This window comes from Mugil cephalus, chromosome 12 (genome assembly GCF_022458985.1).
Source record: "Mugil cephalus isolate CIBA_MC_2020 chromosome 12, CIBA_Mcephalus_1.1, whole genome shotgun sequence".
NCBI lineage: Eukaryota > Metazoa > Chordata > Actinopteri > Mugiliformes > Mugilidae > Mugil > Mugil cephalus.
The window spans coordinates 374,041-446,129 of record NC_061781.1 but is presented as its reverse complement, the minus strand read 5'-3'; the positions used below and the strand labels follow the sequence as shown (position 1 = coordinate 446,129).

At 41.5% G+C, this 72,089-nt stretch overlaps 2 protein-coding genes across 4 annotated transcripts; both read left to right on the top strand.

Moving 5' to 3' along the window:
* The first annotated feature begins 6,185 nt into the window (after positions 1-6,185).
* Positions 6,186-15,111, top strand: tnfaip6 (tumor necrosis factor, alpha-induced protein 6). Its single transcript, XM_047601163.1, has 6 exons — positions 6,186-6,326; positions 7,570-7,707; positions 9,396-9,557; positions 13,904-14,132; positions 14,681-14,721; positions 14,807-15,111. The coding sequence occupies exons 1-6, from the start codon at positions 6,227-6,229 to the stop codon at positions 14,926-14,928; spliced, it is 792 nt and encodes a 263-aa protein (XP_047457119.1). The 5' UTR covers positions 6,186-6,226; the 3' UTR covers positions 14,929-15,111.
* A 12,932-nt stretch (positions 15,112-28,043) lies between these two features.
* On the top strand, positions 28,044-66,883 carry rif1 (replication timing regulatory factor 1). Of its 3 annotated transcripts, none has more exons than XM_047600411.1 (36): positions 28,045-28,272; positions 28,649-28,696; positions 29,173-29,309; positions 29,403-29,481; positions 29,559-29,655; positions 29,737-29,867; positions 29,954-30,048; positions 30,120-30,309; positions 45,248-45,340; positions 45,881-46,019; positions 46,117-46,268; positions 46,509-46,623; positions 47,090-47,263; positions 48,605-48,715; positions 48,951-49,013; positions 49,417-49,529; positions 49,835-49,921; positions 50,010-50,083; positions 50,178-50,358; positions 51,182-51,289; positions 51,372-51,521; positions 51,601-51,700; positions 51,785-52,080; positions 52,939-53,141; positions 53,992-54,085; positions 54,791-54,922; positions 55,654-55,796; positions 55,877-55,966; positions 56,049-56,103; positions 58,874-61,531; positions 61,623-61,751; positions 61,844-61,930; positions 62,160-62,275; positions 62,346-62,496; positions 64,235-64,358; positions 66,159-66,883. In XM_047600411.1, exons 3-36 carry the CDS (start codon positions 29,194-29,196, stop codon positions 66,422-66,424), a joined length of 6,912 nt encoding a protein of 2,303 aa, XP_047456367.1. In that variant the 5' UTR covers positions 28,045-28,272; positions 28,649-28,696; positions 29,173-29,193; the 3' UTR covers positions 66,425-66,883. The 3 variants fall into 3 exon arrangements, with proteins under 3 accessions (XP_047456368.1, XP_047456367.1, XP_047456365.1); XM_047600409.1 differs by having other exon boundaries at positions 51,369-51,521; XM_047600412.1 differs by lacking the exon at positions 45,248-45,340 and having other exon boundaries at positions 28,044-28,272; positions 51,369-51,521.
* Positions 66,884-72,089: the final 5,206 nt, after the last annotated feature.

Genomic DNA, 72,089 nt, shown 5'->3' with positions numbered 1-72,089 from the left:
ACCTTAATTCTGGACTGCGGAATGGATGGAAAACATCCAGGGCATATTCCTCAAGAAGGCTCTGCGCATCTGTGCTGGACTCTTTGTCACCCTCAGTCACTGCCAGCATCAGTTTTATTAAGCTCCCGTCCAGACTGACTAATGTCTTTGAGCTGAGCCTGTGGTAGCTCATGAGAGCATGCAATATTTTTGTCTCTGTCTTAACTTAGCATTAGGTCTGCTCTATGGCTAAGTAGCTTCTCACGCACCTGCAGAGAAATGCTTGCAAAAATGAAAATCCCAGGCCATGCTTGATGATGGAATGCCATAGGTATCCATTTTATAATTGGAAGGTGAGTATTTGAGCCTCAACTCTGACACTATGTAATATTTCTATCTTGCCCACTGGCTAAACTGAACATATAATAAACTGTAATGGACATGGGTATCTGCTTGTATTGCTTATTCCGTCACCCAGCCGACCTGTTTTTCTGGCTTTCCAGGAGCTGATGGACAGCTAGCTTGAGATATCTTAACAGGAGCTACTCTAGGTCGGGTCCTGGCTTACTACTGCTTTATTTTTCCATGGTGCAGAGCTATGCTTCCAATTCAGTAAAACTCGCCTCCAGTGCTACAAATGCTTGCTACCGTATTTTCCGCACTATAAGGCGCACCTAAAAACCTCCAATTTTCTCAAAAGCTGACAGTGCGCCTTATAATCCGGTGCGCCTTATATATGGACCAATATTGAGCCACAACAGGTCTCGCAACTACGGTAAGCAGCCGCCGACTTCATTTTCCCCCGTAGAAGAAGAAGCGCGCGGTGCATGCTGGGATATATGACTGCGCGAGGCCTGCCGTTTCATTTCCATTTGTGTGTTTATGTAAAGACCCCAAAATGGCTCCTATTAAGAGACACGCTTACGACGCAGAGTTTAAACTCAAGGCGATCAGTCACGCAGTAGAACACGGGAATAGAGCAGCAGCGAGAGAATTTAACATTAACGAATCAATGGTGCGGAAATGGAGGAAGCAACAAGATGACCTGCGCCAAGTAAAGAAGATACCACGTCACTGACTTTATAATAAAACAGCTGTTTATTCATTTTGGGAGTGAACGGAGTTGTCAGAACGCTGGTTTGTAATCTATTAATAAAGTTTGACTGGCCTATCTGACTGTTTTGTTGACATTCCCTTTACCGCAGCTCTAATGGATGCATAACGTAACCCCAGCCTCTACTGTAGCGTCTATTCTATGCGCCTTATAATGCGGTGCGCCTTATATGTGAACAAAGTTTTAAAATAGGCCATTCATTGAAGGTGCGCCTTATAGTGCGGAAAATACGGTACATTTATTACATGTACCATTACTGTTAAAGGAGACAGAAGAATAACTACTCATGTAAGAGAAGGAAAAGCAGAGGGAGACAAAGTAGCTATGGCTAACCCAGAGCTCTCAAGTCTCAGCATGAGACACACACCTTTCAATAAGTTCACACATTCACATGTGAGTGTGTGCAGTCGTCAAAGAAGAGCTGAAAATGGAAATCTATTGACAGACTAGCCATAGGGCAATGTGGGCAAGTGCCACAAATTTGTGCAATAAATAAAGTGGTGCCAAGATGATGCAGTACATAAAAAATAAAATAACAGCTGGTTAACTGGGAAAAAGATACAGAATATTTTTTTGGTTATGAGTGCATTTTCCTGTGACAGTTGACCCAATGAGTTGATGCATTAAATTACAACTGACCTTTGGCAAAACCCCACCCCCAAATGATCCTTGTTCAATCATGGAAGAGAGTAACCTGACATCACCCAATTATGGGTGAAAATAAACCACCAGCAGTAAATACAAATCCCCATATAATCAGTGTTTATTTTGTGTTGTTAGCATTCATCAGCTGAAAAGTGGGCGAAATGGCTACCGTTAGTCAGGCAGACACATAATGTTGTTAAATAGAAAAAAAAAAAAAATGGAGAAATGGGTGAACGACCACACTCAGTTGCTGGAGGTGTCATACCGGGCATTTACTCTTACCTCATTGAATCTCTGGTAATGACATCTGTCATCAATTCATAATCATTCCATAATGTTAAATTAATGAATCATAACATAAATACAGCATGAAGCTTAGCCAACTGTAATCCTTTAAGAAATGCTTTATAGTAATGTAACTCATATATCAACTATCAGGGTCCCACTGCTTTCCATCTATCTCCATCCGTTTTATGGCCTGAAGTCATACATTCATTCAGTTTTTGTCCCACTTTCTTAAGGGGAGCAGAGGAAATGTCAGTTTTATTTTAGGTGGTTCGAAGGATAATACATAACGCAGAAAAGTTGGAAAGCCGTGGGACCCTGATAGCTGATATGTGTAGTCTATGTTTGCGGCAAACACTTAATGATGATGATGCTAATGTTAGCTAATGTCAGTCGTCAGAGTTGTTAGTTATGTTAAAAATTCAAAATTCCTTCTATTAAGGCAAAGTAGTGAATGTTGATGCTGAACTAAAATGACAGTAAGTAAAGACAGAGCACAGAGTTACGTTACTGTAAAGCGAGGGTTAACATTAGCTGAGCTTCTTGCTGTATTTATGTCATGATTAATTAATTTAACATTATAGAATGATTATGAATTGATGACGGGTGTTATATATTACCCAGTGATTCAATGAGGTAAGAATAAATGTCTGGTATGACGCCTCTGGCCACTGAGTGCGGTCGTTCACACATTTCTTGGTCAGTAGATGGACATACAGCTCCTATTTTTTATTTAATTTTTTTTTCTTGTTTAATGTCGTTGATCATCGCTCGGCAACGACATTATGTGTCTGCCTGACTAACGGTAGCCATTTCGGCCGCTTTCCAGCCGATGAATGCTAGCAACACAAAATAAACACTGATTATATGGGGGTTTATATTTAGTTGTTTGTTTTCACCCAAATGGGGGCGTGGCCTATTTGTTACTCTCTTCTATACATTTTTTGGGACTAGAAGGAGCAGACAGGGTTTTTAGCAATAGTTAAGAATTATAAAAAATGATTATTAATTTATGAGAAAAAAAAAATGAATTGTGTAATATTAAGAACATATATTTTTTGGGTACCACCCTGTGACAGGGACCAATAACCTTAATATAGATAACAGTCTCGAAATAGACGGGTTAATTGAGGCCTGCAAGGCATTAAATATTTAACTCAATCAGTGAGTTGTGGGATTTCTCAGATTTTGCCACTGACCGGTCGGCAGACCCTGCTGACTACAATTATGTAAGACATTCATTTTTCACGTTCTGGTTAAGCCGTTATAATATCTTATATATATATATAATCATTCAATTCAATTCAATTTTATTTATATCGCGCCAAAAGCAATACAAATTGTCTCAAGACGCTTTACAAAACCGGCCTGCAGCCTGCTACCTCCCATTCTACTTTTTGAAACTCTAGGAACCACAAGTAGACCTGCACTTAGAGATCGTAGTGATCTGTTAGGACAATATGCTACTATGAGGTCTTTCAGATATGATGGAGCTAGGTCTTTCAAGGCCTTGTAGATAAGGAGGAGAAGTTTAAATTAAATTCTAGATTTTAAAGGAAGCCAATGAAAAGAACCTAAAACGGGGGTAATATGATCTCTCTTGATAATTCCTGTCAGTGCTCTTGCTGCAGCGTTTTGAAGCAATTGGAGGCTTTTTAAAGAGCTATTTGGACAGCCAGACAGTAATGAATTACAACAATCCAGCCTGGAAGACACAAATGCATGAGCTAGTTTTTCCGCATCACTCTGAGAAAGGATGTTCCTAATTTTGATGATATTACAATGTGAAAGAAAGCAGTCCTGGTCACCTGCTTTATGTGAGAATTAAAGGACATATCCTTGTCAAATATAACACCAAGGTTTTTCACAGTAGTACTGGAGGCCACAGCAATGGCATACAATGAAACCAGGTGATTAGATAATGAATCTCTGCCATGTTTAAAGCCAAATACAATGACTTCTGTTTTGTCTGAGTTTAAAAGTAGAAAATTACAGGTCATCCAAGCCTTTATGTCTTTAAGGCATTAAAGGCATGGAGTTTAACCAGCTGATTAGTTTCATCTGGTTTCATGGATAAATATAGCTGGGTATCATCTGTGTAGCAATGGAAGTTTATGCCATGCTTTCTAATAATATTGCTTAAGGGAAGCATGTATAATGTGAATAATATTAGTCCTAGCACGGAACCCTGAGGAACTCCATAGCTTACTTTGGTATATATAGAATAATCATTGTTTACATGGCCAAACTGGAATCTGTCTGACAGATATGATTTAAACCTCTAGAATGCTGTGATCAATAGTGTCAAATGCAGCACTGAGAATATATATATTATATATAATTGTTTTGTGTCAAAAAATGCCATGGCCTCTTTTTGGTGCCAGTCTGTCACTGACTTCAACACTTAATTTTCTTTTTATAATAGCTGCTTATTACAGTCTACAACCTATGCAGGACATTTGTTTTATGAAGCATGGTATGTTATCTCCTCCAAGCTAAGTTCAAAATTTGAGAGCCCTGGCTAACCGCTAAAGTTTAACAGACCAAAGATGATTAAGTGAAAGCAACATATAAGATTCACAAGGCTATGAAGAACAAGTGGTTGAGTAAAATGTGTGTAAAATCCACTGCTATACACCGTGTAGAACGTGTAGTAATCGCCAGAATGTGTTCAACAGTGTTTTCGTCTCCACCTCCAGTTTCTGAGAGGATTATGCACCTCTTTAGCTGCTGAAAGCTCCATTATGTTCACCATCTGATGTTTGGTTGTCGACAATTGGTTTTTATCAGAGCTTTTATGAAAAAGGAGAAGTTGTTTGGAAATGAAGCTGAGAGTAAAGCAAAGTAGTAAAACTATGAGCTGTAAATAATCCCACACAGGGCTGGAGAAAACATTTACATGATACTTGCTGTTTATAACAGATGTATCTTTTTGAAAACTATCATTGTAAAATAAAATACAACTACTGTTTTTTAAACAGATGTAAGATCCTCAACAATGCTGCTTTGTCTCCACAAATTTACATAATCATCAAATTGCCGAAAATACGCCGTTTCTGTTTGTCTTCAGAATGTGTGTCACATTACTAGATTTGTGGGAGGACATCCAACATCTGGAAAATCTTAAATCCGGGGGGTACTTTTGCTGAGCGATGCCAGACCCACTGTGGTCTAGGTCTGTTGAGCAACAGGACTCTGTGGAGCAACTTTAAACATTAACACAGCACACACACAAAAAACCTTTATTTCAAGTTTTTTTTGTTTGTTTGTTTTTTTACTGTATGTACTCTAAATTCATCAATCTAAAAAACTCTGACATCCTGCATCCAGTTAAGATAAAAACCAACAAGATGCAGTAAAAAAACAGGCTAAAAAAGCTTCTCAGCTGCTTGACGGAGACTGGACTTGAGCTAAAAGAAGAATGATTCAGAGACTGAAATAGTGACATAGCTCAGGGACTGAAGGAAATAAAAGAGTTTTTAAACAAAAAAAAGTAAAATTAATATAAAATTAAAAATATTATTTTTTGGTTCCTACATTTCCCATAATGACTCACGGTGTGTTTCATTTTTATCCGACCCCTGGTATTTGTGTTTTAACAGAAAATTTGTCTTAAATTTTTTTGGTTAGGGTTATTTTTATGGACATTTGAAGGAATTGCACATAAACTTCTTCAAATTGTTAAATAAATTTACATTGGTAAATGTACAGAGAACTAAAAAAATCCAAAGTAAGACACAAGACATGACAATATAAATGTAAAAAAAAATAAATAAAATAAATAAACCTCAAGAAGATTTCCTATTTCCAAAGGTGCATCTTTGGAAATAGGAAATCTTCCTGAGGTTTATTTATTTATAGGGCTCACATTCAACATTGTTCCCACATTTCTAGGTATTCCGTCGACATAAAAGTTATGGGAAAATTAGATTAAAAATGGCTTACTTCATGTTTATTTGAGGAATTGAAGCATGTTTTCAACCAGCTATGATATGAAAATAAAAAATAAAAACTAATTTATCTATGTCTATTGTGAGTAATTTGATGTTTCCTGGAAAGAGTAAAGGGGTACATGGCCTGTGATTAATTATCTTCCAGTACCTTATACTCCCCAGTCCTGTAGGGGGGCAGTGTTTTGTATATAAAGGGTAACTCAGCAGAGGAGCTCAGAGCTTCAGGACACATCTGGAGAGCAGCTGCAGGATGCAGTTCTTGACTGTGATCTGGACCCTCAGCTTTCTGCTGAAGGAGGCACAGGCGTGGGGCTTCAAAAATGGAATATTTCACAATTCTATATGGCTCGGTAAATATTTTCTCATTAAATAAGTTCTTACTGGTGTAACTAGAAGTTTCTGCTTGTTCTATGAGGTTATTGTATGGCTCATGATCAGCTTATTTCACTTGTGAAACATTTGTGTTACTTAAAACGGCATTGAAGCAAACTGCGAGAAGGAACCAGGATTAAAAGTCCGTGCAGCAGCTCAGCAGGTTCGCTTTGTGCCAAACTGAATGTTTATAACCTGGCAGAGAGCTGCATGCAGCCATTAAATATGGCTCTCCACCATATTCAACAATGACTTTCAATTTTTGCAACATCACTGAATATCAGTGCCAACAGAGTCTGTTTATGTTATAACAACAAATCATAACAGCCTATGATTTTCTCATCATGCAACTCAGACAGGTTTTTATAAGGTGAGAGAATTTTTTTTTGTCTCTCTTGAAACATTTGTTTGAGAAACTTCACAGATGCACAGTTCACAGCAGGAAATATGTGTCAATAGATCTGTGTAAAAATATTCATACCATGATCAAAAAGTGACTATTTCAGAGAGTGTCCCGCCACGTTGTGCAGTCATGCATGTGTGAAGCTGAGTGAAGCAGAGGACTCCACACTGAGAGGTCGGGGGAGTGTCCAAAACAGAAAAACAGTGTCACACAGTTTGTTCTTTTCCTGTGTGTCTTTATGTTCGACTTTCATTAAACCCCCAGAGTAGCACAAGGCAACGGTGGCAAGATAAGCTTTAAACCCAGAAAGAAACCTTGAGCAGATGTGTCAGTGACTTCTGTTTTGTTTTGGAGCAGGATGTTCCAGGTCATGCTTTATGTCTTTTAGGCTCAGAGTTTAACCAAGTCATTAGTTTCATCTGGTCTCAAGGATATATATAGCTGGGTGTCATCTGGATAGAGATGGACATTTTTGCCGTGACTCCTGATAAAATTTTGTAATGGAAGCATGTATAATGTTTCTGACAGATAGGAACAGCAAATCAGTCTAATGTGGTTGTTTTATTCTTGATAAAAGTTGATCAAGAAACCTATTACAAACGAAACACGAAAATCCCAAACCAGACAAAATCTTGTTCACCTGCCCATCTCTGATTTTACTTGCAAAAAAAAAGTCAAAACTACCAAATCTGGCAACACTGCTCCTTTCTAAAAATGCTGCCATCTTGTCTGTTTTGGACTTCACAGAATCAGTCCTTGACTTAAGCCTTTGAACTTGATGGTCTTGACAGATTTTTGTGTTTATCTCTCTTTGACAGAGCAAGCGGCCGGAGTTTACCATCGGGAATCACGTAAAGGGAGATACCAGCTGACATATAAAGAGGCCAAGGCTGTCTGCAAATATGAGGGAGGGAAGCTGGCCACCCACGAGCAGCTGGAGGCAGCTCGTCAGATAGGTCTGTAACTCATCCATGATTCAGGAACATTGTCTGACCTTGAGTCATCCCAACAGATTCACTCGAAGCAGATGCAGACTCATTGTTGAGGCCTGTTTGATCCATTAGCTCCATCCATTATTGACAGATTTCACAGCAAACACATCAAACACATCAGGTTACAGCAAAAGTGACAGAAGCAAAAATTGTTATTTTACTGGTTAATACATTTCTCATAGTGCAACGTCACATTGTCTTTCATTTGGATCCATTTTCTTGAATTCTTCATTTAATGTAAGTTTTGTCTTAAAAATTGTTACTTAGGACTATTTTTGTAGGGGTTCTATTGAAATTGGTAAGAATTACAAATTTTGTTCATCAACTACTTAACCTTTATTCAAACAGGTAAATACAATATGGTCAGTAAACATAACAACAAATGAAATGCAATGATATATATGCATCTAGTTTCGAAATAGGAAATGGTCCCGAGGTTTACTTTTTAAGTTTTTATCACCCATCCAAAATTGTTGTATGTCAACTTTAGTATTGGTAGAACTTGCAGCATCCAATTAGTGAAAAACATGACTCCCTGTACTTATATCTCACTGTTGTCTCTGTGACAAAAATTGTATCTTGGGATAAGCCTAGTACATGCAACAAGTGAGCAACAAGGGGCCAAGGTTGGCGCCTTGAAGAACTCCACTCCATTCAATGGTTGCACTACAAAGAAGGGTAAAGGTCACCAGGAAAGCACCAAGAGAGAAGCTGAGCTTTACATGGTCCAAGCAGTATTGTAAAAGCCACCTTCTTGGGTAGAGTAGTATTTCAGAGATTGAATCCAGACTCTTTGTAGGAGGTCCCTATTTCTGGCTGCTGTCTGCTGATTGTGACTCAACTTTATCTTTAAGGCTGCGTCTGACAACAGTATTTGATTTAGTCTTCAGAACAAAAAACTTCATAGTCATTTTTATCTTACACAGTTTTAGAAAACTCAGCTTTTAATTATTACATTTAGTGACACTGGCACTAACAACATTTTTATATATCGTCTTAAGGCAAACCACTAAATGTACAACAAAACATGTATTTTCTGAAACTTAAATTAAAGTTCAATAAACCCAGATGTTCAGACCAGTTCATTCTAGAGGGCAATACTCATAACTGTTGAAAAATATATAATAATATATAATAAAATTAAGTATAAACATAATGAAGTTGAACATTTAGAAGCAAAATAATTATAAAATAATTATACTTGCCTAAATTTCAGGCTTGCAGCTTGATTGATTTATTGTATTACTTTGTATTTGGACTCATACACACGAATCAATTGATTTGAGGAACAACTATGTTTATGTTTAAGTTTTAGTTAAATGCTGAATGATAATCCATACTAAGTCTATTGTCCACTGTTTAAATGTGTGTCAGTAAAAAGTCAGAAGGCAATAGCTTCATGTAGTGTAAAACAGCAACTAGTAAATACTTAGAAGAGAATAATTTAACTTCTTCCACCTAATTTGTAGCCACAGGGCTTGTGGGACTTGCTACCAGTCAGATAGACTAACACCCCTTATCATATCACATGACAGGGACCATTGAAAGACAGAGGTGTATTTTGAATGTCTTATATCCAAATAACATTCCATCATATCATATAAGGACTCAAGGATAAAACTGTATTTTCTTAGCCTTCTTCCTCTGTCCAGGTTTTCATGTGTGCGCTGCTGGATGGTTCGACAGAGGTCGTGTTGGCTACCCCATCGTCAAGGCTGGAGCCAACTGTGGGTTCGGGAAGGTTGGCATCATCGACTATGGATACAGGCTGAACAAAAGCGAGAAATGGGACGTATACTGCTACAACCCAAACTGTGAGTCGAGTAATGCACTTATAGGGGTTAAGGTGAAAATCACCATTAATGAAAGTACCATATTTGGTTCCTTCTCCTTAAGTGTTATACAAATGTATGTAAACATGTATTTAGACCATGTTACACTCAGCATTCATGCAGAGGTGGACCTTGCAGATCCCATTGGATCTGATCTGAGAATGCTGACTTGATCTTTACCGATTGGCTGAATACCACATGATTCCAAACCTCACTGAGAAACACAGGGACACAATTTAAAATGTGTGCTAAAGTTATGGTTCCTTGTCTCATAAAGGGCGGACAATGCATTTTAGTGTCTATCTGCTGCTGGACCCAAATGCAGGAACAGGAAACAAAAGAACATTATTGAAACTTGCAACAGAAAGTGCTGCAGACTAGACATGCCTGTTAAAGAAACTTCAACCACATGAAGAAAAACTGCACAACAGTGTTGTCCATGTTAATTCCAATGTTTTTAATAACAGATGCAACCTGGTTCTGGTTTAGGGATATGATTAAAGTCTAACTAACAAAAGAACAACTTGAAATAACACAATGCATTAACATTTATTCTGTATATTGAGCACTGATAATAATGAAACAGTGAATGTTTGGCCTCAAGGGAAGAGAACAGAATGATTTTCTGTTTAAACATTAAAAGTGGAAACGGTCAGATATATAAAGATATGGAGATACTGGTAATTATTCAGATGATAAGAAGAATATTGATGATAAGAATATTTTCGGTAACACTTTCTATGAAGGTTGTATTTATAATGCCCTATGAATGCACTCATAATGCTTTATAAGGTGTCTATAAAGCATTATAATGGTCATTATTACATCTATACATATTCACAAGTCGTTATAACCAACTTCATGATGCATTATGACAACTGGTTATGAATAATTATAATTTTAATCTGAATAGTGCATTATAAATATGTCAATATCTGCCTAGTTACTTGTTAGTTTTATAATGCATCATAACTACTTTGCTTTGCTAAATGTGTATAGTGATGCATAATGAGTTTTGACTTCGCCTATAGTGCTTTATATCTGTAGTTATAAGTATATGTAATAAAGTTATAATAATGAATACATCTCCCTACAGCACACTGTTATAAACAGCTATGCAATATCATAAGTGCTATTTGTCAGCGCTAAGTAAAGTGACAAGAATATGACACCATTATTAACAGATATAAGTTACTATGAGTAATTAAAAGGTGCAATGAACTAAGTCCTCAGTCTGGCATCTTTACCCCATATGCACAATGTTAATATCATAGGTGTTATTTGTCAGCTTTAGGTAAATTAGTGCAAATGAGATGCCTGGACAGTAAAGACAAAAGAAATGCATTTAGTTCACTTTATTTTCATTTAAACCAACACACATAATCAGAATGATTATCAATGCTCTGAGCACATTACACAAACACATGAAACACGTGAAACGTAAAAGTGACACGGCGTGGTCCCAGAGATGTGGCTCTTAAAAGTGCCTTTGGGTTGGTGAGGCGATTCAGGGTCAGAGGTCAGGAGATGGTTTGACAGCAACTACAAGAAGAACAGAGGCAAATCTTTAGTGCTCTAGCTGGGTTTGTTTTTTTTTATGCAGAAAGGTTTGATTGAAAACAAATAAACAGATCAGGTTTTTTTTTGTTTAAAGCAGCCTAATGAGACATTATGTTACCGCATATCGTGCAGGCACCGCAGATTACCCGTAAGTGGCTTAAGCTAGCTAGACGAAACTTACAAGACACGGCTAGTTTTAACTCACAAATTAGATCGTTTTCATATTCTTGCGTTTAATGATTGAAACCATTCGAAATCATTGCTTTAATATGTAAACGAAGTGCTTCATGTAAGCAAAATAAGGCATTAGATCAAAAAACACTAGCAGAACAGAGAGACAACCTACCTGTCCTGGAGAGGACTCAGTGGAGAAAGGAAAGAAAAGCCGCTTTACAACTAGTACATACAGTTAATGCTTTACGACAGTGGGAGGAGCTGGGGACGGAGGTGGGTGGGGTCAGAGGTCAGGGGTCATGAACTAAGGAATGACATTTCTACAATAATAATAATAATAATAATAATAATAATAATAATAAAAACGATATCAAAATAATATCTGACGGCATTCAATAAATGCGGACATTTCTAGAGATCCTGTATAAAGAAGCGGTTAAATGCCACCCCGGTGTCACAGTGGATGTGAAACTGTCACGAAAATTAATCTAGTGTTTGGTGCCTGCTGATTTTTCTCAAATTTTCATGCCGCTGGAAACGAATTTCAAATTGATGTATTTCAATTGGAAGTTATTTCGTGAGGACGGCTGTCAATGTGACACTGCGCAATGAAGAGGTTTGATTTAATTTCATTTAGACTAAATTTGTAATGGTCTTATTTCGGTTTTTAATGTTACGTCAATTTTGCTGCAGGATTCGGCACTTTGGTATTCGAAAAAAAAATAATGGTTATTTGTTATATTGGTCTCTTATACAGGATCGCTAGAAATGTCCGCATTTATTGAATGCCGTCAGATATTATTTTGATATCGTTTTTATTAATATTATTATTATTGTAGAAATGTCATTCCTTAGTCCATGACCCCTGACCTCTGACCCCACCCACCTCCGTCCCCAGCTCCTCCCACTGTCGTAAAGCATTGACTGTATGTACTAGTCGTAAAGCGTTTTTTCTTTCCCGTCTCCGCTGAGCCCTCTCCAGGACAGGTAGGTTGTCTCTCTGTCCTGCTAGTGTTTTGTGAGCTAATGTCTTACTTTGCTTACATGAAGCACATCGTTTACATATTAATGCAATGGTTTTGAATGGTTTCAATCATTAAACGCAAGAATATGAAAATGATCTAATTTGTGAATTAAAACTAGCCGTGTCTTGTAAATTTCGTCTAGCTAGCTTAAGCCACCTACGGGTAATCTGCGGTGCCTGCACGATATGCGGTAACATAATGTCTCATTAGGCTGCTTTAAACAAAAAACGTGATCTGCTTATGTGTTTTCATTCAAACCTTTCTGCATAAAAACAAACCCAGCTAGAGCACTAAAGATTTGCCTCTGTTCTTCTTGCTGTCAAACCATCTCCTGACCTCTGACCCTGAATCACCTCACAGACCCAAAGGCACTTTTAAGAGCCACATCTCTAGGACCACGCCGTGCCACTTTTGTGGCCTGTTTCATGTGTTTGTGTAATGTGCTCAGAGCGTTGATAATCATTCTGATTATGTGTGTTGGTTTAAATGAAAATAAAGTGAACTAAATGCATTTCTTTTGTCTTTACTGTCCAGGCATTTCATTTGCTCTAATTTACCTAAAGCTGACAAATAACACCTATGATATTAACACTGTGCATATGGGGTAAAGATGCCAGACTCAGGACTTAGTTCATTGCACCTTTTAATTACTCATAGTAACTTATATCTGTTAATAATAGTGTCATATTCTTGTCACTTTACTTAGCGCTGACAAATAGCACTTATGATATTGCATGGCTGTTTATAACAGTGTGCTGTAGGGAGATGTATTCATTATTATAACTTTATTACATATACTTATAACTACAGATATAAAGCACTATAGGCGAAGTCAAAAGTCATTATGCATCACTATACACATTTAGCAAAGTAGTTATGATGCATTATAAAACTAACAAGTGACTAGGCAGATATTGACATATTTATAATGCACTATTCAGATTAAAATTATAATCATTCATAACCAGTTGTCATAATGCATCATGAAGTTGGTTATAACAACTTGTGAATATGTATAGATGTAATAATGACCATTATAATGCTTTATAGACACCTTATAAAACATTATGAGTGCATTCATAGGGCATTATTAATACAACCTTCATAGAAAGTGTTACCATATTTTCTTATTGATATATTAGATCTATCTTTGGCTGTAGTGTTTTCATTTCTTTGTAGAGCTCATCAAACACCAAGCTGGTGATTGTATGTCTGTAGTCAGTCTCAGTCAGGAAGTTGTCCTCACTGCAGGTTCAGGTCAAATGTGAGGTGATGATAAAGAGACGTTGAGCAGCAACCACAGTCTTAGTCCCACCCTTTAAGTTCATCATCATCCCATTGCCAAGAATAAACTTGAGGGAGGAGAAAAAGACCCGACAGGATCAAATGAAAGCTGAGCTGACATATAAGTAACGCATTAATGAGAGAATTCATCATTCATTCTCAGTCTGAAAACTTGAAATAAGTAGTGAAATAGTTGTGACCTCTAGAGACAAAAGTCAGATGATATTGTTGTGGCTGATCAGTGTGTTATTCTGAATGGCAGACACTCTACCATGTGTCTTCTAGCGAAGGAGTGCGGTGGAGTGCTGACAGATCAGCAGAGAATCATTCAGTCTCCCGGCTTCCCTGAAGAGTATCAGGATGAGCAGATCTGCTACTGGCACATCCGGGTGCGTCTGAGTCAGAGGGTTCGACTGCACTTCCTGGAGTTTGACGTGGAGGACGACATGGCATGTCTGGCCGACTACCTAGAGGTCTACGACAGCTACGACGACATCTCAGGGTTCGCTGGGAGGTGAGGATTGGAAAACAAAGATCCCTAAAAAAGCAAGATGTCACTCTTACAGAAAAACTCTTACCTCTACTTCTTCCTCTCGGTTAAACTGAAGCTAGAATATCAGGAATACGGGCAGCGCCATCTTGTGAGATTGTAGCATAGACTGTTGGTATAGTGAACACCATGACAGCTCCTCTAAAGTGAAGCCAAAGCATGTGCTGTGTTCCCCCTGGTGGCTGGAGGCTGCAGTATGATCGTTGAGTCAAACTAAAACACTAAAGTACGTGTCAAATAAATTTTCTTCCAAAGATGGCTTCTGTCATTTTAGCTAGTTTATACGACATGTGTTCAAGTCTCTGTGGTCTCTATAAAAACAAGATATGAAATTATGATGATTTACAGTTGCAGTGGGAACATGAGAGTATGAACATCAAGATAACATGTCATCAATGTTTCTTCCTACACTCTATGGTCCAGACATGTTGGAGTGTCTTGTCCTGTCTCATCTCATCTTGTCTCATCTTGCTTTGTCTTGTCATATCTCATTGTTTTATTTCTGTTTCAAGGTTCTGTGGCGATTACTTACCTGATGACATCATCAGTACAGGTGAACTGTCCTCACATGTGCAGAGGAAAGTCTGAATCTCTTAATCTACCAGAATAAATTAATGCTGGTGTTTGATGTTTTCCAGGAAACGTGATGACGTTGAAGTTCCTCTCGGACGCTTCGATTACAGCTGGTGGCTTCCAGTTACAATATGTTGCTGTCAACGCGTCTATGTTTTCTCACAATCACACCAACAACCATCAGTGACTGATCCACTGCTGTCACTCTGATCCTATATTTATGTCTACTGTAATTAATGAGACTTTATAGCTGATTAAAGTACAACATCTGTGGAATAAACCTGTTTTAAATTGTTTTGTATTGTTCTAGGGGAATAAAAAATAAAAGTAGTTTGTGACCGACTGAAATAAATAAACAAAAATTCTTATATATATATATCTCATTTCATCTTCTACTACTGCTTATCCTCACTAGGGTCACAGGGGTTGCTGGAGCCTATCCCAATTGTCATTGTGCAAGAGGCGGGGTACACCCTGAGACAAACCATTCACTCACACCTAGGCCTTGGTGTCTTTGGCGGTGGAAGGACCCGGAGTACCCAGAGAAAATATGCAAACTCCACCCAGAAAGACCCGAGCGGACTCGAATCCAGACCTTCTCGCTGGGAGACCGCCCTATATATATTTCAGACAAATATATTCAAATATTATCATAATATAATATTTGTGGGAAAATCTTTTTTGTTTATTATTTACAAGAAAAGCTAACAAAACTAAATTCTTGACAGAATATGTCAGTTTACAATATTGTTGGCATCAAAGTCAACAAATAACAGAGTATGTGTTCCAAACTTAACAAACAATAAATAAACCTTAACAGCATCAAAATTAATATTTAGTACACCTGCCATTAGCACACAGTAGGGCTCTAATATTGGCTGGCAGGTTCCCCACAAGCCTTTCATACTTTTGAGGGCTAATCTTCTTCTATTCTTCTTGAATTACTGGCCCTAGATAATGATAATTTCACTGATAAAATTGTTGGCATTAGAGATAAAATTCATAGCACCCTTCCATCTGTCAAAGATGTAAGTACAGTGGCATAAGAAACCTCTGTAGGACCTAGTCAATATTTGGGTTCTTTCTCCCTAATTGATCTTCCTAATTGAGCTCACTTCAGTTATTACAGCATCTAAACCATCAACTTGTCTTCTAGACCCCATCCCAACTAAGTTGCTCAAGGAGGTTTATCCATTAATTAATACCTCCATATTAAATCAGATAAACTTATCTTTATTAACAGGATATGTGCCCCAGTTTTTTAAAACTGCTGTAATTAAACCATTACTTAAAAAACCCACTCTTGACCCAGATGTTTTAGCCAACTATAGGCCAATTTCCAACCTTCCTTTTATCTCTAAAGTTTTGGAAAGGGTTGTTGTCAATCAGTTGCTTGATCATTTAAACAGGAATGGTTTGTTTGAAGAGTTTCAGTCAGGTTTTAGAGCTCATCATAGCACAGAAACAGCTCTGGTTAAAGTTACCAATGATCTCCTCATGGCTTCAGATAATGGACTTGTCTCTATACTTGTCCTGCTAGATCTCAGTGCTGCATTTGACACTATTGATCACAATATTCTACTACAGAGACTTCAAAGTGCGATTAAGATTACAGGAACTGCACTAGACTGGTTTGAATCATATCTGTCAGACAGATTCCAGTTTGTCCGTGTAAACAACAACTCTTCTATATATACCAAAGTAAGCTATGGAGTTCCTCTGGGTTCTGTGCTAGGACCAATATTATTCACATTATACATGCTTCCCTTAGGCAATATTATTAGAAAGCATGGCATAAACTTCCATTGCTACGCAGTTGATACCCAGCTATATTTATCCATGAAACCAGATGAAACTAATCGGTTGGTTAAACTCCAAGCATGCCTTAAAGACATAAAGGCTTGGATGACCTGTAATTTTCTACTTTTAAACCCAGACAAAACTGAAGTCATTGTATTTGGCTCTAAACATGTCAGAGATTCTAATCACCTGCTTTTGTTGGATGGCATTACCTTGGCCTCCAGTACTACTGTGAAAAACCTTGGTGTTATATTTGACCAGGATATGTCCTTTAATTCTCACATAAGGCAGGTGACCAGGACTGCTTTCTTTCACCTTCGTAATATCATCAAAATTAGGAGCATCCTTTCTCAGAGTGATGCGGAAAAACTTGTTGCATTTGTGTCTTCCAGGCTGGATTATTGAAACTCGTTACTGTCTGGCTGTCCAAGTAGCTCTTTAAAAAGCCTCCAATTGATTCAAAACGCTGCAGCAAGAGCACTGACAGGAATTATCAAGAGAGATCATATTACTCCAGTATTAGCTTCTCTTCATTGGCTCCCTTTAAAATCTAGAATTGAATTTAAAATCCTCCTCCTTACATACAATGCCCTGAAAGGCCTAGCTCCATCATATATGAAAGACCTCATAGTACCATACTGTCCCAACAGATCACTACGATCTCTAAGTGCAGGTCTACTTGTGGTTCCTAGAGTTTCTAAAAGTTAGAGCCTTCAGCTATCAGGCTCCTCTCCTATGGAACCAGCTCCCAGTTTGGGTTCGGGAGGCAAACACAGTCTCTATGTTTAAGGTCAGGCTTAAGACTTTCCTTTTTGAAAAAGCTTATAGCTAGGGCTGGACTTAATCATTCCTTAGTTATGCTGCTATAGGCCTAGGCTGCAGGGGGACGATGCACTGAGGACATGTCCTATCTTATCATTTTATTTTCTATCTCTTATAATTTACTAACCACTGTGTCTTACTCTCTCCCCTCCGCTCCCCTCCCCCTCCATCATCTTGTGAGGGTCTCCGGTCTGGAGTGCTGAATATCCGACCTGTGGAGCTCTAAGCTACATCTGCTGCCGTGGCCTCATCAACCAGCCCAGTCTTCATGGTCTTGAGTGCTGTGTATCAGACCTGTGGAGCTCCATAAACTTCATCTGCCCCAGTCATCATGGCCTCCTCCAGTTGTCCACTCCTACCTAGATGAACAATTCACCAACCTGCCCATAATTCCTGTTATACTCACAAACTGTCACAGATCATCAGCTATGTGTTATATTACTAGATCCTACATGTTCCCTGCCGCTTGATGTATGTATCTATGACAGAAGTTTGTTTATCTTGTTTCTCCTGCTCTTCTTTTCTCTCTATCTTCTCTGTTTCTACCCGGCTGGCCTTCGGCAGCTGGGTTCTGCTCAAGGTTTCTTCCTGTTAAAAGGGAGTTTTTCCTTGCCACTGTTGCCCTCAGGCTTGCTCTGGAGGTTGCAGGCTGGTTTTTGTGAAGCCGCTTGAGACAATTTGTATTGTTATTGGCGCTATATAAATAAAACTGAATTGAATTGAATTGAATAGATGTGTGGCAAGGGGCAATATCTTGATGAAACATCCAGTTTTGACCTCAACGGAGCAGTGGACATGCAGAAGTGAGCATGTGGGTTTTGAGAATGACACAGTATTCATTGTTCAATGTGCCATCACTGACAGTGAGATGACCAACACCAGCAGCGCTCATGCACCCCAAACCCAAAATGATACTGCCTCCACTATTTTTGACAGTAAGTACTGTACTGCTCTCCACCCCTTCAGTGAACAAACTGCCTTTTGCTACAGTCAAGGGCGGGTGTGGCTCATTAGGTAGAGCGGGTTGTCCACGAACTGAAGGGTCAGTGGTTCGATCTGAGTTGATGTATTTCTGACTGTAGGTGCTTTGAGTACCTTTGAGTAGGGTAGAAAAGTGCTATATAAAAGCAAGACCATTTACCAAATATTTAAAATTTTGAATCATCAGTCCAGAGCACCTACTGCCATTTTTCTGTTTCCCAGTTCTTAAGTTTTCGTGGATAGTTGAGTTACTTGGTCTTGGTCAACTCTTCCGTGAAGACCACTTCTGGCCAGACTTCACCGGACAGTAGCTGGGTGTACCTGGATTTTTGTTTGAGTTGATTTTGCTCGTTACTTCCCTCACTCCTAGACACAATCAGGGTCGTAAAATTAACAAACATAAATACAGCTACAAAAGTAACCCCAGCCCCCCGCATTCAAAAAAGAAAAAAAAAAAAAATGAAGTCGGAATAACAAACATGTAAACCTGCTCATAAAACAAGAAGGGTTGCCACATTTTGTCAAAGGCTGCACAGGTAAAAGAAATACTATGTCAAATCCTCTCCAGATGTAGTAAATTAGTCACTTCTGCCAGCCAGGTTCTGAAAGAAGGGACATCCTAATTTTTCCCAAGGGTTAAAATGTTTGCAATGACCATGCAATATTGTACCAACTTTAGGTGGGGGTAGGATAGAGATGAAAGGCCTTGGGACGCACCCAGTATAGCAATGTATGGATCCGAAATAAGTCATGTATTTGAGAGAAGCACCTGGAGGTATCTGTCCAGAATTTGTGTTGTTTGGGGCAAGTCCAGAAAAGGTGCCTCAGAATGCCTTCAGCTAACTTACATTATAGGCAGATTGGGAAGACAGATGGGTAAAAGGAATGCAGTTTAGTGCAGGAGTAATGCAGTCTATGAGTCACTTTAAATTGTATAAGTTGATGTCTAGAGTTTATAGAGCAGCTGTGGATGGCAGAGAGGCATGATTCCCAATTATCATCACTTATTATGATACCAAGCTCTTCCTCCCAGGCCTCTTTTAGATACTGTGTGGAAGCAGTCCTGTGCAGCAAAAACATTAACAAAATGGGAGACAAGTCTTCTAGTGCTACGTCTGCCCCAGTCTTCATGGCCTCCTCCAGTTGTCCACTCCTACCTTGATTAACAATTGTCCAACCTGCCCATGTTTCCTGTTATACTCACAAACTGTCACATAAGATCATCAGCTATGTGTTATATTATTAGATCCTACATGTTTCCTTCAGCTTGACATATGTATCTACGACAGAAGTTAGTTGATCTTGTTTCTCCTGCTCTTGTTTTCGGCTGGCCTTTGGCAGATGGGTCCCTCCATATGAGCTGGGTTCTGCTCAAGGTTTCTTCCTATTAAAAGGGAGTTTTTCCTTGCCTGGAAAACTCCACTCAGCTTGGCAAGGCCTGAAGAGAATGGTGGCTGTTAACCTTCCCATCAGCAACAACCCTGTTCCCCAACCACGATTCCTTCTCCAGATTTGAGATCAACAACTCCACCCAGCTAGAGGACATTAGATCCACCCTCATACCTGACAACTCCTGCATCTCTTTCCTCAACAAGGACATAGTGAGGGCCCAAAAGAGATCCAAGGTTAACAGTGCACCTGGAGCCGATAACATCAGTGGCCGGGTACTCAGACACTGTGCGTACCAGTTAGGGAGGGTGAATTCCAATTCCTTGCTTAATCCTCAATCTTAACCCTCAATCTCAAAAATGCGCGTTCCTGCTAGTGCAAGTGCGGTCCCAATTCTCAGAAAGTTGAGGGGCAAGTTTAAGGGCTGTATCGCCCTCAATATTGAGATGTTCCGAGATGTTCCGAGATGTATTAATTATGAAAACCATTGTATTATCTTAATTTAGGCCCATTTTATGGATTACTTATGTCATTGTTCCGTAACATTTATTTTTTATTTTACAATCTTTTGTCAATAGCTGGCCGGTGCGGACAAGCAATCATTTACTTATCAATAAGCTGTGGTGTGCAGTAACTGTCAACTGAATATGTCCATGGTTGTGGTATATGTACAGTTATCATCCTATAACTAACTGATAGGTTATTACAGTATTATTATTTTTTTGTAGCGTAAGTAATAACTGACAAACGGATCTAATGGACCCGTCAATGATAGCTGCATTTGTAGCTTACAGGGTTAGCACATGTATACGTAAACAATAATAAAATAACATTAATCTTATCCTTGTTTCATTTCAGGGACTACAGAGACATGCCGGCCCTGATTCATTTAAAGGCCAACAACAAGCAAACTTTTTTAAAGAGCAGGTAGGCTCCGCGTAAGTCTGAAGACATATCTGCATTTAAGGGGTGTCCCATTTCTAAGTGACAAAATAACCCTCAACACTTGGTTTTGAGGGCCAGTTAAGATTAGGCTTGAGCTTGAGGGTTTAGATTAAGGGGTTAAGATGAAATTGGAATTGGGCCGGAGTCTCTTCCAGAAACTGTTCCAGACCTACATCAACACAGGAACTGTCCCCAAATGTTGGAAACACTCACTGTTGTTGTGCTTTCTCCGCTGCTTTTCATTCTGTACACCGATGAGTGCAGATCAACGCACCCCAATTGTCATCTGGTTTGCTCCTGTCGGGACCCTCCCTCCACCAAAATCCCGCTCTGCAGCAGTTTGTAGAGTGGTGTGACTCTTCCTGCCTGGAGCTGAATGTCAGCAAAACGGAGATGGTGGTGACCTTCTCCAGCACCCAACGGGAACTGGCGGCAGCTGTCACAACTATGATCCACGGTTCTACGGTCGAGACAGTTGAGGAATACAGATACCTAGGAACCATCCTGGACTACCAACTGAGGTTTTCTTCCAACACAGAGGGGATCCTGAGGAAGTGCCACCAGATGATGTACCTACTAAGGAAACTGAACTATTTTTTTTGCCAGTCAGAACATCTTGTTGACATTCTACTACACATTCGTTGAAAGTGTTTTAACTTTCTCCATTTGCTGCTGGTATCACTCCATAACCGTACAGAATGGGGGGGATGTTGAGGGGGGAGGGGAGGCTGGGTACAGGGACCTGGTCGACCGCTTTGTGAAGTGGTGTGGGGAGAACCACCTGCAGCTTAATGTGACAAAGACGAAGGAGATGGTGGTGGACTTCAGGAGGAACAAGCCTCTGCCATCTCCTGTCTGCATCGGTGGGACGGATGTGGAGATGGTACCTGTGTACAAGTACCTGGGGGTCTCACTGGACAATAAACTGGACTGGTCCACCTATATAGAGGCTGTCTACAAGAAGGGTCTGAGCCAGCTTTACTTCCTGAGGAGGCTCAGGTCCTTCAGTGTCTGCAACAAGCTGCAGATGTTCTATCAGTCTGTTGTGTTGAGCACCATCTTCTTTGCTGTGGTCGCCAACAGCAAGGACGCCAACAGACTGAACAAACTCATCAGAAAGGCAGAGTCTGTTGTTGGTTCTAAGCTTGTCACCCTGGAGGAGGTAGTGGAGGACAGGATGCTGGCAAAGTGCTTGCAATCATGGACAATCCCTCTCACCCCTCCACAAAACACTGGACAAGCTAAAGAGCATCTTCAGCAACAGACTCATTCAACCCCGCTGCTCTAAGGAACGATACAGGACATCGTTCCTCCCAAATGCACTTTACAATTAATCTACCTCTGTCAGATCCACCATCACAGAACTAAACCTGCACTGAATCTACCTGTCATCTTTTACTACCTGTCACCTTGCACTTCAAGTGTATCTTACATAGTCAAGTACTTATATGCATATATTATATCCTATCTTGTGTGTGTATATATATACACACACACACACACACATGCATTAATACATATTATTAACGTTTCCAATTCCAAGGAATTGGAAACCATAAAGTTGTTACCTATAATAGCTTTAGGGGAAGTGGTTGGTAAAAAAAATGCCCAGCCCAGTAATAATGTTGGAAACTAGGCAGGCCGAGGTCTCCTGCGCACTTAGGTTTGATTGAATGTTTTTTAGAGATGCGATGTGCCTTAAAGCCCCACACAAAAGCAAGAATAATAGAATCCAGTTGTTTAAAAAAGAACTGGGGTATAAATACTGGTAAATTCTGGAAAAGAAACCTGGGGAGTGCCATCACTTTAATCGCATTCACCCTACTGATCATAGACAAGGGTAGCAGTATCCAGCTCTCAATATTCGATTTCAGTTTTGCTATCAAATTTAAATAGTTGAAATTATAAATCAATTTGGGGTTTTTGGGAATAACCACTCCTAGATATTTAATTTTATCACTGACAATGCGGAAAGGCAGATTCTCAATAAAGTGAAGTGGCCAGGCACAGCTGAAACTAGGAAGTGAGAGGACATCAATAATGATTTGGCCAGTGTGTTAGGTAAGCTAAAAGGGACGGTAGAGAATAAGTTTGAGAGGATAGGAGATATAATCTACAATTATGGTAAGGAAAGATTTGGCATTAGTGAGAAACGGAAGAAACCAGAGGGAGAGGTAGTTAGATCTAGGCACCAACAGGAAATCGATAGACTTACATACAGGAGTGGCCGAATACTTAAGACGTAGTGGAAGAAAGCTACAGAGGAGGAGAAGAAAGGCATTAATTGCTTACAGGCAGGGGTGAAGGAGCGGCTGGCAGCATTAAGAAGGGTGGAGAGCATTAGAAAAAATAGAAGGAAAGAGCGGGCGAGAGTAGCGTTCTATAAGGATCTGTTTAGATTTGTGAAGTCGTAATTTGGTAAGGAGAATAATGGCAGCCTGAGGGTGCCAAAGCAGGAACTTGAGGAGTACTTAGTGAAGGTACACAAAGATAAGGAAAGGGTTAGGAAGATGGCACACCCCCCTGATATTTCACCAATTGGAGAAATAGGTAGTCAGTGTAACGATAGCCAACCAATGTGGAAAGAGGTTCAGGAGGTGGTGAGGCACGCAAAAGCCTCTTCAGCTCCGGCACCTAATGGAGTCCCATATCAGCTGTATAAAAGAGCACCAGATGCATTGAGATTTCTTTGGAAATTGATGAAGGTAGCATGGAAGAAACAGGTTATTCCTGAGGCATGGCGTAGAGCAGGGGGGATTTTCATTCCCAGAGAGAAGTTTAGACCGATCAGTTTGCACAAGACATCACCAACCCACTGCACCAATATTTCACCCCACTACCCTCAGGGCGCAGGTACAGAACCCTCAAGTTCAGGAAGGCCCGTCTAGGGAAAAGTCTGATCCCTGCAGCAATAGCTGCCTTGAACAGCAGGCCACACTGATCTGTCTGCCCACTATGCCACTGTTGTTGTTTTTGTTGGTTGTTGCTGTTGTTGTTGTTGTTAGGGTTGTTGTACAGTCAATGAAGACAAATTTCCCCATGGGGACCAATAAAATAAATCAATCAATGTTGAGGTTGTCTTCTTCAGTGGTGTGGCACAGAGGCTGTCCAGTTAATTGGACGGAAATGGCTTGAATGACACATCAGTGCAAATGGCTGGAATCCCCGGCTTTTCTGGATGCTTAGAGCACACCAGCATGATTTGGCACCAAATTAGCAAAGCGACAGAAGAGGGACCTGCATGCTGTATTTCTAGACCTGGCTTATGTGTTTGGTTCAGTTCCTCACAGTTTGTTATGGGAGGCTTTTCATTTTTTAGAGTTCCAAGCAGTATGAAAGGTCTAGTCAAAGCATATTTTGCAGATATACAGCTCTGCTTTACCACAGCAGAGTATAGTACGGCATGGCAGGAGATGGAGATAGGCATCATGGCAGGTTGTACAATCTCACTACTAGCCTTTACAATGGCAATGGAAGGGATTATTAGGGCCCTGAAATAGGTGGTAGGTGGAGAAAAGCTGCATGGAGGGCTTTGTCTCCCCCCAGTTGGGGCCTACATGGATGACATGATGACTGTGACGTCAACTGCTCCATGTACTAGCAGACTGCTGGATAAGATAAAGAGCAACTTGCAGTGGGCTAGGATGAAAGTGAAGCCGAGTAAGTCTAGGAGTATCTCAGTTGCAAGGCAAGTGGGTGAACTGGGAGAGTGTAGAGAAAAGGAAGTTGTCTTGGAGAGCGCTATGGAGCATGGAGGCTAGTAGGATTAGATTTATGATAGGGGCAATTTATGATGTGCTGCCATCTCCCCAGAACCTAAATCCGTGGTTAGGAGAGGATGCTGCCTGCCCACTATGTTCATTGTGGCTAAGTGCACATCGGATTTGCTGTTGTGGTCCGAGAAAGAAAGGAAAGTGTATTTTGTGGAATTAACTGTCCCGTGGGAAGACAGAGTTGAGGAGGTGAATGAGTGCAAGAGAGATAGATACGTGGGGTCGGCATTGGAAGTTGAGCAGCAAGGCTGGAGCATCCGGGTGCGCCCAGTGGAGGTCGGCTGCCGTGGATTTGTTGCAAAATCCACCATTGCTTTCCTGTGTGAATTTGGCATTCGCAGAAAAGAACAGAAAAATACGTCCCTGGCAGCGGAGTGAGCGAGTGAGTGGCTGTGGCTAAGAAGGAAACATGCTAACTGGGGAGCATGCTAAGGTAAGGCTAGCTGTGTACTGTTAATAGGTATCAGTTGTAGTAGGATTAATCTAATCGGTCTGCATTGAGGGGGTGATTCTGGGAAGCTGGAGTTCACTGTTAAGCCTTCTAGAGGTGTCGTGGGCCTAACTTAACGAAACATCGGTGAAGGGAGGTTCCAACTTGAAAACCCCATTGATGTGCCGCACACTGCACACTGCCTACTGTTGTTGGCTAGGCTTCTTAGCTGGCGTTTTCTTGTATGTTACTCCTGTTACCACCTCTCATTACCTCCGGCTGTGAACTAGGTTATGTAGCTGGTATCTGGTTGTATCTTATTTCTGATATAGGCAGAAGGAAGAAATGTTTGAGATGTTTGGTTGGAGTGCTACTACTGCTGGTGGCTAGGCTAGTTAGTAGCTGACCACTAGTTTGCTGGTCGGTTCTCCAGTTTGACACGGCTTCTAAAGGAGTTTTGCCTCAGATCATGGCACAAGGGATCATAACATCTTGTCCTGTGTGTTAATGTATAACAATAGCAAATTAGCTGACTAAAAGCTAGAGAAATGTATTACAACTGGCCGGCTAAATATTCCTGCTAACGTGTTTGTATTTGTGTGATAGGCTACTGAGATTTAACTGTGATTGAGTTGATTGTCGGGGTTAGCCCTATATTTCTTTAAAAAAAAAAAGTTTTTGCTAACGTTTGATAGCGAACATTATACGTCACCTTGTGCTAGCAAGTGCGATGGCGTTTGCTAGCAGTTATGCAATTATGGCTGGGTGATCTAAATATCGGTAGTATCGATACCAAGGCCAGCATCTGTATCGGATCGATACTAACGTGTTGAGATCGATACTTTTATTACTGTTCTTCGTCTATATGTCCTGCAAATTATGACGTCCTTGTCACTAAGTTCATGCAAGTGCAGCTTCTCTCCAAGTCTGTGCGCGGCAGGACCTTCTCCATTTTCACCTGCAGTAAAAGGTGGATATGGACAGAGTTTGATACTCAAATCCTAGCATCACAGCAGCATCTCACAGTGGAACTGATGCCGTTATTAAAATGCGTCGGTACTCGGAAGAGAAGACAAGTACACGGGATACAGACTCACTTCTGTGGTGGAAAATTAATGAGACAATATTTCCCTCACTGTGCAGTTTTCATATTTACTATTACATTGTTGCTTTTGTTTACTTATTTACTCAACTGTTACTGACTTTATTTTCCATTGTTGTTGCATTGTTTAGATTGTCATATTTGTATTTTTGTTACATTGTTTCTTTTTCTTATTTTTGTTCTTAAACAATCGTATGCAATTTTGTCAACAATGCAAACCATTGCGAGTTAAGGTAATTCGAAAACCGCATACTTTATCAGACTGCTGACGATCCGTTCTGTTCTGAAGGGTTAAAAAGGTTAGGGCAAGGTGCTCATAAATACTTGTAAATTCAGGTAATTCAGACACACACAATATCAGCCTGTCCTCTATTTTGCCTTTCGTGCTGGGCTGTACACACGCTCTCTTAGCTGATGGCTAAAACAATTGTATGTAATAAAAGGGGAATTATTTAAAATTTGTACTGTTAAATTGTTTTATACTGTAATTACTTGGGAAAAGCGGGGTTATTTGCCTAAATATTTGTCCTGTATTTTGTCATAATCATAATCAACAAATTAAAGAAATTATTCTGTGATCATGACGTTTCAGGAAAAGTATCGGTATCAGCGATACTATCCCAGTATTAACTCGGTATCGGATCAACACCAAAATTCCCAGTATTGCCCAACCCTACTAGCAATATGTAACAAACATGACTTGTGTGTACAGTTAAGTTTGAGATATGTTGTTTGCACATATTATTTGCTGCAGAGCGTGGTAATTTATGCATGTAAAATAAACATGTAGTGTCTACATCAACTCATGTGAAACTTGCCCAGGAGCATTGTTAAAGTACCTACAGGCACAGAATCAGTCCAGTACCAGTCAGTACAGTACAGTACAGTACAGTTAATTTCTACGTATAAGAAGAATTGCACCCAAAGGGAAATTGATTATTTCAAAGCCTCATTAATGTGTATGTATATGTATGTATGTTTTTCATCTTAGGTCCATGTCCATCCTCTGCAAAGCTTTCTTTCCTACCTCCGTCCTCTGTGCCCACTGTCCCTTGTATTGTACACTGATGGGTAGCTCTATGGATAGCCTGCACTCTCCCTGTGACTGTTGCATTGCAGTGATAAGTATTAACAACAAAGTTGGCCATCAGATTTCTTACAGTGATGTCATAAATGACATGGCTTCCCCTTTTCATGAGTGGGTGGAGTGTTGAGGAAGAACAGTCACATTAATAAAAGTCAAATGTGTGGATTAAGGTAGTTTATTTTGATTATACAGTATATATATATTTTTACAAAAGCTTTTGCTCATAATTACATATTACATTTTATTACATTTGCATTTGTTTGATATTTTATTATTTTATTTAATTCTGTCTGTTTTGTACAGTTGCATTTGTTATTCTAAGTGATTTTATTTGTTGTTGCACTATAAATTATTTTTGCATATTGCTGTTGCAATTTTTTGAAACCAAACATTAAATACAAAGTTATAATGTTTGTATATTTTAACTGATTGTGAGTTGGCTCTGAGTACCATGTATCAAACATTGTATTAGTTTAGCAACATTAGGTAGCTATTGCTTATTATTTATGCACTGTTTAATGATCACCTTATCTGTATTTTGTATTGTCTAACTCACAATCTGCGATTTCTCCTAGTATAAATGAAGTTACAGTTCCTGTGTATAGCCTACTTACATTTAACGCACAAATCCATCTGTATAATATGTTCATAGTCCCTCAGTCAGTCACTGTGTATATCTTTCTCACTCACCTGTACATAGGTTCATCTGTAAATATTGTCCATATGCTATAAAAACAAAATGTACCATACCTTTTATATACACCACAATATTTATGCTGCATGCACGCTTTTTGCACTTCTGGTTAGATGCTGAACTGCATTTCGTTGCTTTGTACCTGACTACATTGCTGATAAAGTTAAATCTAATCGAATCTAAAGTGGGCGTGTCCTAGTATGACGTTGCGGGTCAAAGGTAATTTTTTCACGTCGGCGTGGTGGTTTGGCGCCAGCGTAATTCGCGGAGTAGCAGCAGAAAAAGAAGAAAGAAGAAGAAGAAGACGACGAAGAAGAAGAAGAAGAAGAAGAAGAAAGTGGTGGTGGCGGCGGCGGCGGCGGTGGTGGTGGTGGTGACGACGACGACGACGGTGACTGAAACTGAACGTTTAAAGCTCTGTTTGAGACACAAACTTCAGGAATTTAAGTTTTCTTCACTGCTGTTTTTCATGAGTCTACGAACAACAACAACCCTGACAGAGACGGAGGTGAGGAGCAGCGATGTTGGATGTTTTTGTGACATATTCATGTATATGCTCGTGTGTGTACTCAAACAAACAAAGCGATAACTTTAACTGTGCGGTTGTGTGTTTGGTGTGTGACTGTGTGATTGTCTATCGCTGACACAAAAATTGAGCAGTGCTAGCAGCCGCGTTGTGCACAGGAAGCTACGCGGCATGCTAACGCTGCTAAGCTAACTAACAGGCTGCTTCCCGCACGGGCCGAGGTGTGTTCAGGAGCGTTCAGAAAACACTGTGCCTTGGTTTAGCATCAGGACATGCTCAGCAGTGATCCAAGACAGTGTTTAGACCGTTAGCTGGTGGCTAACGTGGCTTATAACCGTCTTTTATGTCTTGTTTACAGCTGTGAAGCAGTGGTTGGTAAAGGCAACTTGGCATTCGGCTCACGGAGGTATGTGTGTGCTTCTTTGAGTTTACTGATCTCGCCTGAATGTGACAGCTCTGCGGGTTTACCTGTGAGGAACCTTAGAAGACCAAGACAGAAAAATAACTAGTAAACTAATGTTAGATTACATCAGACAGATACTTTATTTATGCCGAGGCAAGACAGCACAAAGAGACTGGCTTTGGCTGTTTGGACCGTAGTGTTCCTCCCTAATCAGAAACTGATTAAAATGATCATTGAACATGTTTGCTCCATGTGGGGTAAACCTCAGTTGAGGAGTTTACAGTTGGGACAGAAACAAGTGTTTGAAAAGATTAAACCAATTTTTTCATAGAAACTGAGGCACTGCTCTTTTGTTTTATGACTTTAATTTAGCAGAAACGTTCTTTTCATAACGGTTTGGTATATAGAACCAGCTGGTGAGCAAACTGAGCTGGTGTCTTTAGAGTTTCAAACATTTTCCATTTCTCTTTTCTTTAAAGGCCTCGAAAAGGTGAGTAATAATGATGGCTACCACAGGGCCTCAGAGTGCTTCCAGCTTCATCCTGCTGTTGGAGTCTCTGGAGGATGACAATGCTGCACAGTCTGAGCAGACGGACGCCTATCTCACCATCGCCAGGTACGTCTCTGGAGTCGCCCAGTGCCTTCTGGGAATAAAGATGCAACTGGAATAGCAACGACAAAATTACTTTTCTTTTTTCCTCCTTTCCAGTCGACTCAGTGGAGAGGAAGGACGCCAGTTTCTCCCTGCAGTAGAAAAGCACTTTCCTCGTTTGGGTAAAGCCATCTTGGTGAGTCTTTCACCATGACTCCTGCATATCTATGTTAAATGTCCTTAATATGTCATATTTTTCATCTCTCCTTCCAGGCTCACATCAGCAGCTCGAATGCAGAGCTGAGCCAAGCCGCCTTGCAGACTTTAGGGTTCTGTGTTTATCATTCTCATATTGTCTCTGGAGTGTCTGGTACGTCCATTTCTAAATATTTAAATATGTATATTAGTCATTGTTATGCGTGATCTCATCTCTCTTCTGTCCACCCTCCAGAGAGCTTTGCAGCAGAAATCCTCTCGTCTCTCTGTTCTCTGGTCGTCAAGTCCACAGATAAGAACACATGTACAAGAGCATTATGGGTCATCTCCAAACAGAGCTTCCCCGTAGATGTGGTCGGCAAAAAAGTGAGTGTCGAACCTGTAATTTGAAAGAGGTCACCTTTCAAAGCTGATGTGCTGATCTGAGTATTTTCTTTTTTGCTTTGTCTCAGGTACCGTCTATTCTGGGAACCCTGGAGATGGTGTTGAACAGAGAGGACATTCAGTCTGTGGTGATGGAGCACGAAGTCTTGAACGTCATCATCAGGTAAAGGCTTCCTAATAATTCTGGTTTCAGCGTCGATAACCGGTGGTTAAATGTTTTGCTGGTGTCTTTAGGATGCTGGAGCAGGTGCCCACCCAGATGTGTGGTGGAGCGGTGCAGTGGGCCAAGCTGGTCATTCCGCTGGTCGTCCACTCGGCATCCAAGGTGCGTCTCCGGGCAGCGGCAGCAGTGGAGTTGGGAATGCCTCTACTCCTGGAAAAACAGATGGATGTGGCTGCTGTCATCGAACCAATGATGTCCTCGGTGGGTGTCTCTTTGTTTGTTCTGCACAACATCACAGCTACAAGCATTTCGTGTGGCACTAGCTCAGGAGGTAGAGTGGTCGTCCAATAACTTAAATGTTGGCAGTTGATTCCGTCTTATCCCTAGTCTGTCTGTCTGTGTCCTTGGGCAAGACACTTAACCCACCTTGCTCCCAGTGTGAACTCCATTGGTGTATGATTGCGAGTGAGTGATGTTGGTGGTGGTTGGAGAGGCCATAGGTGCAGATTGGCAGCCACGTTTCCATCAGTCTGACCCAGGGCAGCTGTGACTTCTGAGCTGGTCACCCACTAGGGGGTGACTGTGTGAGCAAATGAACAATGTATTTAATTGTAAAGCGCTTTGAGTGTCCATGATAAGGTGCTATATACAACCAAAGCAACATTATTATTATTAAGCTCATGTAAATACTTAATTATCATTCCGCTTCTGATTTCCTGAAACAATTCGATTCACTTACTATTTACTAACAATTTTACTTTGAACAGATGTCCTCATTGGTTCCAGAGGTTTGTGATGTCTCCTCCACTTTTACCCTCTAGTTTCTCATCTTTCTTGTGTCTTTGCTTTTGTCCAGCTCTTCTGTGTCGTCATATTAGGGATGGGCCATATCGGCTAAAAAAAATTATCCCGGTAAATTTTGCCATTCTGGCGACAGTGATAAAAATCTCATCTCATCTTCTACAACTGTTTATCCTCACTGGGATCGTGGGGTGCAGGATCTTATTCCAGCTGTCATTGGGTGGGAGGTGGGGTGGACAGATCGGCAGTCTGTCGTAGGGCTAACGCAGAGACGCAACCATTCACACAATCGGCAATTAACCTAATGAGCATGTCTTTGGGAAGAAACCGGAGTACCCGGAGAAAACTCACACAGACACAGGGAGAACATGCAATCACCCAGACCTTCTCACTCGGGCTGGGCGGTATGACCAAAAATCTGTATCACGGTATTTTTTTCAAAATTCTGATGGTATCACAGGATTTTTTTTCCCATGCGTAATTACATGTTCACAAAGTGTTCTGAAATGAAATCTGGGGACATTTACAGCTCAGAGATAAAAAAAAAAAAAGAAGAAGAAGAAGAAAGAATTAAATGTTATCACGATGAGATGAAGAAACAGGGACAATTAAGGTTTCTTTTATTTTAACGCATTTATTCGCATTTAAACCAGGACTGTTGAGTTTTGAATTTGGCTTGGAGTGAGATTTTTTTAATAACTAAATTAAGTGATGAAATGATTATCAGACCACGGACTTCCACTTTTCCTTCCTTTAACGATTTGTATAGGGCGTGGTTAGGGTGCTCCTATTTTACCTTGCAATGACAAATACTATTTTCTGATTGGTCGACGATTAAGCAGTGCAGCCTTTGCCTCCTCTATTCATATATTACTAATCTATTTTAAAGTCTACGTGCAGCGAGGTTTAACCTTTTTTTGGCATGAGAAATGTTACACTTTGTCTGTAATGTCATAGTATCACAACCCGCTACCGTAATAACTGTTGTTGTATTCTTTGCGCAACACTTTTTTCCCATTCATAAAATGCTGAAATTGGGGACATATTTGGGGATAAGGGACAGGTATGGTTACTCTCCCCAGAAAACGAGGACGTCTGGTCACCCTGAACATCAACACAACTGACATGGCACCTTTTTTTTTTTTTTGGAACAAGTTCTTTTGTTCTGTTTTTCGCGGCACAGAGTTCAGAGCACTGTGTAATCAAACGCAACGGTATGCCGCTATATTAAAAATTCATATCATAACGGAAAACAATACCGGTATTCGGTATGAACTGGTATACCGCCCAGCCCTAATTCGGAGGCAAAAAAAATAAATTCTAGTTCCAATCCAACTCAGTCTAGCACTACCACACGAACACTGTTCTAAGATTATACTTACCAGTTAGCATTGTCAAATAAATATTAAAAACTAAATAAATAATAAAAAATTGTAGTGACTAACCAAACAAAAAAATGTGAAAACAGCAACACATCTTCTGCCAGGCATAATGCAAACCCTTCGGCTCCATTTTTTCCATCACTTGCTTTGCTTATCATACAAATGGACTGACTGAATGCATTGGCAATGTTCGAGTTTTTTTTCTTTTCTTCATTTTTGACTTTCGAGGGGCGTGGGGTCCTGTTGTGGAGGACAGGGCGTCAGATCATCTTACACTAACATTTGTCACAGTGAATCTCAAGACTAACATATCCATCATTATTTGATGTGACCTATGAATTTCTAGACTCTCTTTCAGCTATTCCTCCTACTCTATCTACTGCCTCTCCCTCTCTACCTCCTCTGGCCTCTCCTCCATCTCCTCCTGCCAAAAAAGGCTTTTACTTTCACACAGTTATTATGTGTAATTTATTCCCCAAAAATTTGTTGGGAAAATAAAATCACATGAGCATGTGAGGTTTTCTGATAAACAGTTGCTCTCTTCCACACAAATACATGAAAATAATATTTAAAAAGTGTATCTCTTTGGAATTAAATATTGTATTTTATTCAATATCTGTATTGTTGAGCCTGTATAGTTGTCCCTTGAATTGAATTACACTTTGACTCCATTATTTTATTTGAGTTTTTTCTTTTCTTTTGACATCCTTTAAACAGGGACACACACACGCAAATGGGAACAAAAATAAATTTATATGACATCACTGATATTAAAATCCGTCTAGTGGATGTGAACCAGACAGAACAAATATCAAAATATGTTGACAACTTACACTTGTGGTTACAGATAAATGCACTGGTGCCTCCTGTCCAACTAACAGCAGGTTGACGATGGACGATGAGAGAGTGATTTTTAGGTTAGTGGCAGGACCCTTTGTGCACCCTCCCTAGTGTCCCTACCCATTTCTATGCCCCCAGAAAAATGATAACAAATGTTACAAGTCTCAATTTAACCAGACATAAACATTGCCAACATAAACATTTATTGAACTTACTGAAGAATTTTTAACGCTGTTATACATACTGCACAGACTCGCAGCGTCTCCAGCAGCACAAGGCTGCCTGTGGATGCGCCTGTCTGTAAATTTACAGACCTTCCAACCCCTACGCATTTTGCGTAGCAGGTACTGAATTTGACATCAAAATATGCCGGTATGCTACACCCTTTAAACTACTCAAAAAGCTGCTGACATCAGACATCTGAGTGCTGTTAGACATGTGCACATGTAATACTCATGTCTGACAGTACGATGCAGCAGTGTGGTGGTGAAGAAGTTTCAACCAATCATCATAGCATGGCGGAGAATAACGAGTCTGACGAACCTATAGTGTTAGCCCTGCTCCCCTCCTGCCCTCTACCTTCCTCCCTCCCCATTCCCCGTGCCCCTACTCACAGCAGCTGGCAGTTAAAAAGTTTAACTAGTGTGCGTGGGAGAGTGTGTGTGTGTGTGTGTGTGTGTGTGTGTGTGAGTCTTTTGGCAAATGTGTACTGTTAATAACGTTACTTTCACGTTGAAAATACGATGTCATATCTGGGTCAATGGGGAAATGAGCACTGACAGTTTTTTTTCTTCTTCTAGCATAATTAGTGTTTGTGATTGTGGTCAAGTACTGTATGATTATAAGTAAATGTACTTAGCCACCTTCCGCAGTTTTTCTCTTAATTTAAGGGTTCACTTATTTTAAGGTTAGGAATCAGATGGAGTAGGCCTGTATAAAAGGAAGGATGGGATTATTTCTACAGTTTAAACACGTAAGATAAATCTTGCAGCAACAACCCTGCCACTATGGCAGACAAGGATGACAGGGAGCGACAGGGCAGCAGGCCTTCCAAAAAGCAGAGGGCAATTTAATTGTCACATTCTTGAAAATAAAAAATATCTGTTGCATTATACAAAATAAATTACGATTTGAATTAAATAATTTAATGCTGTTAACTTGTGGCTATGAGCTAAGTAAGGTAAGAAGGTGCAACTTTGTTTGTCTTGTCATTGAATACAAATACAAAGAATTTGAAAACTGTTGGTTAGAAATAAGTATTTGTGTATGTGTGTGTATATGTATGTCTATGTGCATGTATGTGTATGGGCATGTACAGCTGTGTTCAAATGTTTACATACCCCGGCAGAATTTTTGCTTTCTTGGCCTTTTTTCAGAGAATAATAACACAAAAACTTTTTTTCCACTCATGCTAAGCCATTTATTGATAAACAGCTGGGTTTTCTATTTTTAAATCATATTGACAACAAAAAACATCCAAATGACCCTGATCAAAAGTTTCTATACCACAGTTCTTAATACCGTGTATTGCCCATTCTTCTTGGCAAAAAGAGTGGCTCAATGATATTGAGATCAGGAGACTGAGATGGCCACTCCAGAACCTTCACTTTGTTCTGCTGTAGCCAATGACAGGTCGACTTGCCCTTGTGTTGTCATGTCGTCGTTGTCATGTTGGAATGTTCAAGTACGTCCCATGCGCAGCTTCCGGGCTGATGAGTGCAAATTTGCCTCAAGTATTTGCTGATAATCTGTCCTTCAACTTTGACCAAGTCAGACTTGGTCAAAGTTGAAGAATCCCCAAACATCAGCGATCCACCTCTGTGCTTTACAGTAGGAATGGTGTTCCTTCATCATAGCCCTTGTTGATACCTCTCAAAATGTAACGTTTATGGTTGTGGCCAAAAGTTCAATTTTGGTCTCATCGCTCCAAATTACCTTGTTCCAGAAGTTTTGAGGCTTGTCCCTGTGCTGTTTGGCGTATTGTAGGCAAGATACTTTGTGGCATTTGCACAGTAATGGCTTTCTTCTGGGGACTCGACCATGCAGCCCATTTTTCTTCAAGTTCCTCCTATTGTACTACTATACTGCTAGTTAGAGTCCTGTATTTCAGCTGATGTTATTGTGGGTTTTTCTTTGCATCCCAAGCAAGTTTCCTGGCAGTTGTGGCCGAAATTTTTGTTGGTCTGCCTGAACGTGGTTTGGTTTAAACAGAGCCTCTGATTTTGCATTTGCTAATCGCAGTTTGAACATTGCTGACTGGTATTATCAATTCCTTGGATATCTTTCCTGTTTTATACAGTTCAACTACCTTGTCCCGTAGATCTGTTGACAATTCTTTTGCTTTGCCCATGACTCAGAATCCAGAAACTTCAGTGGCTGGATGAAAGATGCAAGAGTCAGTTTGGTGGTCCTGCTCTTTATAATTCACAGCCTCTTGCCAGAGGGGAGGGGGACAAAAAGTGTGTGTGGTGGGTGGGTGAGGTCCTTCCTGATGTAGATTGCCCTCCTCCTGTTGTGGAGAGGCTGACTCCAGCAACCTTCAGCACCCTATGCAGAGCCTTCTTTTTTGCAGCTGAGCAGCTGCCATGCCAATTTATGCCACACATTGATGCAGGAGCACAGGACACTCTCCTCCACACACCTGTAAAAAAACAAAAAAACAAAAAAACATGAGGACTGAGCTCCCCAGACCAACACGTCTCAGCCATCTAAGGAAGTAAAGGTGCTAGTGTGCCTTCCTGACCAGACTGGAAGTGTTGTTTTCAGGTGGACACCCAAGTACTTGTAGCTGGAGACCACTTCCACCGCAGATCCAACGATGTGGAGGGGGAGGGGGAGGTGACTGCCCGGTTGGAAGTCCACAGTCATCTCCTTCGTCTTCTTAACATTGATGCAAAGGTTGTTTTCTCTGCACCAACTCGTTGCTGTTGCTGTTGCATCCAACCATTGCTGTACAGCCGGGGTATCTTGCTGAGCAGTCATATGTGAGCCGAGTGAACAGAAGAGGGCTCAGCCCCGAGCCCTGGGGTGAGCCAGTGCTGAGGGTGATGGAAGAGGAGGATATGTTGTTGTTCCTTACTTATGAACCAGGGTCTATGGAATTATTGTGTTGCTGATGTGAAGTCCAAAAAGAGCATACGAACATAAGCATTCCTGCTCTCCAGGTGGTTGAGGATGTTGTGAACCACAGAAGAGATTACATCCTCTGTGGACTGGTTGCTCCGGAAAGCATACTGGAGTGTCCACAGTGACATCGATGGAGGTTTTGATGCGGGTCATTACTTAAAACATTTTATGACTATTGGGATGAGGGCCACTGGCCAATAGTCATTCAGTCCTGTCACTGTGGGCTCTTTGGAACCGGGATGATGGTGGTGTCTTTAGGCAGGTAGGGACGGCTGCCTGGATTGGAGGGACGGACGGAGGGAGGGAGGAGTTGAAGATGTCCATCAACACCCCAGAAAGTTGGTCTGCACAGCCAGTCAGCACATTCCCAGGAATGTTGTCCAGGCCAGCAGCTTTGCATGGGTTAATCTTCTGGAGGGTTCTCCCCGCTTCTGCTGATGACATGCTGAGGGGCTCTTCTCTAGATGGTGAGCTGAACGTGATGCTGGAGGGGGTGTTGGGGTCCTCAAAGCAGGCGTAGAATCTGTTAGAGCGTCGAGCAAGGAAGGGTCCTTGGGGCATTGTACATCACTGGTTTTATAGTCTGTGCCTGACAGACCTGCCGACCTGTCTGCGTCCTAAACCCAAACTGGGAGCTGGTTCCACAGGAAAGGGTCCTGATAGCCCAAGTCTCTACTTGTTGAAAGTCCTGGAATCTCAAGTAGTCCTGCACTTTGAGATAATAGTGATCTGTTGGGACATTATTGTACTATGCCTTCTTTCAGATATGACGGAGCTAGGCCTTTGAGGGCCTTGTATGTAAGGAGTATTTTAAATTCAATTCTAGATTTTAAAGAGAGCCAGTGAAATGAAAAACGATATTAATTCAAATGAATTTAAATTCAAATCCAAGTTTATTGTACTTGTACAGACAGCGGATCAAGTTTCTTGCCATTTAAATGTCAAAATACAGTCCACAATTGTCTACTTGAACAAAAATGTATGCCAATGTTTGCCCACTCCACTGAAGAGATATGAAAATAAAATGCCTATCCATATGTATTGCCTAAGTGCTTATACCTCATGATGTCTCATTAGATGAATTCGCAAGTTGGTCACCCTGTATATCTTACTGGAATGAAGCACAGTTTGCAAACTATGTACTCTTTGTCCAGCTTATTAGTTCCTGCCCCTAAACATGAGTTTTTAATTTTGATTGCGTTTTAAGTTTTGCCGCTGTTGCCATGCTCGCCTCTATTTGCCTATCCAATTCTTCGACTGCCTCATAAACGGGTAAAAGGAGGTAGAGCACAAGTATTTTCCAGCTGCATGCATTCTGTTAGTGGGGGAGGGGCAATGTATGGTCTGCACTGTCTCCAGCAGCACAGGGCTGTCTGTGGATGTGTCTGTCTGTAAATATATGTATTGGTGAACTCACCTTTTTTTCCAATGATGTATATTGAGCAAGAAGGTTCAACCATTAGAAAATGTTTAGAGACTGTTTGTTCTTCCAGTTAATTAAGATTTTTTTCCTTGGCGATGGTGAGAGCTACAAGGACAGATTGTGATGGATGGTGAGGTAGATTGGTTGTTGCTACGTCACCCATAAAGCACAAGTTAGGAGTTAATGGGATTCTGCAGTTCAAAATTAAGGAGAGTTTCTGTGTTACTAATGACCAAAATTACTGTGCTGGAGAACAGAGCCAGAGAGCGTGGAAATAGGAGTCTGATTAGTTTTGGATGCATTGCGTGCACATATCGGATTGGGAGAAGCCGATTCTATGCATCTTGTATTGAGTTGTGTGTTATCTGTGAAGTCCTTTGAACTGAATCCGCTGTGAGAGCTGCATGCCTACTTTTTCTTTGCCTGTACATTGAAGGTAACATTGCAGTTTGTTGATGATCTAAAAAATGGACCTGTCAAACCCACGCTCTTTCAAAATACGGCCCCACACCCCCCAGCCACCGCAGCCCATCCACCCACCGCCGCCAACACCCCCCCCAAAGACCCCACCCCCCGCCCGCAGGGCAGCCATGGACACCTCTCCAGCCGAGAGGACTCCCCCAGGAGCCCAGCAAAGCCACCGCAGACGGGCACCGGCCCAGCGCCCAACCAGGGACGGGCCATCCGAGCAGGGGGCCCAAGGTGCCGGCCCCATGCCCCTGGCGCACCCAGGCCAGGGAGACCACAGGAAGAGGGAACCCCCACCCGCCAGGGAGAGACCCCAGCCCTTCATCGAAGGGAGAGGGGAAGCACCAAGCCACCAACCGAACCAGTCGATACCGGAACAACCGGGTACCCAAGGGAGCCGCCACGAACCCATCGCCACGCAGCACCGGGAGACAAAGCCTGACCAAGAGGACACCAGAGAACCTAGGTAGGTGCCCCTGCTAGCGGAGGACCAGGACCCCAAGCCGTGCCAAGGGATAATGAAAAGTGACAGTGTCCCTATTACTGTGCTTCCTCAGTCCCTGATGAGGAAGCAAGCCCCTACACCGTGACCCTGTGACCCTGGATGTGGTGTGGTGCATTAAGACGGGGGCAAACAGGAGGGTCAGGTGGGTCAGAGGACTGCAGCACACTACTGTCCTGCAGCCTGTCCTGACTCTGACCAGCGAGGGCCCAGCCACTAGCGGAAGGGAGGAGGGGCCGGAGGAGGAGCCGGGCGAAGGGAGGAGGGCGCCGCAGAGAGGAGGGAGAGGAGGGGACAGGGAGCACGCCAGCCCAGACCGCCAAGGTCCACCAGGAGATCCAGGGAGAGTCGGCCACCGATACACCACGACCCCAGGAAAGTGAGCAAGCGCCGAAGCCACAGGGAACCCCAGCCAAGTCTCCAGCGCCACCCCACGTGGGGGAGAGGGAGGCCAGCCGGGTAAACCGCTCAGGGCCGGAAGTCAAGGCAATAATGGGGTTTTGGAAGCAGTTATGACGCTTAAGGATGATTGTAATGAAGGGCAGGTCCGAAATGCATATGTTGTGGCAGTCGGCCTGTTCTATTTCTAACCACGAATTGTAATCTGCCTCTGGGTTTATCCATTTGCTGATGTATTGTAGCTGATTTGCCAGGTAGTAGTTTGTAAAATTCGGTGCATCCTTCTGATTTATTTTTTTGAAGGGTGGTGAGGCTAATTTTTGTCTGTTTGTTTTTTGAGTAAAATTTGATGACTGCAGAATCTAGGTTCTGGAACCATTTTGCTGTGGGTTTGAATGGGATCATGGAAAATAAGTAATTAATTTGTGGCAAAATTTTCATTTTAACTGTTGCTATGCGTCCCATCAGAGAGATAGGAAGATTGGTCCAGCGCTTCAGGTCATCACAGATTTTATCCAGGAGTGGATCGAAGTTTAGTTGCACTAACTCTGACAATTTAGGTGAGATGTTTATGCCCAGGTATTTGATATTTCCTATGGAAAAGGGCAGTTGGGGTTTATGGTCTGCAGGATCCCATGCTTTGTCCGTTATTGGTAGTATTGTTGATTTGGACCAGTTGATTGAGTAGTCAGAGAGGGCTGAAAATTTTGAAATACAATTATAAGCTTCCTGTAATGATCTCTGAGGTTGTTGCAAGTAAAGTAAAATGTCGTCACACTCGAGATGTCACTCAACTCTTCACTTTAGACGGATGAGGTATTAAATCAGGTGGGTCTGATTGAAATACTGCCAGGTTTCTTCCCTGGGGTAAATGGTATCAAAAAAATTTTTTCATTTATATTTATCTTTTTTTTTTTTTTTTTTTTGGCCTTATCATCCATTATAATTGGTAATTAAAGTAATTAAAACTGCCTCTGACATGACATAACAGGGTTTGTTTATCACATGCAAATGCCCCTCGTTTGACCCTTGAATATTTTGATGTTTATTTTTATTTATATATATATATGGTCTTACACTTAGATCATCTGACCAGCCATCATGAGGTGTTGCATCGGTTTTGGAGTGAAGCACGCGTGTGATGTTTTCTTGAGGAATGTATTCCATAACAGTGTTATGTCATGATTTTTTTTGTTGGAGCAGCATTCTTTGTTCAGAAGGGTAGAACGGAGGATATATTGAAAAGTCTACTGTGTTTACTGTAAGTAATCTGACCATCTGGGAGGCCAAATATTGGGCACAAAGGGTCCATCCGTATTGAGACACCAAAGATGGCAGTGAGTTCATTCACAATACTATGCCAATTTCATAACTTCACACATGACCAGAGGCGGCCACTGGGTTAGTTGAAAGAAAAATCACCCTTCTGCCTCCTCCCTTGACAGATTTTCCCCCTAAACTGCATCTTCAATAGCGGCCAAAGCATCTAACCTATCCATTAACGTAAAGAGTGACGTAAAATAAAGATGAAACAGATTTTTTTAAAAACAGCTGATTTTATTACGGTGTTTTATTTCGGCACACTTTTTTATTTTCGGGTACACTTTTATTATGTTGGTATATGTTCCGTTTGTTTCATGTTCTCTTTTATATAGATAAATTAATCTGGATTAATATGGGGGTATTAATGATTGGAAAACCTTCTCGAGCAATTTCGTTGAAATGGGATCTAGACAAGTTGATGATTTGCTGTAATTAATGAAGTGAGCTCAGAAAGATCCATTGAAAAGAAGGACTCCAACTATTCCAAATAATTCCAAATATTGATTAGGTCCTGCAGAAGTTTCTACTCTACTTACATCTTTGACAGCTGTCGGAAGGATGCCTTGAATCTTTGCTTTAATGCCTAGAATTTTATTAGTAAATGAATAAATCCATCAATATTGAGGACTAAAGCAATGGATGGCTCAACAGAGCGGTGACTTTTTAATGAAGGAATTAACTCCTTATATCTAGTTATAGTAGGGCTGTGCAGTATGACCAAAAATGTGTATCACAGTATTTTTCAAAATTCTGATGGTATCATGGTATTTTTTTTTTTTTTTCATGCATAATCACGTGTTCACAACATTTTCTACTAGCGGAGAGAGGAATGAATATTATTATTACTGTGATAAGTAAATATTGTGGAATATTAAAGTTGTAGAATTATTATCATTAATTTATTGAATTGGGACAATGCACATTAATAAACATTGATGCATTAGTCATCAGTGTAAATGCGCCGGTCTTAGCACAGATGCTAATTTTAAGCCGTAGTCCCAAGGCAGCTACACAACACAGACAAAGAAGACTTTAAAACAACAGTCATACAACAGACAATGTCAACACAAACCAAAAAGGACACAGACAGACAGTATCGGAACAGACATGGTCCAGAAGAATCCAGAATCCAGGGGCAAGAGCATTTAAAACTTTGAAGATGAGACAGGCATCCATAAAGATTTGATAGCTATCTAGATCGAGAATATTATACTTTTTTAGGACATTACAATAATGAAAGTGAAGAGGTTTCCTGTCTAAGATTTTAACTGCCTTCTTGGAGAGAGAGAGGGAGAGATAGATAGATTACTTATAAATTATTAAGTTGCTTGATCACCTCTACATGCCTTGAATTGCAGCCATGTTGGCTGATTAGCCATTTTCTTTAGCGGCATTAATCCAGTAGTAGATCAAAAACATACATTTTTTCTTCTTTAAACTTTCAGCAATAGTGTTTGATGCTCATAGTAAGACAAAAGGGATAGGCACGATTTTGGATCCAGTAGTGCAAAATAATAACACAAAAAGGTTGCCAGGGGGACGTGACACATAAGAACAAAAAAGGAAAGAAAGAAGAGGAAAAACACGCTATATTTTACACATACAAATTACATTTCACACATGCATTGTTTTTGGCCTTATTTTTGCAGGCGTAGATCGGTTGTAAGTATAATTGTCCTTGAAAAAATCATTTAGAAATTAAAAAAGTCAAATGTTTAAATAAACCTCACTGCTACTTACGTAAGCAAGGAATAAGATGGATTGGTGATTGAGTTATCATTTCACCATGTTTTTCGCAATGGCATGAACTGTCTTCCTTGCGAACCTTCTTTTTTTTTTCTTTGGTGCTTAACACCAGCTAGCCACCAGCATTATGCAAGTGTGTGGACCAATACTTTCAATCAAAATTTGCATTCAAAACTTCCGTCAATCAGAAAGCAGGAGCGGGAGAGAACAGCAACAGAGTTCTCTAACAAGGATATACTTAATGACAGTGAGTGTTTTTACACAGTTTTGTCACGTCACAATAAACCTTGGTGCTTTTGCACCAGGTATGCCTCCTACAACAGGAATTTTCAAATGTTTTGGAGTTAGGGACCCCTTACAAGGGAGAAAACTTTTGAGGACCCCCTCATACTCCTCACATCAATTAAACATACGTTTACTACCATTTATGATTTCAGATGCCATAGGAATTATTTGTTTTAATAAACGAAATACTAACCTTGGGCTTAGCATCACTCGAATTGGACGTACTGAAATATTTGTCCATTGTCACAAGCAAGAAATCCTAAGCAGCACAGGGGCTGTGCGGAAAGTATCTCATGAGTAAAGCGACATATACAGGAGAGACTCGTGACAGATTTACGTAGTGTCACAACCATATCGGACTTTTTATTGACCCAAAGCTAATGTAGGAAGAAATAATTGGTTTAATATGTTTTATTGGCGCAGCAACGAACAGGTGCTCCCCACAAGATTTGACCGAGTAGTGAAAAGTATTATCAGAAGGGTTGTCCAAGAGCCAAGGACCACTTATGGAGAGCCTCAGAAAGACCTGGGGCCTCATGTACGTATGTAAGATTTCTCACTGAAACATGGCGTGCGCTAAAATCCAGAAACTAGCTTCCACACAAAAAAATCTGTAAATCATGTATTACAGTGTGCGTTTGCATGGATCCGAGCACCTTTCTTGTGTACATCCCAGTCAATGTGAAATTGAGTGCAAATGTAGAGTGCCAAACTCCTCCCTGTCCACGCCCCAATTTAAATATTAATTTAAATAGGGTCTGCATCGTGGATTCCCCACTCTGCACAATCAGAGCGAAAAAAAAACGAAAGCGAAAAAGAGAAACACAGGCATAAACACAAAAAGAAATAAAAGTGTGTGTGTGTGTGTGTGTGAGTGTGAGAGGCTGTTCTGCTCAAGGTTTCTTCCTGTTAAAAGGGAGTTTTTCCTTGCCACTGTCGCCCTCAGGCTTGCTCTGGAGGTTGCAGGCTGGTTTTTGTGAAGCGTCTTGAGACAATTTGTATTGTTATTGGCGCTATATAAATAAAACTGAACTGAATTGAATTGTTAATGGTGTGGGGTCAGAGTAGAATGTGCACACACGGAAATCAGTTGGTGCGAGGGGTCAACGTCCACATTCTCAGGGGGTAGCCAAGGTCCCCTGGGGTCAAATGAAGGCAGAAAACATGCGAAACAGATTTAGTTTCCTTTGTTCATAAACCATTTGAATTAACCACACAAACTTTTTTCTAATTGTAGGTGCTACAAACACTTACAAAATAAACTGCAGACTTCAAAATAAACAAAATAACTTTATTAACGGATAAATTATTTACTCACGAGAAGCCACCCATCGCGCCAACCGTGCCAGCCTCCAGCCTGTTCTCAACCATGCTGTTGGTCAGAATGGGCGAGTTATGCGTTGAACCAGGCCATCTTGCCACGATATTAGTGTGCTGCATTTGCGCATCACATATTATTTGTGGATTTATGGAATGAAAATGTTTCCTGTTGACAAAAACAAATTAATCCTGTGATGGGGCTTTTATAGCAATGTGTGTGCAGTCAATAACTCTGATATTTAATGTTGACCTGTTGAACAGCATTGTATGGGAATTTGATGTACCTGGATGACATTCTGATGATCCCGTCCCAGCTCAGCTCAGAGTTGACTGACACACTCCTGACTGGTCGGCCAGTTCCCGTTGGAAATCTCCTGTTGCCAGGAACCTCAGAGTGGTCAGCACCTGTGTGCGCACAGACAATCCCTGACTCATATCTAAGTGTATTGTCTTGACTTGGGTCTTGTTGATGAAGACTATGCTACCCACTCCGTCTGTTTGTACCATATCAAGTAAACACACAAATAAACAAACAAAACATAAGGACAAAAATTGGTTAGCCACCATAACATACCATCACAAACTAAGTTCTTAATTACCGACAATTAGACTAAGACATTACATTACTATTAAAACAAAACATGGAGGTGAGAGATGAAAGGCTAACCTTTCAAGCAAATAGTAGCAGAATGATTGATTAGGCTCCCAGAACAACCAGAACAAATAAGCCAGCCTCACTAATCTCTTAAAATATTTTTTTGGTATTATAATACAATTAGAACAACAGTATTAGTAATGCATTGAGCAGGTTAGTATATCCTAGATTGAGTGACAGCTGGGATCGGCTCCAGCAACCCCTGCAACCCAAGTGAGGATAAGCGGTAGTAGAAGATGAGATGAGAATGACACTGTTTATTGTGCTTCATATTTACATAAAAAAAATTCATGAAAATCCATCTGGCTTCTTTCAGATGGATGCCATATTGCCTAATCAGACCAGGCTATCCCCAGAAAGTGTTCCAACTATCAATGAAGGCTATGTTGTTTGCTTAACACTACCTAGATAGCCTGCAATGGAATGTCTAAACATGTCATCATTGGTTTGTATTAGGCGGGGGTCCAGAGTAAACTATGCAGTCTGACATACTTTTATAAAACTTACTCACTGATTCCACATTAAGCTTAGTGACCTCTGATTGACATAACTGTTGGTCATTACTGCAGACGCGTTGGGTCTGCAGTAATGTATGTAAGAATTCACTACTATACACAGCGTTTTGTGATTTCAAAGATGCTAAAACAGTCTGCAAACTGCAACACTGCACAGTGCAGAAGCATAAATTGACTCAATACGCTTACTCAAATGACGGACATTGAATGGGGGAGGCATCCACTGAAGATTGAATTGAAAATCTATTTCTTTTCAGATACTGCTTTGTGTGTGACCTGTTAAAATAAAAATCTGCAACAAAACGCTGCAGTACTTCTGAAATATCTACATGTCATCTTAGGTATAATTCTTGAGGTCTTATGACAGCTTGTGTTGTTAAACTTTGCTGAGCTGGCCTTTTCCTGCCTTAACAGAAACTGATCCCAGAACTACAGAAACTTTTCATGTCCAAGAATGAAATGAACGTCCTAAAGCTCTGGCCCTTATTTGTGAAGCTGCTCGGGAAGGTAACTAAATTAACAGTACACAATACATCAAACATCTAATCATATCTTTAATAGAATGAGACACTGAGTTGTTGTCTGTCAAACATTTCTCGAAGCACTGGTTTGGAACTACCTAAAAAACAAAGTAAACTTGTTGGACAACAGTTTTTAATGTCTGATGATGACTCAAGATCCAGATGTGCTCTCTGCAATGTTTCACTTGTCACAAAGAGCTGCTAGCTACAGATATCTCCACAGAGTATTGAGACATATATAGTTATATTTATTATTGATTAATAGATATGGGCACAGATATCTGCACAGAGTATTGAGACATATATAGTTATATTTATTATTGATTAATAAATGCAGGGTAAAATGTCGCATCTCTTAATTTATCCAACCAGTAGTGACAAAATGTTGAAAGTTAAGAGATTTACATATCAAGAATTTTTGAAATGATGTTCCTAGTGCAGCTAACTGGAGTCTATTAGGAGTCATTTGTGCCACTTTTGGGGTTTTAAAGGAGCTAAAATTATTTAAAATGTGTTTACTGTCCAGTTGCTGCACAGAGGAGGTCCCTTCATCAACTCTCTGCTGCACCTGGAGGAGCTGGGTTTCCGCAGCTCCTCTCCAACCATCAAGAAGATCGCCTTCATTGCCTGGAAGAGCCTCATCGATAACTTTGCTCTCAATCCAGGTGAGCGAGACCCACTCCACGATTTTCTTTTTTTCTCCTTCAAACTGGGGGAAAAAAGGCCACGATACTGAAGCTTTAACTTCTTCCTTCTCAACAGACATCCTCTGCAGCAGCAAACGTATGAAGCTCCTGATGCAGCCACTCACATCCATCCACGTCAGGACCGAAGCTCTGCTACTCACCAAGGTGGAGGTCTGGTGGTACCTGGTGGTCCAGCTCGGACCCAACCTGTCCTCCAACTTTGATCAGGTTTGAAACTCCCACCTCTCTCAACTACCCGACCAGGGTGTCGCTACTGATTTCTTTAATTCAGATTTGATTCAGTATCAGTTCCTCAAGGCATATTTCAGTTTCAAAACACTTTTACTTAAATCTGAAACTAATGTTGTCACTGGTCCCAATGGTTTGTGGCATCTTTTCAGGATTCTCTGTCTAGTTCCTCAGAAGCAGTTTTGTGAGAAAGATGAAACTCTGTCTGTCTCTCTTCAGGTCTCTGTTCCTCTGCTTCAATGCACTATTGGATCGGACTCCTCTTCCGTCCCCTGTACTCCGTCTAGAGCTGTTGCTCAGAATGGTGCAGTCATACCCGGAACACCTAAGACTGGTACAGTCAGTCCCTTTGTATGATTCTCTCAACTGAACCATGAATATATAGGGTTACCACCGAGTCTTAAAAAGTCTTAAATTTAATATCCCAATTGAAGACCTTAAAAAGTCTTAAATGCTCATATTTTGCATGGTAGGTCTTAAATTACATTTAGTCAAGTCTTAAATTTTTTGTATTCATTTACTTCTCCATTTACAGTATGACCCCCTCTTGCCATTTTTATTAGTTTCTGGTCCTTAGTAGTGGAGCCCACCCCAGGGATGTCCTGAGTTGATAACTGAATGACAATATATTTTATTATTTTGTAATTCTGGTATACCTTCCTTATTTTTTGTACTTGCATATGTGTATGTCTTACATTTAACTCGTAATGGTATTAAAATCTTAAAAAGAAAAGTCAGAAAAAGTCACTTCTACAGAAACCCTCAATATAACATAACGCTTTTTTTTCTGACTCTTGCAGCCGTTCCAGGCTTCAACAGCCCAGCTGGTACTCCTCGTATGTCCCTGAACTCTAGCATTCAGGTCTCCAGCTTCCCCTCCATCCAGCTGCTGGGTCTGGAGATGTTGCTGCACTATTTTCAAGGACCGGAGGTCCCTGCCACTGCAGCGAAGAACAAACTGACCCTGAGTCTAGGTGAGTCAGAGCCACACATGACATATCGTCTATATTTACAGCATTAAATGTACAGTTTAATAACCTCCCAGCTAATATGGAGAGTAGGGCTGCGCGATAAATTGTTAAACTATAGCGATCTCGATTCACACATACATGTCATCTCATTTGGAGACGAATGATTCTTAATTATTTTATTTCACGAGCAGCATCTCAAACAAATGCTCCCATGATTTTTTCAAGCACCTCTAAAGACACCACTGCCGCTGACTCCTCCCTCGACTTATGGTAAAGCGTCTTACAACATGTGATTCTGTCAATGGAGGAAGCCCACCTGCAGTTGAGTGTGTGCAAACAGTGAGGGAGAAATCAGCGGTCAAGAGAGTTAAATGGATGGCTAACAAGCCTATTGTCCAAACATATGCTCTACATTCTAACGAAGTCTCAATGTTTGATACCCTACTTGAATGTCTTTTTGTTTGTTATGTTAAAAAAAATCGTGATTCGCAATTTTTTTTCAGAATCGTGCAGCCCTAAAGGAGTGAGTGTTTTTACATGTTGTAATGAAACCTAATTGTCACATGTCGTCATGAGCCTTGTTGTGGGTTTTTCTGCTGTTTCTCATAGACACAGTGCATCTGAAGAAACAGTGAAACACTCAGTGCTTCACCTTTTCCACGTTTTGTTGCAGCCTTATACCAAAATGGATTCATTTATTTTTTTCCTCGTTTAATATTGGTTATTATTATTTTTACCATGGATCTCATCCTAGTGTTCCAAGACTCACCCCGACCCTACTTCTGACTGGCTAGTGATGTTAGTTTATACTGGAGCTCTGACAGAGTGACCATCAGGTTCTTGGTCACCTCCCTAGACAGCCAACCAGCTCTAGTAAGAGTCTTGGTGGTTCTGAATTTCTTTCAGTTGCGAATGTGCTCATTAGGACCTTGAAAGCAGCAGAAATCTTTCTGTACCCTTCACCCACCCATATTTGTGCTTCAAGACAGTCCTGTATAAAAGGCAAACCAGAAAACCAAGCAAACCAGCTTTGACTTCATGTTTGGTTTGTACTCTGACATGTACTGTCAATTGTGGGACTTCACACACACACACACACACACACACACACACACACAGGGGATGCCTTTCCAAGTCAAGTTCAGTCAAATTAATTTACCACAGGTAGACTCCAATGAAGCTGTAGAAACATCTCAAGGATGATCAGTGGAAACAGGATGCACATGAGCTTAATGGCAAGGCTGTGAATACTTTTTGTGGAAAAAGTGAAGCATTGCGAATACTTTCTGGCTGCACTGCAGTTTGTTATCTGGATTAATGTTGTCTTGATTGTCTCCTCTGCAGAGCCTTTACACCACCCTCTTCTCTTGGGCACTCCATCCTTCACCAAACACGCTGCAGTGCTCGTCTCCAGCATCAGAGACGGATTCATCAACATCGGAAAAGAAGCTCCAGGTAAACTTAGAAATCCACCTCTGATCTCTGTTCACTGAGAGTAACTTCTGAAAAGAAGACAGCTCTTCCTAGCCTCCAGCTAATAGTAGCTCTTCCTACCTTCCTTTCTAATCTGAAGTCAGTTTGCTGTGTCGGAACCTTTGTCTTTGTTTAATTGTCATTCATTTTAAATTATATTAGTGATTGCTTTAATCTGAAATATATTTATTGCTCCGTCTCTTCTGTCCTCTTGTAGTCAGCCTTTTGGCCATCATATGGAAACAGCTAGTCTCCTTTGTCAGTCTCACTATAGAGTCTGGTAAGTGCATGAATGTTAACGTCTTACTCAGTAACTGAATATTTATTTTTAAATGTCACTGTGGCGACTGCTCAGCAGGCCGGGCTCTAGAAGCTTTGGGTCCGTCCTTGTAGCGCCACATAGAGCACTCGTGTTGGGTCTGGGCTCCGTCACATGAGAGGAGGACCAGTAAGACCTTGTCCTAATCTCTCGCCGAACCCACTCCCACCATTATCAGTTTAAGTTGGAGCAGTTCATATCCTCGTGGTATGGACCACTGTGACAGGAAATAACTCTGAGGGGTCTGTCCCCAGTGATGTCTCATCATCATGTCAACCCAAAACCTAAAAAGTTAATTTAAGACTTTTAACAGATTAATTTAAGAAGATTAACAGCTGGTAATAACTTGTGCTCTCATCTCCAGCACTTTCTGTGAACAGTAAGAAGGACCGACAGGGTTGTGAAGTGCTGACGTTGATGCTTCAGGCTCTGCAGAGCATCGTTACTTCAGAGGCTCTTCCTGCAGACAGAGTCCTAGTAAGGAAAAAAGAAAAACCTTCAAACCTGATGTCTTTATTGCTCTCTAATAAAAAAAAAAACAATTCCCCAATTCAAATTGATCTTAATTTGAAATAACTCATTATTTCAGAACATGCAGAAGCAGAATGATTTCCTTACATGGTTCATTTCCTCATATGTAACGCAGGTCAAATAAATAAGTACATATGAAGGTGATTCATTTAAATCTTGCTGGTCTTGTACATTATCTTGTTGGTGTAGTTGCTTTTATTTCATTACAGATGTTTTTCCTGCAGTGTTTGACAGTGTGATGTCTCCTTAAGGTTTTGTTTGAGGCCACAGTGAAGGGAATCTCTCAGAGAGTTCTCGGCTCAGCTTCCTACCAATTGGGGAAGATGGACGTGTTGAATGTGAGTTGCTAGTTTACTCTGTTGGCTCACGTGTCCTCTGAAGTGATCCTGAAGATTTTTGGTTTATTTTTTGCATTTCATTCCTCAGGGAACCCCAGCTCTCTTCCTCATTTTCCTCCTCTATAACAGCACTTCGCTGTCGGCTTGCTCCGAGGACGACAGGTGGGTTGGATGTTTTAAATGAGCAGAATACGTTAATACACATTAAGGTGGAAACGTACGTTCTTATCTAGCTGCTATCTCTTTACTTCTGCAGGTTTTACCACTGCCTTCAGACCCTGGTTGGCTGCGGCCTGTCAGGTCCCACATCTCCTCTGGCATTTGCAGAGGCGGTGCTCGGTGCCATTGGCCGGAGAGCTGGGTCTCTGCAGAACAAGCAACAGCTGTGGAGGATGTGGAGCGTGATTGTCAGCTTGCTCACCGACACCATCACACAGGTAGGAGGTCTGGACCACTCTGGATTCATAACAGAAACTAGCGGTTGAACAGACTAGTCCACTTCACTTCACTTTATGGATTGGATTGGATTGTGATTCAGTTCATTTAGAAAGGTTTCAGTTTCAAAACTATTTTACTAAACCAAAACTACACCGATCATCACAACATTAGGACCACTGATAGGAGAAGTAAATAACATCAACCACCTTGTGACAATTCTATGTTGTACTGGGAAACTTTTGGACCTGGTATTCATGTGGATTTTACCATATGTACCACTCACCTAGACAAGACCAAGGCACACACACGCACACACGCACACACACGCACACGCACACACACACACACACACACACTCTCTCTCTCTCTCTGCCTGTCTGTCTGTCTGTCTGTCTGTCTGTCTGTCTGTCTGTCTGTCTGTCTGTCTGTCTGTCTGTCTGTCTGTCTGTCTTTCTTTCTTTCTTTCTTTAGGAGCAACAGGAAGAAAAGCACAATGTGTTGACCTGGCCTCCAAATTCACTAGATCCCAAATTGATCAAGTATCTGTGGGATGATCCACAGAGGCCCCTCCCCTCAACCCATAGGAACCAAACAACATTCTGTTACTAGACACCACAGGACACCCTCAGAAGGCCTATGTTCATTCTGTGATAAGTCGCAACTGTTTTCGAGGCACATGGGAGAACTACACAATATTGGGAAGGTGGTCATAATGTTATGCCTGAGCTGGTTCCATAGATTTCCAGAAATAATTAAACTAGTCAATGATCAGAATTGAACCTCTCTTTAGTTCATTCAAATCTTTTTTTTTTTTCTGTACAGTCTAATGAGGTGAACCAAGGTGATGCTCTGGAGCACAACTTCAGTGCTATACACTCAGCCTTGATGCTCCCCATCACATACCTCCTGCATGGCATGCCACTAACACAGGTCGGGTTATCTTTATCTTATTTTACTTTTCAAGCCATCTGTTTCTTTTTCTCTGTAATGCTGACCCTTCTCATCTTAGCAGGCGACTCAGAGGTCGATGCTGTCCTCCTGGTCCAAGCTGTACAAGGTGTTTGCTCGCTGCTCAGCTCTGGTCATCACGGCTGAGGAGAACATCTGCTGCGAGGAGCTCTGTGCCAAGATTGCCACCGTGGTGGACCGAGAAGCCCTGATGGTGTGTTCAGGAACAGAGAAGAGGAGCATTTGATTCACTTCTGATGGGGTTGACTTATAGTTGTTCTTCAATTTTCCAGGTGCCGTCAACATTAAATACTGTTGCAGGTATCCTCCAGGTCATGGTGGAGTGTGTGGACTTCTCACCGTTCACGCCTCAGTTTCAACAGAAGCTCAAGTGTAGGAACTTTTAAATTACTTTAATTTTTAGTTCGGATTAGAGAGGATTCCTGTGTTTTAAGACGTTGTTTGGTTTGTTTCCAGCTCCTCACACTCCTGTGAACTGGACAAGAAAGAAGAATAAAGCTCTGGGGAACCTGTCCACTCTCCAGTCCCTTCTGGTACAGACACTGGAGGTTTATCTGGATGCTCCCGAGGCTGCTTCATCCTGTGAGGGGACGGGTCTGGCTCTGGTCTCTGTCTTGTCAACTTTCTTCAGCAACCTCTTTCTGGCCAACGCGATCCAGGCAGCCCTCACCACCCTGATTCAGCCTCTCACCTGTTTCTACCAACAAGCAGCAAGCGAGACGGGAAAGTTCTTCTCACAGCTTCAAGGGAAGGTCTGGACTTTGTTTCTTCTAAATCTTCTTCTAATTTTTTCTCCTTCTCCCCTTTCTTCCTCCTCCTTTCTTTCTTTTTTCTTTTTCTTTCTTTTACTTCTCCCTATTCCCTCCATATTTCTTGTTTCTTCTCCTGTCCTCTTCTTCCTTCTTTCTGTTGTTCTTCTTTTTTCTTCTTCCATCTTCTCCTTTTCCTCCTCTCTCTTCTTGTTAAGATTTGTACTGTTTCTGTTATGCGAAGTATCATCCGATATGTTGCTGAGGTGTCATTTATCAGCTTTTTCCTTGGTATTTCATAAATGACCTTTAATTTTTTTTTGTCCGGTTCTATTTTGTCTTTTGGGTGACCTGATGGAGTTTCGTGTGTGGTTTTATTGCTGTGTTGATGTGATGTTTTTTCATGATCGATTGTATTGGTTCCATTAATACCATGCAAAACATGCCAAAAAACACACATGGGGGGAAACAGGAAGACCATTGCACACACGGAAAAAAGAACACCAAAAAGAATGTGAAAGGGAGGCAGCAGGGAAATTCACAAGGACTCAAAAGTCTTCACATATCTGTGATAAATGACACGTCAGCAACACATCGCATGACGCTTCTGAGGAAGACTGGAGATACAGTGGAAACTGTTAAGCAGATAAACATCTCCTCAAAATCTTATGTCTGAAGATAAGAAAAACATAGATATTCTTCCTCTTTCTCATTCTTCTTTTTTCTTCTCTTTCTTCCTTTTTTCTTCTTCTCCCTTTTCATCTTTCTTCTTTCTTCCTCTTCGTCTTTAACCCATACTTTTAAACGATGGATGACAATGAAACCTTTGTACATTTGTCCCTTCTCCTCTGCCTTTTGCAGTTGGAGAAGCTCCTGGGGGAGGTGCTCGGCTGCCTGCAGACCTGCTCCACTGTTGTCTTTGATGATGACCTCCTAGCTCTGCTCTCTCCTCTGCTCTGTGTTCTGTTTCCACACAAGAACAAGCAGCTCCGAACCTTGGTCACCCAATTCTGGAACGCCACTTTCGCCAAAACCGCCAGTCTCACCTACCCTGAGGAGATCAGGTGAGAAAATTCACAATGATTTATACTCCTTTCACATAGAAAACCTTCAGACCCAGGTCGACTTGCCTTTGGTGCGCTTTCACATCACCAGAAGTCCTGGTCGGACCTACCACTGTATGCTTTTAAGTATAGTACATTGCAAGTAAACAATGGGCAGCATGGTGTATTTTTTAATGCTTTCAGTTTGTTGATCACCTCAATAATGGACTGGTCGAACCCCTGCTCTTTCGAAAGGGTGCTGATGTTTGCATAAATCACTGTGTCCTGCACAGTTCCTGATATGTGCTGCCGTATCCTCGGATACAGAGCAGCTCACGGATCTCACGGTCTTACCAGTGGGCTGAGTGGGCCATGATTTTAAAAAAGTGTGAGATATCATTATACAAGCTGTATATAAACACACACATGCATTCCCTGATCGGCGCAATTTCCCAAACATAACATAGGACTAATTTACCCATGCGTTTCCATTAACCATCGTGTAACAACACATTTGATTTGTTTGATTGAGGAAAAAAAAAATGAACAAAAATCTCTGGTCTTCAGAGATTGGTCTTAAAAACTTAGCTCTGTTTTTGAGCTGGAGTGTCTACAATGGTTCAGTCTGACAGGCCGTCAGGTGACAAAATCACAATGTAAAAGGCAGATACATCAACATCGGAGTGAAAAACCGTGTTGACGTGACATTCCTGGTCACATCAACGTCGAGCCGATAAAATCCTGGCCGTCGACCCGGGTCGACAATTGAGCGAAAAACACAGGTTTTTCGCTCCATGTGAAAGGAGCTTTAGATTTGCTGATTTAGAGGATTCAGATTATCAGCGTTTTCTTTTTTTTTTCTTTCACGCAGGTTGACACTGAACCAAATGAAGCAGAAGACTCCCATCATCCTTCCCGGCTTCGAGGCTGTCTTTGTTCCTGACGAACTTAGTGGACAGTACTCAGTGAGTTTCCAGACATTTCTTGTTTTCTTGTTGGGATTCTCATCTTCCCTTACTGCTGTCTCTTACCACTTTCACATCGAAAATGGTGGGTTGACCCAGCATTTTCAGACCCAGGTCGACTCGCTTTTGGTGGGCTTTCACATCAGCAAAAGTCCCGGGTTGGACTTCACGCTGTAAGAGCTGCATGCCTGTTTTTTCCTCCCTCATACGTTGTCGCGTACGTTGTAGATAACATTGCAGTTTGTCTGTGAAGGTTCTCAGTCATCAGGGTCATGGTAATCGAAAAAGGTGTGAATAAAGGCTACTGGACATGTAGAATGAACCGCTCTAACTGCCGTTCTTTCAAAAGACTGCTGATATTAGAATAAGTCACAGTGTCCTGCACAGTGCCCGATATCTGCTGCCTAATCTCCTCTTTTCCTCTCTTCCATTAACAACAACACATTTGATTTGTTTGATTAAAAAAATGAACAAAAATCTCTGCCCTTCAGAGACCAGTCTTTATGTGAGTAGACCAAAACTTGTTTTTGAGCTGAAGCTTCTACAATGATACAGTCTGTCAGGCCGTAGAGTCGGAGTGTGATAGGCAGATATATCAACGTCAGAGCAACAAACCTGGGTCGACACACCATTCCTCTTCACATCGAAGCCACGTCGATTGCAGAGTCGTTTTTCCCTTGATGTGAAAGGGGCTTCTGTTTTCAGAACGAGAGCTCTCAGATGGAGACCAAGCTCAGCGGGATGCCAGTTTCTTCTATGGGGAAGAGGGACTCTCTGCTTGGGAACACCGTCAAGTCTAAGGACAAGAGTTCTGCTAAGACCTCCAAGCTGGTTTCTGTAAGTATAGACATCTTCCAGGGTGGGGGTCTTGAGTTTCCACTAGTATTATAGGATCAATGAAAAAATGTCAACTGAGAAAAGAATTTACCTACATGCTATGAGATGTCAAGTTTGTCCTTATTCAGTTTGATCTTTGTGGTCTTCCTTTCTCTTCATCATCACCTTCGTCTTCATCATTGTCTTCTTTGTAGCTTTTAGTCTCTTTGTTTTCTTCTTCATCTTCTTCCAAGTATACTTTCTGTTTTTCAGCTTTGTCATGTTTGCCTTTTTTGTGATTTTCTTTTTATTATTATATTTTCTTATTTTTCGTTATCTCCTTACATTTTTCGTGAACTTTGTTGTCTTCTTCCTCTGCATCTTCTTCGTAGCTTTCTTTAATCCTATGTCATCTCATTCTGAGATCTTGACATTTTTTGTCACTTCCACTACAATTTATATTATTCTTCATCTTCATCCTATTTTTGCTTTATTGTTTCCATCTCTGCCACCTTGTCTTCATTGTCATCTTTTTGTTCTGTTTTCTTGGTCCCCATCTTTATCACCTTCAAATGTTCATTTATTTTGTAGTGTTCTTAGCATCTTCATGGATCTCCTTGTAGCTTTCTTTTTTTTATTTTTTCTTTGACTGCAATAAAGCAGTTGCTGCTCATATTGTCGGATACTGCTTGTATCTAATTCAAAGAAAGCAGAAATAAAATCAGTTCTTAATCCATGTTTTGCTCCTGCAGATGAAGCTGGACTTCAGTTCTCCCAAACCTCCCTGCCGAGACGTTTTGGAGGAGGAAGCCTCCATCGACTTCGTCTTCATTCCTCCAGAGACAAAGGAGCGAGTCCTGACAGAGCACCAGAAGGAGGTGAAAAGGACTAAGAGGTTAGATTACTGCTCAGGTCTCACTTCATTTAAATATTCGCCTTTGTCAACTTTATGAAGCTGATTATTTGTCCTTGCAGGTTCGATATTCCTGCCATGTACAACAACCTTGATGCATCTCTGGACACCATGGTTTTCACCCAGTACACCCAGGGCCAAGAAGACTCTCTGTGAGTTTATTGATCATGTGAATCAGAATTAAATTCCTGTTCTCATATAAAAAAACTAATGTAATGATGACTATTCCCACAGGGACCAAGTGCCAATTCAACAGGCTGACAGCATCAAAAAAGAGTTTCCTAGCGAGGTAACAAAACACTCAACCAAAGAAGAATAATCATGTTTTTAATGCTGCGAAAATCTAGATGAGTACTTGGGGTGTACAAGCATTTTTAAGATGCTGATTACATTGTTTTTAATTTGAGGTCTGTCATAAACCAAAACCATGTACATGTACCTTTAAAATGTCTTTTTAAAAAGAAGAACTAAAATCCGTTGTCTTTCAGACAGCAGTTAGTAATTAATGTAATGTGTGGATGTTTGGTGAGCTGGTAGTAGGAGATCATCATTCAACTAACACAGAGACAAACAACCATTCACACTCACATTCACACCTAGGGTCAATTTAGAGTCACCAATCAGCCTAATGAGCGTGTCTTTGGAGGTGGGAGGAAACCGGAGTACCCGGAGAAAACCCACGCAGACACAGGGAGAACATGCAAACTCCACCAAGAAAGGCCTGAGCTAGACTCGAACCCGTACCTTCTCACTGGGAAGTATCAGCCTAACCACCATTATCCACAAATGACGAAAACGTGGAACAGTGGTGAACCTTCCCAAGAGTGGCCAGCTGGCCAAAATTACCCCAAGAGCACAGCAATGGCTCAAGCAAGAGATCACAAAAGACCCCACAAGAGCCTCAGTTAAGGTCAGTGTTCATGATTCCACTATAAGAAAGAGACTGGGCAAAAATGGCCTGCATGGCAGAGATCCAGGCGAAAACCACTGCTGAACAAGGAGAACACAAAGGTTCATCTCAGTTTTGCCAGAAAACATCTTGATGATCCCCAAGACTTTTGGGGAAAATAATGAACTGTCGAGACAAATGTTGAATCAGTAGATATGGCATAAAAGCAACACTGCATTTCTGAAAAGAACATAATACCAACAGTAAAATATGGTGGTGGTTGTGTGGTGGTCTGAGGCTGTTTTGCTGCTTGAGGACCCAGAATACTTCGATGATAAATGGAACCATGAATTCTGCTGTCTACGAAAAAATCTTGAGAGAAAATGTCTGGCCATCTGTTTGAGACCTCAGGCTGAAGTGAACTTGGGTTCTGCAGCAGGACATTGAGGACACAGGACTAAACCACGACCACACACCAGAGAAAAGAGACGTGCTTAGTGCATCGTCCCCCAGCAGCACTCTAGAAACCATAAGTGGTTTGAGACTGATGTGAGATATGTAAGGAGGAAAACTTTAAATTCAATTCTAGACTTTAAAGGAAGCCGATGAAGAGAAACTGAAATTGGAAAAAAATGGTATCTCTTGCTAATTCTGGTCATCTATTTGGGCAGCCAGACAGCAATAATCCAGCCCGGAAGACACAAATGCATGAACTAGTTTTTCAGAATCACCCTGGACTTTGAAGTAGCGTACTCAAAGTCCTGGCCTGAGTCCTATTGAGATGATGTGACATGACCTTAAAAAGGTGGTTCATGCTTAAAAACCCTACAATGTGGCTGCAAAGATGAGTGGACTGAAATTCCTCCACGGCGCTGTAAAAGATCGGTTGCAAATTATCGCAAACCCTTGATTGCGGTTGTTGCTGCTAAAGGTGGCCCAACCAGTTTAAGAGACAATCACTTATTCACACAGGGCCAAGTAGGTTTGGATTTTATTTTCCAGGAAGGGGGGACAACACTTTTTCACACCACTGTAAATGTATTAATATTCAGATTGGACTGGGCGGCATAGCAGTTCATACCGAATACCAGTATTTTTTTTATGATGAATTATGTGTTATTGTGAGGTGTGGTGAAGATTTAAAGTTTGTGGTAGAATGAGAAGACCATGGAAACGTGGGAGAACTTGTTTCAAAAAAGGTGCTGTGTCAGTTCTGTGGGGTTTTTTTAGGGTGACCAGATCTCCTCGATTTCTGTGGACAGTACCCGTTTTGAATGACTTGTCCCCCTTTCGAAAGCCATCCCTGAAAATGTCTCCGATATAAGCATTTTATGAATGTAAAAAAAAATGTTGCATACAGATGATAACAGTTAGTAGGTTAGTCGATCACGCTGCTATTGACATTACAAAGCAGTTGTAATATGAGCAGGGCTCTGAAGTGTCGCGCGTTCAATAAGTTCACACGCTCTCACGCCACACATGCCATTTCCTACACCAAAAGACGATCAATCTCGCCCCACATAGGCTTTAAATGAGATTAGTAGTCTATGAATAGATGAGGTGAAGGCTGGCTGTTCTGCTTAATCGTTAACCAATCAGAAAATATCAGCCAATCAGAAAATAGTGTTTGTCGTTGCTAGGTGAAATAGGAGTGCACTAACCACGCCTTCCACAAATGCGTGAAAATGTGCACCCGTCAAAGGAGAACTAAAAGTGAAAGTCTGTGATCTGGTAATCCCTTAATTTATCATTATTATTATCATTATTATTATTTCAATAGTTGCTTAGTAAAGTATAGGAATTATGCAGGATATTAACGAATATATTTACTAAACACCCCATACCCCCTCCTCCAAGTAAAAATAAAAAAAAACTCACTCTGAGCTAAATTCAAGAGAGCCCTGATTTAAATATGAATAAATTTGCCAAAATAATTGACCGTATTGTCCCTGTTTCTTCATTTCATCTTGATAACAATTCATTTTTCTTATCTTCAAGCTGTAAATGTTCCCAGATTTAATTTCAAAGCGTGTTGTGAACACATAATTATGCATGGAAAAAAATATAACAATACTGTCAGAATTTTGACGTACATATTATGATATACATTTTTCGTCATACCGCCCAGAACTAGGTTGGATGTAGATTTAATAACTTTCATTTCTTTTAGGATCCTCAAAAAATGGAGGATGACTCTGAAGTTGTGAGAAAAGATACTCATGACCACACCAGCCTGAGAGAGATGACAGAAAACCACCAGCAGGAAGAGGTTGCCCTGGAGTCAACAGATGGTTCAATGGAGGATGACACCAGGAGTGACAAGAGAGCAGAGGAGGTGGATGTTCGGTCTAAAGGCGACACAAGTCCCAGTGCCTCCGACTCTTCGGGGACTCCCCAGAAACCCAACAGTCGCCGGCAGTCATTTATCACTCTGGAGAAGTATGGTGATGGCAAACCTACCAGCTCCGGCAGCATTTCCACATTTGCAGGTCTCCTGGTAAAGGTCTCCAATAGCCAGGTATGCTGTGGTGTCAATACTAAGTTGACATCTGCTGGTCCTGACTCTCAAGATTCACCTCAGACAAAAGACACCTTGGAGTCTCCTCGAAGACTCAAAGACTCAAGGACGAAAAGCGAGCCTGTGAAGCTGACTGAGAGACTTCCCAGTGGATTGATGGAAGAGAACGACGTTATCCCAGATACACAACCTGAAGACATGGCTTCCACGTTGGAGGAAATTAATTCGTCAAGCCAAGAAAAGGACTCTGAATCCACGTTGGACAGTTCTCAGAACCATGCATCCCCCGACAAACTCCGGCGATCTGGACGCCCCAGAGTCCGACCTCTGCTGCCCGGAGAGGACCCCAATGAACAGGAATCAAAATATACCCCGTTGAAAAGGAGATGCTCCGGACCTGAGAATGAGTCCATCTCAACACCAAACCGGCCGAAGACGAGGAGTAAGCAGGCGGCCGAGGACAACGCTGGCAGGGACAGACTACGTTCAAGGGCTCAGAGGGAGTCAACTCAAACTGCCTCCTTAACTCGACCACGAAAGAAGATCAAACTGTACAGCAATTCAGAGGACTTCCTTGATGTTAACAAACCTGACAAGAAACGTAGAAGCACTGGTGGGCACGAGTGTGATCATGACAACCAGACTCAGCGAAGGCGCAGTCGACAGAGCAAATCGTCACAGGACATTGACAAAGAGGAATCCAGCCAAGCCGTCACTCAAGAACTTCTACAACAGACAGAAATAAATGAGGACACTAAAGAACACTCCCAAACTGCTATTGTTTCTTCTCAACCTGGTAAAAACTCCCATGAAAGTGAACTGTTGGAAAAAAATGACGATGAGCCAAACAAAGATTCTCAAATCCTCAGCTCTTCACCTCAAGCTGATGCACTGTCCCAAGAGTCTGAGCCTGAAGGAGAGTCTAAAAAGGAAAATACAGATTCTCAGATAGTCCCTTCTCCTTTTCCAGTTACTGAGAAAAACAGTACGAACTCGACAGACAAGTCGGCGAATGAGGAGCTGGTCAAAGACGCTGAACACAAAATGACAGACGCTGCGGACAACAACCTCAATCAAGAGGACTCTCAGGTGAGCACGCTTTCATCCTCCTCCTCCCAATCCAAACGCAGATCCAGAAGAAGCAATGTTTCGACTGAGTCTGAAGCCAGTAGTGACGACACATATTCATTGCCAAGGAAGAGTAGATCAAATACTCAGACAGAAGTTTGCACAGGAGGTAGGACAAGGAGGAGGAGCAAGGTGCATGAGGGAGTGTCGACCTTAGAGAGTTCGCAGTCTTTAGAAATCTCTGGATCTGAGTCCTCTCAGGACAAGGGAAGATATTCCACACGGAGATCCTCTCAGGGATTAGCAGCCGGCGTCAAGTCCTCCGAATCTGAATTCTCTGACACCAGAGTGAACCCACCTGTTGCTAAAAAGAGAGGAAGGAAGCCTCGGGCACCTGTGCAGAGTCCTCTCACTGTCAAGTCTAAAGAGTACAGAACAGACGGATGCAATGCAGAAAGGTTTGATGCTGATGTTTCCCAGCAGCTGTATATTCAAAGCGTAGAAACAGATCTAGAGGAAATCCAACATTTGCAGAGTTCTGATTCACCAAAGGTTCCAGGTACAGGTGAAATGGACCAAAAGGGGAAATCAGCAGTGGAGGTTGATGCTGTGAAGGAACCCGAGGACACATTGTGTCACAATTTGGAAACTCTTGAATCTTTCAGGGTTAGTCATGAACAGACTCGGGCAGAGTCTTTAGTATCGGCTGTCAACACGATGCCTCCTGAGGAGAAAATAGAGAATCTGCAGGAGTCTTCAGAGGAGAAAGCTAAAAAAGCGTTTGAACCCCAGGACAAGGTGGATGCAGATTCAGACCAAGAATGTCCACTTGTTCCAGAGGAAGGGCCAAAAAATCACAGTCAAAATGTCTCCATTGAGATTCCAGAGGAGAGGGCAAACCAGCAAACAGTAGCAACAGATCTACCGGAGGAGGTGGAGGCGGAGGAGGAGGGGGAGGAGATGGATGGTAAAGGTCAGGGGTCTGAAACTGAACACAAAGCTGCAGACAAAGTCGTCATAAGTTTGAACACCGATCTTTGTGAAGAAGCGGTTCCCCAGGATTCTCCAGTAAAGCAGAAGGACCTAGAGGTCTTGACCGACTTCGCCGACGTCGCTCAAAGCCCCAGCAGTGGCCGGACCAGAGGAACCTGGTCTCCATCAGCTTCACCCTCCACCAGCATCCTGAAGAAGGGCCACAAGAGACCACTGGAGGTCGTGGAGACTCCATCGCCCCTCGTCAAAGTCAGTCGTCATCATTGGATGAACTACTTTAACACTAAATTTTGCATCTTATTTGTTTTATAAATTTGTGTTCTCTGGTTTAACTTTTCAGTTCAGGCGTGTGTCTTTTGCCAATCCAATCCAGCAGCAGGAGCTGGCAGACGACATAGACCGTCGCAGTCCCGCCATCAGAACCTGCTCCCCCAGGAGATCCAAAGTCAGCGGCATCCCACAGCCAAAGGTACAAACACCATGGGGGTTTCGATGCTGGTGCCACATTTTAGATCAATTTAATTTAAACTTGAGCATCTTGTGCTTTTTATTTTATTTTAGCATATCACGACTCCGACAAAGGGGCCGCTAGTACTGAGTCCAAGAAATCTTCACAGTCCAGGTTACAAGAGCTCCAAAAAATGTCTGGTAAGAGAGTGCCTTTTCTCTGCCTCATTAAATAAGTTTTGAGATTGATAAGATGAAGAAAAAAAATAGAAGAGGAAGGAGTTCCAGGGGGAGGAGGATGGTGGAAGAAAGAAGAGTAGATGAAAAAAGGAGGAGATTGTGTAGGAAGAAAAATGGGGGCTAGTCGAAGATAATGGAGGAAACCGTAGAAAGAGGAGATGGAGTCAGTAAAGGAGTATGTTTCTTCCAGATTTCTGAGATGGGTCAGGAGCCTCGACCCGTCTCCAGAGACTGTGTCTACCCAGCGCTGGTCGGCTGCTCTACTCCTGTAGAAGCTGTGCTGCCTCAAATATCCTCCAACATGTGGTGAGTAATGACACACAGGAGGTCTTCTGCTCCTCCTCAGGATTCTGACCACAGTTGTTTCTCCTCTTAGGTCTCGAGGCTTGGGCCAACTTGTTCGCGCCAGAAATATCAAAACGGTTGGAGACCTGAGCGCTTTGACTCCCAGTGAAATCAAGACACTGCCGATACGCTCGCCAAAGATCTCAAATGTCAAGAAGGCTCTAAAGATCCACGCGCAGCAGGTACGTGTACAGACGAGAATAAAATATAAAGCAGGGTTGTCAAACTCATTTTAATTCAACTCCTATTCAAGAGCAGACTGGGTCTCTTTAATGTGTATACCAAATGTACAACTCTTTAAAACCTGAAGTCATACAATGAGTAAACAAAAAAAAAAAAAGGATTCAGTCAGGTCTATAATTATTGCATTATTTGATAAACAGATACACGGTGCGTTTATATGCACGTGAAAAAAATAAAAAGAATTATTGCCTTAATTGGACTATAACAGTAGAACTTAAGTCCATGTAAACACATTACTCCGATTAAAATCGGAGTTCTCATTATCCGATTAAGGCATCCAGATAATGCGATTGGAATTCTATTTTCTCCGGCATGCATATGGTAACCGCAGTTTTCAATCGGATAATGCGCATGCTCCACAACCACTGTGCTGGCATGTGACCAACAAAAACATCCAAGAAAGCTGGTCGCAGAAGAAGAAGAAGGTAAACGGAGCCGCTAGAAGAACCATCCGAGGGATAGGGCATATCCTGGCTGCACCAGAAGTAGTGCGAACATTATGTACGAGATTAAAAAAATTACTATTATCCCTATGGTTGTTGTTTGCAATGCCAGTCTGCCGCATGAGCAACTCTTGTTTATTATATGACATAATAGGTCAACCGGAAAGCGAGTTGCATTAACTTAACTATTAACTAATTAACCCGCTGAAAAGGAGGAGGACATGTTCCCATCAGTTATTTGATTTCCTTCCTCTGCATGTAAACTGGGACAAGGACTGTAGTCAGAAAGTCGAATTTTAAACATAGCTCGATTAAGGTCTGCATGTAAACACACTAACGGCTGCATTTCCAATGAACAAATTGATGTAATTTTAAAAAGTGTGATTTTTATATTGGGGTGGTATTGGACTGCCCATTGGCACACCAAGGGAGGAGGTGTGTAATGTTTTGATTGGGCCAGCTTTTTTTTGCCAAATGCATTTTGCAAGCAGGACCAAAGCGAAAGGGTTGGTGTTCAACAATGTGAGTGCAGTGTCAATCGGGCTGCTGATCTCTTGGTTTTATGGGCTGTTCAGACCAACATATAAATTTAAAAACAAAACTGTTGGGACTATCAGCCTACTGAGAAAATTGAATATGAAATGAAATAAGCTATAAAAGCAACGTCAACTCTAGATTGTCCCTTTGTTTTAGTGCAAATAAGAACATTATGAAAAATTTCTGTGAAGATGCACTTTCTTTTTCTTCTTCTTCCTCCTTTTCATCTTCCTCCTGCTCCTCTTCCTTCTTCCTCTCCTTCCTTCTTTGTGATTTTCAATCCTCCTTTTCATCTTCCTCCTTCCACTTCTCTTCCTTCTCCATCTTCTTTCACTCCTTTTTCCTGCTCATCCCTTCTTCCTGATTGTCGATCCTCTTCCTTCTTTCCCCGTGTACTTCTCCTCTTCCTCCTTGATCAACTTCTCATCATCACCTTCCTCTTCTATTCCTCTTTATCCCCCTTCTCTTCCTCCACTTCTTCATTCATTCACCTTTTCATCGTTGTCCTTCCCCATCTCCTTCTCTTCATCCTCTTTTATCTCTTCTTGCTTCTTATTCTTCCTTCTTGTTCTAATCTTCCTTTGCAAATTCATCTCTCAGGTCAGATTGGACCCACTGGGTTTGATGGCATGTTTGACACCTCTGTCATAGATAGTGAACTTGGTTTGTGTTTGACGTCTGAACCACCCTCCCACAGCGTAAAGGACGAGGTGGAGATGAGCTGAAGAGTTTTGATGAAACGGAGAGGATAACAACTGAGCTGGAGGACAGCAGCGCTCCTCAGAAACTGGACGAGGGAGAGAAGAGCTCAGAGACTCTGGGTGGGTTTAAAACATGCTAAATATCTTTATCTGTAGACATGTTTGAATGTTCATCTTCCTTCTGTTAGTTTAGCTAACCTCTTCCTCTTTCTACTGTCTTTTACTGACCTAATTATTACTTCCTAATATTTTTTCTTCCATCTCCCCCTGCACTTCCTTCTATCTTTTCCCTCATCTCTGGGAGTGTGTGTATAAATATGTGTGTATACATGCAGAATATGTGTATGTATATATGTGTATAATAGTAAAGGTAAGTACTGAACAGCCAGAGGTTAAAAAAAGGTTTGGTTGCCCAAAACTGAAAAATAATGTACATTTCATAATTATACAAAAAGACCTTTTTCAGGGAACATGAAGTGGGTTAACAATTTAAAGCTGTTCTGCAGCAGTAAAGGTTGAATCAACCTTAAAAGCTGGTGCTACTAATTCCTACAGGTGTTCCAACTTTTCTTGATTACTTACTACCCCCTCTGTCTGCATAAAAGCAGTGGTACAGAAAGTAGTGTGTTGCTACAAAAATGGCGAGAAAAAGGCAATTTACAATGGAAGAGAGACAGACCATCATAAGACTTAAAAATGTAGGTCTTTCCTACAGGGAAATTGCAAAGAAAGTCAAGGTGTCAGTGAGTACAGTTTTCTTTACCATCAAAAGGCTCAGAAACTGCGGGAAACTCTGACAGGAAGCGATCTGGCACGCAAAGCCACAACTGAATCAGAGGACGATTCTGAGAGTTAACAGCTTGCGTGATAAGCGGCTCCCAGGACAACAGCTTCAAGCTCAGCTTAATAGTAGTCTTAGTAAGCAAGTCTCAGTTTCAACTGTGAAGAAAAGACTTCGAGCTGCAGGTTTGACTGAAAGAGGCTCTCCTGGGCCTCAAAACACCGCCATTGGACTACTGAAGACTGGAAGAAGGTGTTATGGACTGATGAATCAAAATTTCAAATCTTCGGTTCATCATGCAGGATCTTTGTACGCTATCGAGTAGACGAAAGGATGGTTCCAGTGTGTGACATCAATTATCAAACATGGAAGAGGAAGTGTGATGGTCTGGGGCTGTTTTGCTGGATCCAGCGTCGGTGACTTGTAGAGAGTAAGCGGCACCCTGAACCAAAATGGCTACCACAGCATTCTGCAGCACCATGCAATACCCTCTGGTATGCGCCTAGTTGGTCAGAGGTTCATCCTACAGCAAGATAATGATCCAAAACACAAGTCCAAGCTATGCTAAGATTACCTCAGGAAAAAAGAACAAGATAGTAAGCTTGAAAACATGGAGTGGCCAGCACAGTCTCCAGACTTAAACCCCATCAAGCTTGTTTGGGATGAACTGGACAGAGGAGTGAAAGCCAAGCAACCTACAAGTGGCACACGTTTATGGGAACTTCTGCAACAGACTTGGGAAGAACTTTCTAAAGAATATTTGATTTCTATTGTAGAAACAAAAATGAAATGGAGGGGGTGCATTCTTTTTTTTGACCTCTTTAACTCAAGAATCATGAAGGATGTGTTATAAATCAATATTTGGGGGAGAAGTTGTGATGTCTCCGATAAAAGCTCTAAACCATTAGAATAAAGTCATGATGGATGAAGAGATGAATGACAACAGTAAAAGGTGGAGCTGATTTAAATTCTCACCCAGGATCAGTTGAGTCTCATCACATCATTATTGTGTTTTTATTAGAAATCCATTATCTGTAAAGTAACAGCTGGCAGGCAGTGGGGCATAGGGGTAATATTTAAATCCCATGATCTCCTCAGGTCAAACTAACGTTCTAGACTTCTTCTTTTGTGTTTTGCAGCGACTGAGTTGTTGGACAAGCCCATTCCTTCAGACATGAGACCTGAGGACACTTCAGAGACTGAGATGCCCGACGGAGACCAGGGGCCCAACAGAGGACAGCATGGGTTCCTCCCCCAAGTGGAGGCCCTGACCTCCAGCATGACACCTCTAGAACTGAGCCGCTGCTCTCCACCACAGCTCGTCCAGATCCACGAGCGACTGGGAGGTCTGATGAGACGCCTGGTGGTCGAGTTGCAGACTCGCCTTGGACGGATGGATGCCTGAGGACACTGCTAGAGTGCGCTATACTGGAGACAAGTCTGGAACCAAGATAAAGTTTTCTTTTATCTTTCCAGACAAGATAAATCTATTTTAATGGTTTTAATATGTGTGATTAAACCCCTCCTTCGCTGAGAGTATTTTTAATAAATGGTAGCAGATGTCTTTCCTCTCCCTTTGTAGCTTCTGCTCTTCATACACTTTTTTTTTTTAAAAGACGGAAAAAGTCACACTTTTTAAACTTTGCTGTCTTTCATATGAAGAAACTGACTTCGTGAAGTGGACGCCTTCAGAATTTGTATATAAATGCTCTTGTGTTATTCTTCTCTGTGCTTGTTCATTTACATTTTGTAGTATGGATTATTTTGCTCTTTTCTTGTCAGTGTTTTTTATAACGTCCTGGAACTTGGATTGTAGTCAGCAGTTTTGGTTTTTAAATTCTTCAATAAAGAGAACCGATAAAGATTTTTTTTTTTTGTATGAAAGTTGGCGTCTCTGCGAATGGCTGCTGCCAGATGCTCCAGCATCAGTGCAAAGAGCAATGGGATCAGGGGGCAATCCTCCCCAATGCCTCTTTGATGCTTAAATGACTGCGAAATGATGCCAGTCGTTGCAACTAAGGCATTAGAGTTTGATCCAAATTTCCTACCAAAACAAAAGGCCTCCAGGGTGGAGAAAAGATAATAAAGAGAAAAAAGCCACTCTACTCTGTGGAATGTCCTTTCTGCGTCCAAAGAAAGGGCCACAGCAGGGGAAGCTTCATTTTGGGAGGCCCAGATTATGTCAATCAAAGGTCAATATTATCACCCAAACTGTCCATTCAAATAAAGCCAACTTGGCTGGCATGAATAAATCTCAGCTTGTCTAACCTTCTAGCTAGGATCTTAGCAAGTATTTTACTGTTGCAGTCAATCAAGCTAATTGGTCCATAGCTTTTGCAGTCTAATAGATTCTTATTTTTCTTAAAAAGGCTGCCCTTATTTAAAGCCTCACTATACATCTGCAAACGTAAAGGGGAAAGCTCTTCAGCATATGCCTTAAAAAGATCTGCCATAAAGCCATCTGGACCTGGGGCTTTACCAAAAAAACGACCTCAAATCACATCCACAATTTCCTCCCTAGTGATTGGTGCCTCCAACACATCCACTTTGCCCACGGGCCGTAGTTTGGACACCCCTGCTTTAAGCGCTTCCCATGCCACACCAGCAGAAGGTGCTGATGCCAGTTTAGCTTCTAAGAAAGATTAATCATAAGCTCATAAGGATACCTTAAGGCTTGGGTCAAGCAGCAGGCCTCCACCTGGGAACATGGTAATAAAGAAGAATGCTACCAATAGAACTAGATAATATTATGGAGATGCCAGAGCTAGCTTATCAATCCTGGAAAACTGAATTGTGATGTGGGGAGTAGAAGGTATAGTCTCTTGTAGCTAGGTTTACTAACTGTCCAGAGGCTTTACATATTCTCTGCATGATGGAGGATGATTTGGATTCATGCTGTGAAGGAGTGCTATGGTTAAGAATATTACCCATGACCTGGTTAAAACGATTATAATCAGTAGTCTCCAATATCATTGAGTTCACATTCAAGCTGTCCAAAAAATATTAGCATAAATATTAGCCAATATTTCTGCTGACCTGCCACCCTCTGGACCCTCTGCTTACCGGGAGAAGGTGGGAGTACAGGATGCCATCCTCTTCTCACCTGGACAGAAGCAGTGGTGCTGTGAGGATTACATTTTTGGATTTCTCCAGCACCTTCAACACCATCCAGGCTCTGATCCTCAAGGACAAACTGACAGAGATGGCAGATGAATCACACCTGGTGGCTTGGATCGAAGACTACCTGACAGGCAGACCTCAGTCTATGTGACTGGGGGACTGCAGATCCGGCACTGTGATCAGTAGCACAGGAGCACTGCAGGGAACTGTGCTTTCTCTGGTCCTGTTCACCCTTTACACATCGGACTTAAGGTATAACTCAGAGCTCTGCAAGCTGGTGAGGAAGACGGGATTTGTCGTTGGCACAGAGCTGGACAGCCTGACATCTGTGGCAGATCGATGGACATTAAACAGTCTCTTAACCATCATTAACAAACCAGACCATGCACTGCACAGTGACACTGACAGACACAGTAGCAACTTCAGTGACAGACTACTATCAATGTCCTGTTCCACCGACAGACTAAGGAGATAGTTCGTCCCCCATGCCCCCACAACTGTCTAACACCTCTCGGGGGAGGCGATAAAATAAATATATCAAATACAGACACTGTATTATCCAGGTGCTCCGGCTTCCTCCCACCTCCAAAGACATGCTCGTTAGGCTGCTTGGTGACTTTAAATTGACCCTAGGTGTGAGTGTGAGTGTGAATGGTTGTATGTCTATGTGTTAGCCCTGCGATAGGCTGGCGACCTGTCCAGGGTGTACCCCGCCTCTCGCCCAATGCCAGCTGGGATAGGCTCCAGCAACACCCGCGACCCTAGTGCAGGAGTAACCAGAAATGAGAAAGGGCTACAATACAAAAGCTGTATAAAGGACATAAGAGACATAAGTGAACAGTCGGAATACCCCGCCACCCATTCTGTGAAACCTACCAACATAGATTTAGACCAACATATATACCCATTATATGTCACTCTGTCAGGCCCTAATCAATTCTAGGTTAGAATAGATTTTTATTAGAAAATCGATGACTATACCAGCAATATTATTGAACCAACAACAGTTCGATCAGAATGCAACCTAGAACGATAGGGGAACCTATTATTATTATTACTATTATTACCACTATGGGAGCAGACTAAATCAGTCTGCTGGAGAATGATTTCCTCTGTCCCTAGTCTTTGATGTAGTGGATGGGATGGATTGTCCATAATGGAGAGCAGTGTCCTCCTGTCCCTCACTGAGACAAACCACTCCAACTACCAATCACATGTCCAGCCTTCTGGATCAGTTTGTTGATCCTATCGATGTCTTTTTTGCTGGTACTATTCACCCAACAAACCACAGCAAAGTACAGGGCACTCATTCCTACAGACTGGTGGAAAAACTCTAACAACTCGCTGCACACATTGAAACTCTATAACCCTACTCTATCTACTTTCTTCATCAGAAAGCAGAGTCTACTGAGGCCCTTCCTGTACACAGCATCACTGTTGTGTGTCCAGTCCAGCCTGTTGTTCATGTAGACTCCGAGGTGCTTGTAGCAGTCCACTACTTCCACCTCCAGTCCCTGGATGGTGATGGGCTCCACTGGAGTCCTCTTCCTCCTGAAGTCATTGACCAGATCCTTGGTCTTGTCCACATTCAGGAGTAGGTGGTTTGCCTGGGAACACTGCACAAAGTCCCTGATCAGTGTCCTATATCCACTTCCTACCCATCGCTAATACATCCTATCACTGCAGAGTCATTAGAGAACTTCTGCAGGTGCCAAGAGCCAGAGCAGTATCGGAAATCAGAGGTGTATATAGGTGTATCTGACAGGGACCCAGCTGCGCAAACTGGGGCCTGTCAGACAAGTAATCAGCAATCCAGGAGACAGTGGAGGAGCTGACACCCATCCTGAGCAACTTCTCACTCATCAGAAAGGGCTGAATGGTGTTAAAAGCACTAGAGAAATCAAAGAACATGATCCTCACAGTACCGTTCCCACCATCCAGGTGAGAGTGAGCTCACTGCAGCAAGTAGATCACAGCATCATTCACACCAACTGTCAGCTGATGCAAACAGTGAAGAAGATCCGAGACTGGGGGTCTCAGCTGATGGGATGAGCTTCTTTGGCATCGGCACTACATGATGTTTTCCATAGTACTGGTATCCTAAACAGGTTAAACAGGTAGTGCAGGATCCCAGTCAGCTATGAAGTGCAGGTCCTCAGGAGACAGGGGTTTACTTGCCTTGTTTGACTTTCTTCGTCTGTTTTCTCAAATGTGGTTCTCATCTGGTCAGGTATCATAGTCGTAGGGCTGGTTTTCTCAGTGGGGGTGGAAGTTGGGGGTAGAGTAGAGGTGATAGGCAGGAAGGGGACAATGGTGAGTTGTAGATTGGCCATCAGGGAGTGTAAAGACTGGATTGATGAGTGAGCCAGCAGAGGTTCCAGTGCTAAATCTATTCCAAAAGACATTCAGTTCATTAACTCTGTCTGGGCCACTTTCCTGCTGCTTGACTTTGAGCTTGACCTCCAGCTTCCTCCTGTAGGCATCCTGACACTCCCTGTTGTTGTTAGGATAATGGCAAACAATCCTAGTAGGGATTTATCCTCACAGATGTTTTATATTGGATGATACAGTCCATCATGCCATCTATATTATTCCCATGGGGCTGGCAGTGTAAAATGATCGAGGGTCGGCTTGATGCATTTACTTTACTTTACTTTAATGACAGCATAAACATCTAAACAAACCATCATAAGATGAAGCATCTTTGTGACCAAAACAACAACACATTAACTGCGCTGCGTTACAATGTTAGTTATTGTGCCGACATTAGTTCCGCTACATGAACTATATATGACATCTCCCCCTTTTAAGTTATTATCAAGAACATTAAGTGCAATTAACACATACAGTAACAGACAGAAAATATTTCATATTCAAACATGTATCCTTAGCATGTTATAAATTCTCTTTCTATAATAAACACATTTACCCTGAAAACATTTCCTCTCTATCTAAGGTAATCCACCCAACATGCCATTAATTGTAATAATAATAATAGATATCAAACTCGTTATGCTATTTACTTAACCTTAAATTACTAAATCAAAAATTATGACATTAAACTTAACCAATTCAATTCAATTCAATTCAATTCAGTTTTATTTATATAGCGCCAATAACAATACAAATTGTATACGAGACGCTTCACAAAAACCAGCCTGCAACCTCCAGAGCAAGCCTGAGGGCGACGGTGGCATCTGCCGAAGACCAGCCAGGTAGAGAAAGAGAGGATAGAGAGAAAAGAAGAACAGGAGAAACAAGAAAAAACATACTTCTGTCATAGATACATACATCAAGCTAGTAATATAACACATAGCCGATGATCTTATGTGACAGTTTGTGAGTATAACTGGAATCATGGAGGGAGAGAGTGAGACACAGTGGTTAGAGGTGCAGCTTGGAGGCTGAAGAGCCGGTCACTTCCCTGAAAAATGAATGTATTTTATCTATTTATATATTTATTTATTTATTTTTTAGTGGGGGGCAGCAGCTGCTGAATGTAACTAATAAAGTAACTTATAATCTAACTTAGTTACTTCTAAAATCAAGAAATCAGTAAAGTAACTAAGTTACTTTTTAAATGAGTAATCAGTAATCTGATTACTTTTTCAAGATAACTGTGGCAACACTGTCTGCTAACCACCACACCACTTGACCACCCAGATATTTGCTTTGCATAAATTACAAACCTGATTCCTGCAGAAGAAAATAGTCAAATGTTTTAATGGACTTATTGGATGTAAGGTACCAGACATGAGTGCTTTGTTTAGTAATGACTACTGAAAAAATAACTGTAAAGAACAACATGGTGATCAGTGCAGCACAGCAATAAACTCTGATGTGGTGAATTTTGCTAAAAGCCTTAAAAGTAAATGCAGCCCTGGTCATGTAGCACAGCGTAACAGAAGGTGACTGACTCCTCCTCCTCCAGTGCCTCTCTTTGGCTTGGC

Bases quoted from the DNA above. Each gene is read 5' to 3' on its own strand.
- rif1 (XM_047600409.1), top strand. From the start codon at position 29,194: ATGATGGCTACCACAGGGCCTCAGAGTGCTTCCAGCTTCATCCTGCTG. The intron at 30,310-45,247 runs GTGGGTGTCTCT...CTGCCTTAACAG, and splicing joins TCGAACCAATGATGTCCTCG to AAACTGATCCCAGAACTACA. The intron at 50,359-51,181 runs GTAGGAGGTCTG...TTTTCTGTACAG, and splicing joins TCACCGACACCATCACACAG to TCTAATGAGGTGAACCAAGG.
- tnfaip6 (XM_047601163.1), top strand. From the start codon at position 6,227: ATGCAGTTCTTGACTGTGATCTGGACCCTCAGCTTTCTGCTGAAGGAG. The intron at 14,133-14,680 runs GTGAGGATTGGA...TTCTGTTTCAAG, and splicing joins ATCTCAGGGTTCGCTGGGAG to GTTCTGTGGCGATTACTTAC. The intron at 14,722-14,806 runs GTGAACTGTCCT...GATGTTTTCCAG, and splicing joins TGATGACATCATCAGTACAG to GAAACGTGATGACGTTGAAG.